Source organism: Pelecanus crispus, chromosome 4, assembly GCF_030463565.1.
Source record: "Pelecanus crispus isolate bPelCri1 chromosome 4, bPelCri1.pri, whole genome shotgun sequence".
Taxonomy (NCBI): domain Eukaryota; kingdom Metazoa; phylum Chordata; class Aves; order Pelecaniformes; family Pelecanidae; genus Pelecanus; species Pelecanus crispus.
In genome coordinates this window covers 15,667,879-15,739,967 of record NC_134646.1, presented here as the reverse complement: position 1 = coordinate 15,739,967, position 72,089 = coordinate 15,667,879, and the positions used below count along the sequence as shown (strand labels likewise).

At 41.1% G+C, this 72,089-nt stretch overlaps 1 protein-coding gene across 1 annotated transcript; it reads right to left on the bottom strand.

Annotated features, from left to right (window-relative positions):
• Positions 1-12,963: 12,963 nt before the first annotated feature.
• On the bottom strand, positions 12,964-38,053 carry USP38 (ubiquitin specific peptidase 38). Its single transcript, XM_075708736.1, is given in 11 exon segments — positions 12,964-14,486; positions 22,067-23,417; positions 24,513-24,619; positions 25,446-25,539; positions 26,096-26,289; positions 27,425-27,583; positions 30,418-30,519; positions 30,751-30,880; positions 36,207-36,342; positions 37,353-37,737; positions 37,739-38,053. Coding segments are annotated over 11 exon segments (3,120 nt in total). The 5' UTR covers positions 38,039-38,053; the 3' UTR covers positions 12,964-14,324.
• Between the last annotated feature and the right edge of the window lie 34,036 nt (positions 38,054-72,089).

Here is a 72,089-nt window from a genome sequence, read left to right as displayed (position 1 = left end):
ACATCTTCTACATTTACCACACAGGTCTGTGGCCCCAGTGAAACGCACCTGCTGCAGAAAGCCATACACGCAAAAGGACAACCAGGGCTAATCCCGCAGAGGGCTTGGGACAGCCGATATATGGGAAGAGGACCTCGTCAGCATGTGGGACATCAGTGTGATGATCTTATAGTGACCTGCACTGCTCAGCAGGCAATCTACAGCAGGTTTGGACCAGATGGGGCTTTCCAGGGTGTGATCTTGGTTCTTGCTAATGGAAATAATCACGCCTGGCTGTCTCAAGTGCATGGATCACTGTGGAGGATAGGATGAGACGCAAACTCCTAACCAGAAGCAGATGGAAACATTTATTATTGTGGCTCTTCTGCACTCACAGAGCGGTGGGGGTCTAAAGGGTCTGAATGCCGGAGGCTGACAACATCGCTCTGCAGCGGGGGATGTTACAGAGCGAGCAAGTTATCTCAAGCACACTCTTCTTTTCTGGCAAGAAATCGAGCTCAGCTTTTGTCCACTGCTGTTTTATCAGGAGTTCCCAGTTAAACAGCAATAATAATTAACAGCTTTTGTCACATATTAGTCTTCCTTGGGAAGACCTGGGGAAAAAAAAAAAAGATACTATTTTATTCTGTCATGACTGCTTTATTTCCTTACTATTACTGCTCAAAAAAATTTACTCCATGTTTTGTGACACAAAACCTTGTACAGCATTGTCTTGTGACTATATGTATGAGCTGGGCATTTTAGTAGTTATCTCTGGCAGCCTTCCTCCCCCATGTACTGCTCCTCCCCAAAAGAGATTCAGAACAGGAAAGATTTTATATCTGAACATGGGATAAAATGCTCACCGTTTTCAGTAAAGAACAAAGCTAAAATCATGAGATTACTTTATCATATAGGCTACACATTCTTCAGTAGCTGTGGAAATCAACATTTCTTTACACAGTTAGAAAGAGTGTTAATCTCCTTCACCCTTGCAAAGATTTCTGTTATTATTGAATGGAAGCTATCAGTAAAAACAATGCAATGGGAAAATACCAGGCTCAGTAGGAGTTGGCGAGCACCAGACATAACTGTGGGAGTGACTCCCACAGTGGGTTCTGGCTAAGATATGCCAGTTATGTGTTCTTATTTTATCTTCATTGTAAACTGGGTTTTTGACAAACACCCTCTCCCCCATACAAGGTTACTGAACTAATGAAGTGCACAAGGTATTTTGCAACTAAAAAAAGATCGGCAAGGGAGTTTTTTCTTAGTGTTCTTTTAAGCTAATCAGTAAGGGCTAATCTTTTTTTGTATCTTTAGACCAATGCTTATCCTGGAAATGGGAACGCAAGTGCTTTACACATATAGAGGCACTCTCCCTCGCCACAGCTGCCTAGGTGGTGACCCCACTTCAGGGAGAGGTGATGACCCGGAGAAGGACCTGGAGAAGGAAGAGTACCACATCAGCAGCCGAGCTGGAAGCCCAGCGCACCCGCCTGGCCCCCACTCTCATTTAGCCATGCCCCTGCTCACCCCTTCCCTTGCCACTCGCAGAGCAGCAGTGTCGGCTTGGTCAGCTCGCTCACAACGGCAGAAGTAATAAATCCTTGTTTTGTTTATAGCTGCATTTTTAAAATCCAGCACGATGTTTCTGACTCATCAGAAAACATAATCTCTATAAGCATCCCAAGTGAATAGAATCACACCTGAGACCGATCTGGCATCACTTTTTCACTTGCCATAGGAGAGATGGATTGAAATGAACAAGTTTAACTCCCTAACATCTGCTCGGCAAATGCTCACATAAATCAGGATGCAGAATATAGTATATTTGCCACACCCTGAATAGCAATAGTCATGCAAGATGAAGAGCAGAGTGAAATCCTGGACTTGCTGAAGTCCATGGCAAGACTCCCATTAATTTCAGGCAGGCCAGTGTTTTGATGCAGATTGTTACCAGATGGTAGATTTTAGGACCAATCGACAAATGCAATTAAAAGCAAAAAAGAATTAACTGATGGGATAGCTGCATTAATTAATTGCATTCATATTATCAAAAACCACCACACAAAAGTCATGTATCTCCCAGCAACAACTATGACGGCCCTCTTAAAAGTGCCCATTTTCACTTAGAAATACCTGAACTACTTCTAACCAATAAACATTCTCCCCAAGCAAGCAGATTTTCCATACCAACTGGACTTTTAAACATAGAAAGATGGTATTTGTTAATGATATGTCACATAGTTTATTTAGATAAACACACCATCTTACCCATGCTTGGATCTTTTGCCCCATGTGTTGAATAGAATCTTTTCTATTAGAAGTAGCAAGGATAAAAATTTGGAGTTGTTTCTGAGCTAATACTGCAGTCTCCTGAACTGACTTCAAACCAAACATCAGTTAATACAGTAAGCCTAGAGGTAATACTACAAGTTCATGCTCAGCTTCATAGTGTGGCTGTTGATTTTTTTTCTTGAAGTTGTTACAAATAATGTAATAAAGATATTGCCTCCAGACAGTTATTCTTAAATTCATCCCAGACTGAGATGAATTACTACAACTCATGCTTCTCTCACTGTGATTGTTTCAGATTGCCTGTAAATTTAGGAAGATTAATTTACACTGGTCACATTATTAAAATTCTTCTATAACCCTAAGGGAGAATTAAAACACCTTTTTCTCCTACAGGCAGCATCTTCGTGCTCCAGAAGTAAGGTTAACAGTTCACTGAGCTATTACAAGCAAACACAGTCGGACTGCTGGGCAGCATGGTGAGATACGTTTTACCCAGGACACAAATTCGAGATGCTCTCCCAAAGTTTCTTTGTGTCCTGGTTTCGGCTGGGATAGAGTTAATTTTCTTCCTAGTAGCAGGCATAGTGCTGTGGTTTGGATTTAGGGTGAGAAGAATGCTGATAACACACTGATGTTTTAGTTGTTGTTAAGTACTGCTTATGCTAGTCAAGGACTTTTCAGCTTCCCATGCTCTGCCAGGCGCTCAAGAAACTGGGAGGGAGCACAGCCAGAATAGTTGATCCAAACTGCCCAAAGGGCTATTCCGTACCATATGGCGTCATGCTCAGTATAGAAACTGGGGGGGGTTGGCCGGGGAGCAGCGATCGCTGCTCGGGAACTGTCTGGGTATCGGTCGGCGGGTGGTGAGCAATTGCATTGTGCATCACTTGCTTTGTATATTATTATTATATTGTTATTATTACCATTACTATTTTACTTTATTTCAATTATTAAACTGTTCTTATCTCAACCCAGGAGTGTTTCTCACTCTTACTCCTCCGATTCTCTCCCCCATCCCATCGGGGTAGGGGGAGTGAGCGAGCAGCTACGTGGTGCTTAGTTGCTGGCTGGGGCTAAACCACGACACTTTGGAACATTTTTTTATGGGTCTGTTTATATTTTCTCATTGGCTCCATCTAATTTTCCTCACAAAGTAAAGGGATTGTTATTTTTAAACTGCTGGCCACAAACTCCATTTGACGTCTCAAAGACAAGTTAGTCTTTCTCACTCATGCTACAGCATCCATGAGGATAGAATTTCAGCTTCAGTAAACTGTCTCATGTCCAGCTTAGCCATCTTGGCTCTGAAGCAAAGGCAGACACTAAAAGATTATTAATAAAAATGCTTTTTTAGCCACTGCTGATAAGGTTTTGCCTACATACAAAGAGGCAGGAACCATCTTGGTTATACCATTGACTTCCCCAAGACCTTTAAGGTACTTGTAGCACCAGCACTCAGCCATTTATCCCGACAGTCCTGGCACCAGCCGCTCAAAGAGGGATGCTGATCAACTTCCACATTAAAGGCCTTCACTTAGCTATTCAATGCAAAGGAGAGACTGGAGTATTGCTGTGCCTCCAAACTGTGGGTAAACGTTAGTTTAGCATTTCCTGCAGAATCCTGCTTTACAGTCTTCCCCCTCAAGCTATTTGTAGCAGAGCTTCAGCCATGCACTGATTTAGACAAAAACTTACAGTCCCAGCCCCAGCCCAGTGCTCCATAGTGCAAAATAATAGGACAAAACTGAATAATTTGATGGGAACATCAACTAAAAGATAGCAGTGTCATTAGTGCTCTCTACTGGATAAACACATAATTACTCCAAAATTAATATATATATCAGAGACCTCAGCAACAAAGGGGTGTAAACTCACTTGTATTTAAATTTTAATACTTGGACTATACTTATAAAAGCTTATGCTACTCAAAGCAAGTCAAAACCTTATGTTGAGAAGCAACAAAGAATGTACAGAAGTCCTTGAAAACAAAACACAGCTGAAGTTGCAACTCTGATATGTGGCATAGGTCAGTTAGAGGAAAAAAAATAGGCAAGACTGCACAAGAACAGTTGAGTCAGGGTAGTTTTAATCAGAAATATTCCTTCCCATTCTTCACATACTATATCCATATGCACAGATTAATTTACAGCTAACAACCATGAAATTCAATTTCAGAAATTCCTCTGCCCTCAAAAGCAGTAATGCATTTGGAAGTCACAAAACAATTTTCTTCATCATTTCTCATACCCTGCAAATACAGGGCAAGCTTCTACTTGCCAGTCAGACTAAGTGGTGTCACCTAGTTCACTGTGACTACCAGGCGAAGAAAACGAAGTCAGTTATTTCCATTGCCCCCCACCATCACCACCAGGGCCTATGGCTCCATCTGAATGACGAGCCATAATTTGCCATTCCCTCCAGCCAACACCGAATCACCGAGCCCCACCACCAGCAGAATGGTTGTACTGCTGTGTAGCTCAGCATTATTCAGAGCCAAACATGAAATACCTAATTTGGCATCGAAGTCTTGATGGTTCAAGCACCTGCAACCACAAGCCTTTGCATAAAAATGAGTAGCGATTGGCCTTTGTGAGAACCTCTTAATAATGCAATTCCCTACAAATACCTGAAGCACACCTACCACTACGCTACTTCCTTCTACCACTGGGCATACAGATTTCTTAACAGGAGTTCTTAAGGATTGAAGAAACACAAAACTGTTTGTACTGTAACTGCTACTTGCCCGAATTTTTACATGCAAAACAGAGGCTTTACAGAAAGTCATGTCAGGTTATGCACATGCAATAGTTCATTTTAAGTTTTTTAATTGCATTTGTGTTATCCCATGTTTGACACATTTAGGAATGAAGTTTATCACAGTAGCATTTAAAAGCTAACCAAGAAAGAAACACTATTCCATACAGCCCTGTACCAACACACATGCAGCGTAGAAGATACAGTCTGTGTCCTGGAGAGGTTAGCATCCGAGTTGACAAGGCAGCTGCAAGGGACATGAGGAGGGGGAGAGTGGATGTGAAGAGGGAAAACACCACAATGTGGTGGTGTGGCTGATGAAGCCATAGCAGGAAACGTTTCATAAGTATCATGATAATTTATTCCACCTAATTTGTTTAGGGGAGAAAAAGATAAAAGAGTTGCCAGATGGACAGGGCAGAGCTGGTGAAAACCACTGCTAAGCACAGGGCTGCCGAGAAAGCTGTCCAAATTTTCCCTTAGTGATACTACACTTTCTCTTACCCAGTGAGTCTCTGGCTGCATCCCCTCAGTTTTTCATGAAGGCACTTAAAGTAAGAGGGGAGCACAGAGAATGATCTTGCTGGGTCCCAGTGGCCTAAAGGGGAACATCTATCCTAAAAAATTCTGGGGTGAGCAGGTTTCAGGGATGAGGCTATCTACAACCTGAAATAAGATACCTTATCACATCAGATTGGACTAATTCTTACTATCTACACACAGCCCCACACCTTTTTATATAACAGAGTGTGCATCATCCTTTAAAAAAGTGAGGAGAATATTCAGGCAGATAAATTATTTGGAAAAAATTAAATAGCTATTTCCAAAGGAGATTAAGTTAAAAAGACAAAACCCCAAATATTTACTTTTGCCCCCCCAAATTTGCTTGACTACAATGCAGATGGACAGGAGGCTGGGCATTAGTTTAGCTCAAATAATAATGAAAACACAAATAGGTCACAATTACATTGACCAAATGATTGCTACACTTTTTCCCACATGGTTTTTCTTGATGTGTACTTGACATGCGAAGTTGGTAAGGTTTTGCTTAAACATCTTCTTTTGATCTCAAAAAAAGAGTAGGAAATCCACAGCTTTGCATACCCACATACTCTGAAGCTCTTGCTCACATTTCTTTCCAGCTTCTCCCTCCCCTTTTTTAAAATCCTCTGGTTGTTCTCCTTTCATCAAATCCTCTCCAAAGCTGAGCACTCATGCCCATTCCCAGAACGTGAGCTGGGGAATGTGAAAGAGCCACTACACTGTAGTTCATCCTGGTCTCTCCCACTCAGCACATCCTTAGCACCAAAGGGGACTAAGTAAGATGGAGATGAGCTGACTTTGAGTTTAAAAGCAGCCTTGTCAAATAAGCAGTTACAAACTTACTGCCTTGAAATTTCTCACAGCTTGTGGCTTACGCTATGCCAACTGGAGAAGAAATACTGACCACAATGTACAAACTCCGTATTAGATTTCCTCCCAGGAAAACGAGAAGTTTCAGAAAGAAATGCTCTGCTCCTCCATACCTGCGATGAAAGGAAGGGTTCATCACCTATGATGACATTTAAGTCTGTGGTCTATGAACAGAGGGTGCATTTCAGGCCTACTGTGCTAATAACATTTTAGCCTTTCCATACATGCCTTCCACCTTAACACACCCTGTGAAAGCATGGGAGCAGCAGTACTCTTGTAGGCTGCCATGCAAGATCACACAGACACTACCTAGCATCCCCATTCCAGGAACCGATCCTTCCACAGAAATATTAGTAACTGCTTTTAAGAAATTAAGTACTGGAGGCCTGTTTGCTTTCTATTCCACATCCTCAGATTCATATTGCTTATTACCCTCACACATGTCTTCATTCACATCAATCCCCAAATGCAAAATACAGCAGACAAACCCAAATGATGAAATCATCCACCTAGTTGCTTTTTTATACTGCGGCCAATTCCCTTCCCCAATGAATTCTGTGAAGCTGCTGTTTTCATGGTCTCATCTGTAGGAAACACCTCTTGCAGCCCTGGGATTTTAAAGCACAGCACAGAACTAGCAGCTCCTGCTGGAGCCAAAGCTTTTTTTTTTTTTTTTTTTTAAAGTTATGATTAGGCCTTTTATTATGTTAAAGCTTGATCTGTCCTTTACCTTAGCAGTTAGCAGGTTCAAGTTACTTAATCAAAGCAAAACTGAAACAGCTCAGGTCAAGAATAATCCTTCCATTAGCCTGAATAGGTCTTGGATGGAGGGGAGGTTCCCACGATTTCATCCTCACAGGCAGTACCAAACTTCATCCTGAGACCACATAAAGGCAGCTCTTTCTAATGCCAGAGGGAGGTGTGGGCGGCCAACTAGAGGAGACTCAACTTCAAACTACACACTCTAAGGGCAACCCGAACCTTTCCCTTCCCTCTCACACAATTCACCACCCAGGAGTAATTTACAGATTATTAACTGGCCTGTTAATTGTTTGAGTTTCCTAAGTATTCTTGTAGTCAAGAAAAACAATCAAACCCAGAAACTTCCTTTCAACTTGTAGTCTGGGGAAACATGGGGAGAACTACACAGAAGTTGAAAACAGCCTTTGAGAACCTTGCCTTTATTTACAGGAGGTCTGAATGTTTCTGTGCCATAACTTCCATGTTCATTGAGAAATGCTGCATCTTAACCAGTGATGATGTTCTTTATTAATTCAACAAGTTGAAGGTAATTTCATCTCCTCTGAAGATTTAAGTAACACCAACTGAGAAGACAACTCAAATGAAACATTGTCATATCACTGCAACTGAAATACACGTGAAATTCAGCTACTGCCTACACTTGGTTCTCCAGATCTAGTTGACCCATTAGGAGTTCACTGCTCCGACTTACTTTCCATGTTTTTGTGTGAGAACCTTCAAGCTGAGATTTACAGATGTAACTTACAATTCCCCCCAAAAACCCACCACTGTTATACTTTACTAAAACGTTTATCTTTCAACTCAAGTCAAACACATAAAAACTTAGGTACTTTCAGACACCTTCTGAGGCATTTAAAAATATATATTTTGACTTCTTTACGCAGCCCAACATGTGTACAGTAAAAGACTCATTTGCCCCACTCATTTTTAAAAACTGATACGAAATGCTATTTAACATTTAGGCTGGTTTACAACAACAAGATTTAAGAACAGGCATACTGCAAAAATGATTTCAACTGTACTTGCATAGAACAAACACCATGAAAGATACAGCAGGAGAATTAAATAACTTTCTTTTAAGGAGTTGAGCACTAAATATTGTAATTCTTTAGAGAACACTTGAGAAATGGCGAGTCGGTCGAAGAACAGTACTAACCTTTAAAGCGAAGTACTAACACATTCCTGCATTTGGCAAGGGATATGCCCTCCCCTCAGAACTGGAATGGCTTTGCATCTCTGCAAACCACTTAAGGCTGACACCTTTTTCTTTTGTCATTTAATGCACACTGCAGGAAAACAAATGGTGAAATAGTTCACACCCCTTGCATCAAATTTTGCAACAACTCAGAATAAACACAGATCCAAAACATGGTCATGCAGCGGAAAGTAATGACAACAGTCTTTGCTCACTGAGTAAAAGAAACCATTATTATGAACATGTCAATTTTGATACCTGTTCCCATCAAGTTAAAACTCTTTTCAAGACTATAGCCCAGAGAAGTGGTCTCCAAAGTGAGATGCGTGCACCCCAGGGGGTGTGCAAGACAATCCATTTGGGTGCAAAAAGAAAGTATGTTTTGTACCATCAATAAACAAAATTTTAAATAATTTAAAAATAGTGTTTATTTCATCTTTATCTTATACTTTTAAAATTTCTACTCTTGTGTATGTACATAATATATTAGGACAGTAGTACATATATAATTTATAAATAAATATACATATATTGGGTGCACACTTAAAAGTTTTTACTGACAGGGGCATGCAATCCAAAAAAGTTTGGAGACCACCGGCCTCGAGGATGCTGTGTGATACTACAGCTGCTAGCCCAATCACATATCCTGTTGCTGAATTAATTTTTTAATCTCAACCTGAAATAGTCTCCTCAGCATTATATTTTCAATATGCTTATGAGAGGTTTTTTGCTCTCAGGTACACTGATATAATGGAAATTTTAGAAGGATTAGGCTTGGATAACAAAGCATTGTTGATGGAGTATCCTTTGGTGGAATTACATTAAAGTTACAACTTTATAGCAGAAACGTGAAGTTATCATTACAACACAGGCAACTTCTAAACCAGATTAGAGGCATCCTTTCCTTTTTGCAGTTCGGTAGTCTCATTTTAGTCTTGTACCAGCACTTCTTCACCGCCCCCCTGCCCCTCCTTCCCACACACCGACTCCACGTGCAACCACCCGACCTCTGCGTGCTGCTCGCCACGGGTGCCGGTCTCTGTCAGCGCTGCAAGGGGTCCCCAAGTTACCTGCTCTGGGGCTGGAGGTGTCGCTGAGGGGGCTGGGGCCCGTGCCCCACTCGAGCTAGCACCTCAACAGTGGGGATGGCTGTTACTCCTCAGACTTCCCTTGCAGCCCCTTCTGCAGAGACACATGCTGAGGCAGCAGCGCAGGGTGGCTGCCTTGGGCCACCCACAGATGCAGATGATGGTGAAGGTCCCAATGGCCACCCAGCAAGGCACAGTTCACAGGCAGCAGCTGCTGCAGGTAGTGTCTGGGGAAGGCAGCCAGCAAGTATCCCAGCATTTCAGTGCGTGTGTTAGCACGCTGTTTACCAAGGCGGCTGTGGCAGGTTGTGCCTTTTGACATGCCTATTCCAGCACTTTTACAACTGATTCCTAAAAATATTACCCGCGCTGGAAAAATAAGGAACAAGAAATGCGTGTCCTGAATCCACATACCTACCTAGAATCCAGCAGACTTAGACAAAATACTTCTGTTTTAAATAAGAAAGCAGCATCCTGTATTTAAAAACCTTCATCTCTGCTTCACTCTGCCTAGTTCTAAGCTTGTTTTTCCTTTGATCTGGATACTTGCATTCAAGCAAAAGCAAGACTCACAGTGAATGGGGGAATGCGTGTGCTTTGTTTTAAAAAAAAAAAAAAAAAACACACACATGCATATGTGGTAAGCCAATGCTACACTACACATCACAGCTGGCATACTGATCACAGCCAGAGCTCAACTCATGGGCCAAGTCTCTTTAACCGACTTGCTGAAACGGGGATACTCGCTAGTTCTTAACACGCAGAACACAGTGTTGTACACAAGCCAAACAGCGTCACACAATTTTCGCTTCTCAACTGTTACATTGGACCTGGCACATACCTGATTTAAGAGCATATTACTCATAGCTATGAATTCAGACCAAGGTAGACCTATGATGACTGGCTGTAGGGAACATGAAAGTTTTTAAGATCATTTATTCTGATCTCTTGTTTAGATCACAGATCATTTGCTCACCCATTGAAAAAGTCCAGCAATTCACATTTGATTACAGCCTACTGAGGACATCAAGTGCTACAACCCATTACACCCCATAGTAGGTTGTTTACCAGGGAATTGCCCTTGCATTAGAAACTGAGCACATTTCTTTGGATCACAAGTCTTCCTAGCTTCCACCTTCCATCACTTCATAATTTTTATGCCTCACTCCCATAAATCAGAGACCAACACCACCCAAAATTGAGCAGTCAACCTTTGTTGTTATGTCATAGTTTAGTATTCCTTTCATTTACACTTTAATCTTTGAGCCTTAAAAACAAAACTGGCAATGTGTCAAGATGGGAAGCCCAACAGAAGAGCAAACTCTAGGAAGGGACTAGAACAGACCTCTGGTTTATCAAGGCTAGTTGCCTGCTATTCAGACACCACTTTGTATTTAATTTCTTTCATAAATATACTTGGCTCTTCCTTCAAAGCAGGTCTCTGCCTGGAAGGCTGTTCCAAATTTAGTTCTAGTAATTAGGAACTTTGTTTCTAATCTAAATCTTATTTACAGAAAGTTTATACCCATTTACTTTTGTTCTAACACTCCTTCAGCGCGTAGTGCTTCTGCCCTTTGCCTGTCATTCATGCAAAAATAGTATTCTGACTCCATAAAAAACCTTACTGCTACAGGTAAAAGAAAGGCTTACCCATGAAATTAAACTTCCAGAGCACACAGAAGACAAAATATTTAACTTTCCAGAGTAGGGAACAAGGGGTAGGGGCAGGGAAAGGAAGAAGCTAGCCAGAAGGTGTGATTGGTTTAGTTATCCAAAGAAGCCTTTTCTCTCCTCATCCGGGATAAATGGGCTTGTAGATATTGTAATCACTTGTTACAGGGGTGACATTCACAGCAATCCACTGTAATGCTCCACATGAAAAAATTGTACAAAATAACTGTATGGAAGAAAGTTAATACAACTCCACTGACCATTAAAACAAAAACCAAAACACAATCTGTCTTGATAAAAGGAAACATGATTTTAAAAGACATACCATCCTTAGAGTTTGGTATAATAGCATATCCTTCATGAAAGGAAACAAGAAGACCTAAGCTTCAGAAATAGTATTATGTATTTTGTATCTTTCTACTGATTCAACTTAGAAAACAAAGAATGGAGCCAAAAATGAACAAACCATCCAGCACTCATTCACAGGTAACAGAAATCGAAGTACCATATGTACATTGTTCTCTCCTATTATGTCCAGAAGATAGGAGCATGCAACACCATTACTGTAAACAATGAAAAAAGGTGTACATTTTAGAACATTAAATACTTCCCCACTTTCACTAGTTTTATTGAAACCTTCCAAGTTAGTTATGAATTGGCCTACGATGGTTGTCAGGTCAGCAAGAAGACTTGTGAATAGGTATTCTGAATTTTAAAAATCTATTTGTAAACCCCAAAGTAATTGTGCAAACAGAAGTCAACAAGGGGAAAGAAAAAAGTTATTTTCAGTTTGAGACATACCACCATTTTATACCAAAGGAGATCCAACCCTATTGGCATTACTCTCATACAAAATTTCCATATTTAACACCGAATTTAGAACAGGCCATGAAGGGTGTAGAAAGCCTTCTAAGAGCTCATGAAATAAATATAGCACAATAGGTATACAAAACTCATACTGCATGTTATTTTTAGGTAAGCTACATAATTTGTATTTTTACTGTGAGAACATAAAACCAAAACTGACCTTTACTAAATTATGATTTCATATAGAGTAAAAACACTTGCCCCTCCTTCTACTTACTAGTGTTTTAAAATGAACAGTAAATTGATACAGAGAGACAAAATACTCCCACGATAATGCAAACAGTAGACAGCTTTTTAGCATGTCCTCATAATTTGGGAGAGAAAAGCCAAATTAACCTGCCATACAAAACATTTTAAAACCAGAGCTAACTGGCAGAGAAGCCTAAAAGGAAATAAAAAACCCTCTTAGACTGAAAGTTACAGAATTTCAAGGCAAAGTGAGCTTTCAAGAAAACCTTGTCCAAGCACAACGAAATCAGAACGTTCCTCACCCTAGTTCTCATGACATTCCACATTTCCACAGCTGAACCCCTGGTTCAGAGACCTACAACTGAGATTGCAATGAAAGCGTAGGTCAAAGCCAAGGTACTACAAACGGTCAAAACAAAGCTTGGAAACTATTAAAAAAAGGAAAGTGAGCTGCTCCAGCTTTCTTGAGCAGTAACATACAAACCTATAGCAGAGCAAACGGCATAGTTTTAGTGATAATATAAAAATAGCTTGCAAGCTAGTTTACCTTTCAGACTAAACTCCGTATATTTGATATCATATGAACAAGGTTTAATTTTCTCAACTTATTTTATGCTTTTTAAAGGCATTTTCTAAGAAATTTCTTTATTTTGTACAATTAAGCTATCACCTGCCAGGTCTGCATGCTTTTTAAGGATGCACTTTGTCACCTAGTAGAATATAAAAACACAGTAAAACAGCGCAGAATTTTGTAAAAATACTTTAAATAACTTTACACTTCACTGTAAGATTATTCAAGTTAAGAATTAATCACCAGATTCAACAGTGTAACTCCCTTTACTTCTGTTATCCTCATTGCACATCAAAACCAAAGTTGCTATTTCTGGCAAGGCTAAAAAGAGCGGATCCTCAACCTCTGCTGGCCTCACAAGCAAGCAAACACTGCTCCACAGACAGCATCATATTGGTCTTCTGCAGACAGTTAAAACCTGAACTCACCAGAAATTTCTCACTACAAGCAAAATCAGAAGGCAAAACTTCAAAGGACTCTTAGAAGCATAGATCCTCAGCAAGGATCAATACATGTAGCCTCTTCTGTGATTTCACAAACATAGCTCAGTATTTATGACCAGCTTTTTCTCAGCAATGCAGGCCACAAAAGTTATAGATAACCAGGTATGTATTTTTTTTAAATAAAAAATAATGGGCAACACACCTACTGCCTTTCAAACTACCAGATTTCTACTTCTGGAAACCTCATAGCTTTCTATAAATGTATTGTTTTCTAATACTGACAAAAAAATTGACTACTAACACATTTTTCCCCTTTTCTGCAGCCTCAGAAAGTTTAAGTTACAGTACTTCAAGGCACATACAGAATGTCTTCCTTTCCAGTACACAGCAGATATATTCCCTGAAATAATTTTAAAATCCTCAAAACAATTAGAAATGCTACAAAGTTAACAAATTCTATTTAAAAACATTGTCCCTACAGAACATGCACTTTTTTGGAAAACACCTTAGCAAATATTTATAAATTTTTTTTCTCTTCTTCACATTTACACTGGAAATATATTGAATAATTTTTAATCTGGAAAGTACTGTATCATGTCACATTTAAGTTATTGCCTTCATTATGAATTGCATCATCTGTAGAAATCCATAAAGGTACCGGATTTTAAAATAAGGTGGGGGTGAGAGACTATGCATGCAGTTTAGCCCATCTGAAAGGATTTCCACATAAAGCAATACCATCGGAGTAAAAAATGAACTATCTTCATTCAGTGGATGAGGACAATAGAAACTGATGTAAGCGTGTTCAGTTTAATGCAGTGTCATTAGCAACTACTTAAAAATCTCCATTTTCTGCCTTTTGGGCAAGCATATCTTACTATAAAAGCAACTGGATTTTTAAGAGGTAGTTTTTTTCCATTATGCACTTATTTATTTCAAATAAAACATAACCAAAAAAACCCCAACATTTGCTTTTGAACAAGGATCAAGTCTCAAAACTTGGTACAACATCTGACAAAGTTCAATATTTTAGTTGTCCTCAGCAGTACCAGGCTGCTTTGGAACCAGTGTATTCCAGGTTGTCTTCATAGTCAAAAGACTAATCTACCAACAGTACTGAACCCACCCCCTCCTCCTCCACCTGTCGGTCCACAACTTCCCGGGGGGTCGTTGTCATCAAATCCATTGGGTCGGAAAGAGCACGAGGCTGAGGCAGCTTGAAGTGCTTGTGTTCGAGCACTAAGCTCTTGCTCCTGAAATGAAAGAACAAAGACAAGTTACAAAAAACAGCCTGAAGTCCTTGAACCAGCTTGAAACAGCTTTTAAAGCAACATCACTGACTTCCGGACTCTTCAGTCTGAACGGCTTTGTTGAACTTCAAGTTGAACATCCGCAGCCAATCCAAGATGTACAATTTCATTGAACGTCATTAAGTATATGTGAATCATAATTAAATGCATTTAAGTTTATGCTAAAGTTGTATTTTATATCAACATGGGATGTTACAAAAGAATTAGACTGCTGATCAAAAGCTAACAAAACATTAGTTTTTGACATATGTTTCACATGAATTTTCATCCTAGCAATTTTAAGATGCCCTTGTTGTTGGTTGCCAAGTAGGAAGGTAAAACCATTAAAATCAATGTTAATTATTTAAAAGACACTTTTTTATTCCACTCAATCAACTGCATAGACTAACAACGTACTCAGATAAAAAGGCAAAGAGATGGAAAAGCTATTTAGTTTCCATTCAGTGCAGCTTTTTAACTTCCAAGTGTTATTGCTATGCTAACTCTGTTTTAACATTAATAAGCCTCAGGAACTCAAGCACTCCATAAAATCGGAGTCAGCTGCTGGAAACAGTACCTGCACAAGTAGCAGGAACAAGAAAGCCTCCTGCCAGCTGCTTTTTCAGCTGAAGGCCCCTGTGACTTCTCAGACATCTAAGAAGGGGATGAGCACAGGCTCTTCCCTCATTAGAGATATCATACACTATTTTTTCCTCTGGCCAGCTGGTTTCATAAACCTTACAGCAATTTCTTGTCTTCAGTATCATTTTCTCAAATTGGCCAAGAGCTTAAAAAATTGAGGGAAGGACTAGGCAGGTGTTGGGCTCTGGAAGACTGACAAGACAGCAGACCTGTACAAGCTTTATTTCCCTAGGAAACAAAATGCAAGTATTCAGGTGCTAAGGCTCATACCGATCACCTCCTTCACATGACACTCCATCACTACATACCTCCCTAAAGGCAACGGGAGGAAATTTTAACAGGGTTTTAGTAATTACATGGGTCACCTTGAATTGTTCCTTTTCTTCTCCACCTCCTGGTGAAAGCAAGGAACGGAGCCAAGAACCTGGAAGACCATTTGTATTATACTACTATGAAAGCACTAAACTTAGTCTCGTCCATGTACTTTCACACAGGTGCTAAAAATAGCACTTGTGGATTTAAATTACTCTGCCCTCTTAGAAAAACACAGCCTGAAACTATTTTACACTACTAGGGACCAAAACGCATACTCATTTCCAATATTATATAAAATATATTTGGAGGACATCGTCTACATAGATATGCTGGCCATATTCCTGAAAGACAGTATTATGCTATCTCCAGCAGTATGTGGATTCTTATCTACCTGCTAACTACAAGACACATCAAAAACGAAGTAAATTTACTAGGAATAACAAGGGAATATGAAGAGCTCACTTCTCATACCAGAAATCAACTGAAAACTGTGATTAAAATAGCATGCCTTGTATAAATAGCCTGTTTAGTTGAAAAACTACACTGCAAAACTGTTTAGCTTAGACCAGAATTTCCTCTCAAAACCAAACAGTGGGAGACTCGCTGCACTGTACCTGTAGCATACAGGGCTGGTTTTTCTTTTTTGGTAAAATATTTCAGAAAAATGTTTCTTTTAATGCAGCACAGTACCAAACCAAAAATGGAGTTTTCTTTACCCCCTCCTCCACTTTCATCCCTCCAGAGAACTGTTTTCTGGCAGCTTTATACCTCTTAAACCCCAGTAGTTGAGTTTTACCTAAGAAACTGTACTACAATAGAATAAAAGCATCAACAACAGGTTTGTGGATTATGCTCTATTGCATAAAAATCTTAAAATTGTAGACAAAAAGAACACTAGAGACTTACAGTTAAGAATTTTTTTTGCCAGATTTAGCTAGAAACACAATTTATTTTCATTTGCCTTACTGCAGTTACTGGATAGCATAAGGTTTTAGCTGCATAGCTATGCAGCTAAATTACTTTACGTATGTCTATTACATACCTTTCAAAATACCGTTAGCAACAGTATGATTGTCCTACTGTCACTAGGCTTCCTTATAGAGAGGGGACAAGCCCCGAGGAGAAACACTACTACAAACAGCAGCAACACAGTACCTTGCACATGACTTATGTGCAAGGGATGACTCTTGCAGCTCTGGAGACGTGCATCATGTTCGGTACAGAGTGTAAATGAGCTGCAAGCACAGCTTTTGTCAACCAGTTAGAATACTGTTCAGAAGCAGCCATAATGCACTGAGAATAGGATAAACCTCAGCCACAATCTGAGCTTGATTGCTACCATGTACAAAACATTTTCTATAATGGATGGAAGGTATCTCTCTATATATGGACACACACAAGAGAAATATGGAGCTGCTATTAAATTATCAATTATTAAAGTTTCTTGACAGGGTATTAGTAAAAACTACACACTATTTATGCCTTCAATGCCAGAAGTGAAATTATTTAGCAGTCTAAGATCTTTCGCGCTTTATTCCTGTTCAGTAGTTTGTGCTAAATGAGTACATTTCTTTCTCCTCTCAAGGCATATATTGACTTGATTAATATTAGCCTACATTAAATTGTTCTAGTATAGCCTGCAGCACTGGCATTTTTGCAAGAAATATCCTTGTTCCTAAAAAAAAAAAAAAAAAAAAAAAAAAAAAAAAAAAAGTTGAATGTTTTCAGGCTGATTACATTTATCCCAGCAAATGCTAAATCAGGTAAGTAAAACTTGATAGTCAATACAGTTCTCAGGACTGAGAATAATGCAGAGCATCCGCCCCTGCTTTCCACTTGTTCCCAGAATGGGATTTTTAATTTGTTTTAACTGGAGTGGGAGCTACCCATATTGCAGGTTTTTTTATTTAAAGTGAAAACATTTTAGTTTACCACGTGGTAAACTGGTATGCAATAGTAAAACAAAAGCAGTAAGCTGGAGATTTTTTGGAACATTTCTTCTGAAGAGTAAGGGCTTTCTCAGGACAGAAAAGTATATTCTCAGCAGGAAAATACTAGTTTAGAACTCTGAACAACAATGAAATGCAACTTCTCAAAAATATGATAACTTAATTCAGTGAATCACAATATTAGTATTAATTTGAGAAAAACAGTAACTGAGCATTTCTGATCAGCCTCATTTAAATTGAGAAAAGAACAGGATCTTAACAACTCTTGAGATTAGTAGAGCACTACCAAGAAAGCCAATACTGAAGAATCCAAAACTGAAAGGTGAGTAAAAGATCACAAACTTAAAAAAAACCCAAAACAACTAAACCCCAAACAAAAATTATATACTTGGAAAATACTTTTTCATTTTGAGATTATATTTTTTCTTTTTTTTTTTTTTTAACTGCAAAGGAAAAGTTTTCAAGAAACTACTAACTTGGCTTTTACTTGGAAGCTCTAACAGAAAATGACCGCGTGCTTTATATAACTTCAGCTACATGTTCTTTAGAGAAAGCTTTAATCTGGAACATTACCAAAAAGCAATTTTGGTGTATATGCACCAAGTGACTTCAACTTTTATAAAATCACATTGATTTTTCACTGGTGCTAGGCGTACAGCAGTATTCAAAAAGCTTACAGTAGCTAACTTCTTAGCATATTCCAGAAATTGTATCAAAACGGTCTTAAAAATGTTAATTCAGAGAAACATTTAAAAACAACTTAATTATCTAACAAATTATTTTCTCAATATCCTGATAATGTTGCTTGTTCCATATGGCTAAAACATCTCTTCAGATTTGAAAAAAGCCTCTGTTACACATATTCAGGCAATCACCTAACTGTTGATAACACAAATATGTGACTGCAAGCATTCGATTCAACAGGAAAATACACAAATAAGAATAGTTACTAGGATTTATATTCTATGTGCATGACACTGTTCCTCCTTTAAATGTTTGGCTTTATATATAAAAAAGTTACAATATCACTGTAGTTACACTGCTTTTCTTCAGCCTGTGTTGTTAGAACAGATTTTTTTTTTCCAATTACCTAGATGCTGCTGTAATTATATACCTAAAATAAAAAATAATCTGTCTTAGAGTTTGAAATTTCACAATTAAAGCATTCATGCATCAAGGGAAGTCACAGCAATTCTGACTGAAAAATATGACGTTATCTTGGAGGCAAGTCCACGCTTGGGGCAGCAGGCAAACCCCCTTCCTTGCCCACCTTGCCTTCCCAGGTGCCTCTGTACAACAGGTATGGGGCTCTGGATGTGAAAGACCAGTCAAAGGATGATGGGCATGATGATCCATCTACACCAGAAGTGTTGCTGAGATCAGAAAGGCCTACCCCTGTATCAAAAACACCTCTGTGAGGAAGAAAAGACAGGTTATAGTTGTAGGCAACTTCCTTCTGAGGAGAACAGAGGGTCCAATACAGCTGGCAGACCCTCCTCTTAGGGAAGTCTGCTGCCTCCCTGGGGCCCAGGTTAAGGACATCACTAGGAAACTGCCTAGGCTGGTATGGCCCTTGGAGTATTACCCATTACTGGTCTTCCATGTGGGCGGCGATGAAGCCACAATGCATAGTCCAAGGGCAATCAAGAGACTTCAGGGCCTTGGGACAGTTGGTAAGGAAATCTGGAGTACAGCTCATTTTTAGCTCTCTCCTTCCAGCTGTGGGCAATGACATTGGAAGAAACAGACAGGCCCAGTCTATTAACACATGGCTCCGTGGCTGGTGTCACCGCCACCGTTTTGGGTTTTTCAATAATGGGATGGCCTACACGGCATCAGGCCTGCTAGCGTCAGATGGGATTCACCTTTCTCAAAGGGGAAGAGGGTCTTTGCTCACGAGCTAGTGGGGCAGGCACACTGACAGAGCTTTCAACTAAACCTGAAGGGGAAGGGGGATAATATCAGGCTTGCCCATGACAAGCTGTGGGATGACACGCCAAGGTTAGAGGGACAGGGAGCTAGCAAGGGCCCTCAGCCTGCTGCTCTGAGACATGCCTGCTATGCTGCAGCACACTTGAAGTCTTATGGAGATGAGCCAGGGGCTGCTGAGGTAATGGGAGACAACAGGGAAACAATAGGAAAACACCAGCGAAACACGTCAAAGAAATTAAGGGGTGTTCCTCTAAGAAGGTGGCATGGCTGACAGCCCAACTGAAGTGCCTCTACACCAACGCACGCAGCATGGGCAACAAACAGGAGGAGCTGGAAGCCACCATGCTGCTAGAAAGCTACGACCTAGTTGCTGTTACTGAAACTTGGTGGGACAAATCCCAGGACTGGAGTGTGGCTACCAATGCCTACAGGCTGTTCAGAAGGGACAAGCAAGGAAGGAGGGGTTGCCCTCTACATCAAGAAATGGGTAGTATGAAGAGCTGTCTCTGAAGAATAGCCACGAGCAGGTTGAAAGCTTATGGGTAAGAATTAGAGACCGAGGCAACAAAGGGAATCTTGTGGTTGCTGTCTACTACAGAGCTATGGATGTCACCTACCTGGACTTCTGTAAGGCCTCTGACATGGTCCCCCACAACATCCTTCTCTCTAAATGGGAGAGATATGGATTTGATGGATGGACTGCTCAGTGAATGAGGTATTGTTTGGATGGTTGCATCCAGACAGTAGAGGTCAACAGCTCGATGTCCAGATGGAGATCAGTGACAAGTGATGTCCCTCAGGGGTCCATATTGGAACCAGTACTGTAATATCTTCATCAGTGACACAGACAGGGGGATTGAGTGCACCCTCAGCAAGTTTGCAGACAACACCAAGCTGAGTGGTGCAGTTGACACACCTGAGTGATGGGATGCCATCCAGAGTGACCTGGACAACCTTGAGAAGTGGGCCCATGTGAACCGCATGAGGTTCCACAAGGCCAAGTGCAAGGTCCTGCACCTGGGTCAGGGCAACCCCCAGTATCAGTACAGGCTGGGGGATGAAGGGACTAAGAACAGCCCTGTGGAGAAGGACTTGGAGGTACTGGTGGATGAAAAGCTGGACATGAGCCGGCAATGTATGCTCGCAGCCCAGAAAGCCAACCATATCATGTGCTGTGTCAAAAACAGCGTGGCCAGCAGGTCGAGGGAGGTGATTCTGCCCTTCTACTCTGCTCTGGTGAGACCCCACCTGGAGCACTGCATCCAGCTCTAGAGTTCTTAGCACAGGAAAGATGTCACCCTGTTGGAGTGGGTCCAGAGGAGGGCCACAAAAAATGATCAGAGGGATGAAACACCTCTCCTATGAAGAAAGGCTGAGAGAGTTGGGGTTGTTCATCCTGGGGAAGAAAAGGCCCTGGGGAGACCTTATTGCAGCCTTTCAATACTTAAAGGGGGCTTATAAGAAAGATGGGGACTAACTTTTTAGTAGGGCCTGTTGCAATAGGGCAAGGGGTAATGGTTTTAAACTAAAAGAGGGTAGGCTTAGACTAGATATAAGGAAGAAATTTTTTACAATGAGGGTGGTGAAACACTGGAACAGGTTGCCCAGAGAGATGGTAGATGCCCCATCCCTGGAAACATTCAAGGTCAGGCTGGACGGGGCTCTGAGGAACCTGAGCTACCTGAAGATGTCCCTGCTCACTGCAGGGTGGTTGGACTAGATGACCTTTAAAGGTCCCTTCCAACCCAAACTATTCTACAAAGAAGCCATGTTTTGTGCTACTCTGTACAGTCAAGAGGAGAGGTGATATATAAACAAAGATGGTTAGGACACAAACACTTTAACCACACAGTCTGAAAATAGCAGCAGAGTTGCAATTTAAACTCTCAGTTCTCTTGTTTATGTTTGTAAAATACCTGCAGTTATTACAACAGCTTTTCCACAGTGAGATTTAGCTGTTCTTTTCCAATTTGAATTTACCTAGCTTTTCTAGTTTGAGTAGGCCTAGAAGACTTACATGAACAGCTTAACCCATCAAAGAGCACACAGTAAAACACACATTTACTGTTACACCATCCAAACACAGCAGCAGTGCTCAAAGCAAACCATACTGAAATGTGGAGAACAGGTTTTTTTGTAACAGCAATTGAAGAGGCAACTACAGCCAGGTGAAGTTCTTGGAGCACAGGGAATGTGTGGTTGGCAGTACTGGTCCTACAGAGGGAGGCAGAATAGGCAGCAAAGGGAAAGTGGAATCTAGTCACTAGCATCTGGTCTTCATTTTAGTGGTTCTAGCATTTGGGTAAGCACAGTTGTATAAATAAAACTTCACTCCAAATGAAAGCGGGCTAGTAAGAACACTGCTAAGAAGTATACTTTATCTACTCTTATAATTTATTAATGGCAATGAAATTCAGAACTGTTTGAAAGGCCTCTCCTGCATAGAATTACAAGTGGTTAAATGACCTATGCTAGCATCTCCACTAAAAATTTCAACTGAAATGAGTTTAAAGCCATTTTCCTTGACACTTCCCATCTAATGGTGACAACCCTACTATGAAACCTGTCTAGCAACATCAAGATGGAAGCGAGATTGGCGATTTATAAGGTTAATATACCAGAATATTTAAAAGCTAGCTTCTTTCTTTTACACTGTCTCTCATGCATTTTAAGGAGACCACTCTTCATACAGAATTTCCATCTTACCTGCAAGTATAGTTTGTTATCTTTCGTAATTGCATCCATGAGGTCTTTTTGTAGGGGAGGGTCTCCATTTACCCAGAGTCCATTTGCCGAATTGGTGTTGAAGCCACAGGTGCTATTTTGTTTTTTGTAAAACAGAACATAAGCAGTGTCCTTTGGAAATCTACTGGTAATTTTCTGGACTGACTGAAATGAGGTAAATGTCACTCTGCTGTCATTGAACAGAAACCACTCTCTTGGCATCTCAGTGTCCAGCTCATTTTCTACAACAGTACAAGGACTCTCCTCTGTCAACAACTTATCCTGAGGAAAAACTAAAGGAAGAGCTGTAGACTGGTGGCAGAGTCCTGAAGGCCCTGACCCAGTAACATTTCTAGCATATGAATAATAATGTCCACTTTCAGAGGATACACCAGAATGCACCACCACAGAGCTTAACATGTAGGGCACCAATTGTGGGCAGGTCACTTCATCAGCACCCGAGGGCTTCAGTTTTTTAGCAAGATTTTCTCCAATATCAGAAATCTCAACACCAACAGACCAACCTCCGGAAACTACAGCTAGAGGAGATGTTGCTCTTTTGACTGGCAGTTCCAAAACAAGTGGCAGAGACACATTGTCCAAGATTTTGCGCCTTACATGACACTTTGGATCATACGAAAATCTCAGAAGAGTGAGAATGAGGTATTCAGGTTCCTCAATGATTTGCATAGTTTTCTCAGCATTCTGTAGAGAGGCACACTTTTCACAATAATACTTATTGTCTCCACTGAGGATCTCAGGTGCCAAAAAATAATTCAGTAAGTCTGTAACTGACAGGGTGTTTTTACCTACTAGCCTCTGAGACATATCCCTATTATCCTGAACTTTGTTGAGTTCAGAATTTGTGGTATTCTCAGAGTTTGGCTCAGTAGAAAAATCTTTTGTGGTTCCTTCATTCATTATTGTGTCACATCCGCCATTTACTTCCAAATTATTGAGAGGTGTTTCTTCAGCAGGACTAGTTGCTAAAGTATTAGTTTGCACCACGTAGTCATCTTTTACTTCAGAACGTTCCATACATTTTGGGCCAACATTCTCCAAGGAAGCTGGAGGACAGAAAGCCAGAGAGAGATCTGTGAAAGCTTCTTCCTTTTGAGACATACTTTTGCAGTTCAAACAGCATATAGTAGTCTTCAACTTTCCTCCAAACATCTTCTCTATCAGAGTTCTTTCTTCACTTCCCCTGCAAGGTGCTTCAGCAAATACTTGTGCTTTATGGACAGCTTCTTGTGTCTGGGACTCTTCATTCATTATACTTTCAGAAGTCTTTGCTGAAGACAATGCTTTTAAGGTCCTCTCTTCTTCATGAAGCCTGAAGACAAAGAAAAATAAATCCAAGTAGCTGTGCTATTTTCCAAACAAATATTGCTGCACTGTTTCAGACTTTTTTCAAGTTATGCTAAAAAATATAGATGGTTACGTGGCTAGAAGTATCTTACATTAAAAAAAGCTATTTGTTATTTTTTATATAAGCAAGCTGAACCATACAGGTCAGTACTATCCAAAACAGAGTATGAGAGAAGCACAAATGCATTTAATGTGGGTTTCATTATATGTAACAGAACACAATGGATATACTGAGAGAACTGGCAAGTATTAAAAAACCTAACAAACAACGTTTTTATTATTTACCATTACATTATCTTAATAAATCAGTTCTCCAGTTGACTGGTTCTGGATGCCAGATTTTCTAAGAGAACAAGTAGCTATTTATCTAGTGCCAGACTATTTCCAAAGAAAAGGTCAGGATTTTGTAGCCAAGAAAGTTAAGAAACTACAGCAAGAATAACTGAACCAAAAAAAGAAACGCAAGGGAGGGAGGAGCGAACACTATTTCACTACTGAGATAAACTTCTCTAGAAGTGGAATGTGTCATAAAGCAATATTGCTTAAGCCACATCTCAGCAAGCCAAAATTAAAGAGGGCTACCAATAAACGTAGGTACTTTTATCTGTGCCACAGTTAAATGCATGTACATCTCTTCATGACTTATAACCAGTTTAATAAACAAGCAAATTACCTGACCTGTATGAAACATAGCTGTCTCCACCAACATGAAATTCCAGATGCACGACTAAACCGCTTTCAGCAACTACATTAATTTTACAGGGGGACCATGACTCTAACAAAACACCCAAATTTAGATTGGTAAAAATGGAACATTACTACCACTATAACCTGCTTTAAATGACGTGGATACAAGATGGCACCCAGACTTCACCACAGATTAAACCCATGAAGAAAAGTGTTTCATAGAGCATACAGAAAGCCAGATACAGCCAGGAATGAGGCCCAGAATTCCTGGTCCCCACTCATGCAGTGGAACTGTTACATGACTGCTCCTAAGAGTTCAACATTATGTGGTAAGACTATAGATTCATTCCCATTAATGGCACAATAACTGTACCTGTCTAGCAGGAATCTGAGATATTCTGAGCAATCCTGCTGGGATCGAGGGGTGAACCATGGTGGTCTGGAAGCCTCAAAGAAAATTCTAGGAGCATATGCCTCCCTCTGTTCATGTAAGAGAGGGACAGACAAGGTTACATAAGAACTACTTAAAAAACAATTATTTTGATATTGATCACTGAACCTTTGACTACATTATTCTAGAGGAACTGTGTGAAACACATGGTACACATAAACATTGAAACCACTTAATCATAGGAAGAGAGAGCCACTAATTTTGTAGTAATCACCTCTAGTACAAAAGATAATAGTGGATCCTGCAGGCAAATATTAAATGTGTAATGAGTATAAACCAGATGTTATGTGTAATAGCAGTTGCTGTTCTTGCTGGCAAGCTTAAAAAATGTTTTCTTTCTTCAGAACACCAGTATTTCATAAGTACCAATTTATTTTTAAGGTGATCCAGCGTCATCCCCTTTACAAGTCTATTGTTATTAATCAAAGAGAATAAAAGTGTCTTACGTCTTTCTAGCACTAGCAAAATATTTTCGACTAATAAAGTTCACTTTAGAATTTGAATGACAATAAAATGTAGTGTAAAAATCACTGCAGAAAGTCAAGTTTGTCCTAGAAAGATACATAAAGTCAGCTTGTATATCAAGTCAGGTCTTACTGGATTTTTTCATTCTGGCTTCTGAAAGAAAACCTGTTACTGCCCATTTATAAAAACAACACAATGCCAAGATGTTCCACTTAAGAAATATAGATTTCTCTAAGTCCATCCACACCATCTGAACATTTGGAGGCAAACTCATTTCCCTTCAAATCTATCATATTCTTAATATACTCAAGAGGATGGCATCATGTTTGATCCCAAATTTTGGTATATAGATCTAGGCTTAAAGAACAGCAGATGAAATAAATGACATACCTGGGTATGGGCCAAAAATGCAAAAAGATGCTGTAATTTTCTCATTAGTGAATTACACCCATTTAGATTCAGAGATAAAACATGTCTTCTGAAACTGAAAAAAGAGAGATAAACATTAGTTTCCTTGCTAGATTTCTAACAACAATGCAGTTATCATTCCAACTCTGATAATTACTTCAATTTGAAAGAAAACAAAACATGTAACACTTCCATTCAATACCTGGATTCTGCTCTAGTGCAGATGCAAAACTACTGTACAGTAGGAACTAACACTGCAAAAAAAAAATATTTCTTTAAACATTTAAATGTGTAAGAATGCGCTATAGACAGACAAATTCTTTTCCAATAGCTTCCAGATTATAACAAAAGCATCACCATAAACTTTTACAGTACTGAAGGAAGCAAGGAGAGTGAGGGAAAAAGGGACTTGTCTTTTGATACTGGACAGAAGGATCAGGTTTTTTAATGGCTAAAATTGCAGTTTCACAGAGCTGGACATTAATAAAGCAATCAGTAACTGAGTGCAGAGAAACCCACTCAGCTCTAGCAAGCTGAGACACCCCAGGACATGTTCATATTCTGTGAAAAGCAATAATGCAACAACTGCAATAGTTAATTTGCAATTAAGAGAGCTGTTGAAAAGAACTTACTCTGTAGCCATAAAAAGTGCCTGAATAACACTGTTCATGTAGCAAGTATTTCCTAGATTAATTAGACCCGTCTTCCCAGTTTCAGATTTTCCAGAAAGTCTAGATAAACAAGATGGCAATGAACTGGATTGAGAAGTCCAGGCACTCTGACTGAGAATCAGCTTAATCTTCTCTTCAGTGGGTTTGGGCATATCCTACAAGAGAAACATTTAACACACTTAATAGGTCTTTGTATTCGTTTTTATAATAGGTCCTGCCATTCAGCAGTCTTATATCTTCACTTCCTCCTGTACTCTCCTTCAAGGTGTTGCTATCCCTGACAGCCTAGAAGATACAACCCCCCCAAGCCCTCTTCTTCAAAGCTTTCTTTACTCAACACTCAAATTGCAGGAATCAGGGGCTGGTGGCCAACTTTGACCTGCATATTGACAGAATCCTTTCTGCCACAAAAAACTACCTCTCAAATTTCAAGCTTTAATAGACCCCTAAAGCATCCTCTATTCTGCCAGAAATACATTCCTGCTCTGTCAAATCAAAATGTAAGAATGAAAGAATAAAGTCCAGAATACTTGGAATTAAATCGACAGGGGTTTTAAGTGTCAAAATATTTAACTACAATACGGCTGCTATAAAATCAGGCAGTAATACCCAAGTGGGTTTTTTGTGAGGTTTTTTTGGTTTTATATATTTTTTTTTAATTTTACTTGTTTTGGGGTGGGTTTTTTCTTTTTGGGGGCGGGGGGGATTTTTTTGGGTGGGTTTTTTTTGTTAAATTTATTTTAAGTGCATTATGTACTTAAATATTTATCTAAAAAAGCCAAATTTTGCTTTGAAACAGCATAGGCTAGCATCCTTTACCCACAGAAGCATGCAATACTGACTGCAGTCTTAAGAGGCAGCGCTTAGTAACAGTGGTTTGGAGCTAGCCAAAGATTAATACCATACCAAGTACTCCTCACAACCTACCTCTCTTCAATACTATCAGTGCTCTGAACTTATATTCGAAGGGTTACAGTTTCTAGCTTGGGTTGAAGTGAAATGCCTAGAATAAACCTTACAAAAGTATATTAATAGTTAAATGAGGCTTAAGAAATTAGATTGTACTTTTAATAAAGGATCTCATTTCAGGCTTTTCTTAAAGCCTGCTATAATCATACCATAGACCCTCAGGACAATTTTTCTAGCATATTCCAAACACAGCTAGAATTGACATTAGATTATGTGGTTAGCTCCCTCCTCCTAGCAGAAGTTCTGAATAATTTAGATCTATGGGACTATAGCCTTCATATTTAGGAAAAAAACCCAAACCATTCCACCCTCTTAATATACCTTAACAGCTTCCAGAATGGGTTCATAGAGCTCTGGAAATCCTGAATAATGATACATCATACAGTGTATCAACTCAGTCAACTGCATCAAAAAGGCAGTACTGGAAGGTAAGCCATCTCTTTTGAAGGAGTGAACCAAACCGACCACATGTGGGACAATCTGAATGGGAAAACAAACAAACAAAAAAAGGGTGTTAATTGCATTTTCCCAGTTTTTTTCATCTACAAACAACTTTACCATTTTACACATGCCAAATGACAGGGGACATTTTGTTTTTAAATAAGAAGTGGTTGAGAAACAATGACTTAAGAAATCTGCATTATTCTTTACTCATGACAATTTTCAAACAGCACAATTAATTATTCAATGCTCTCTTTAGCTCACATGTCAAGTTTTGGAACTTTAAGAACATAGAAAATGCATGTTAAGATTTTAAACAGTCAAGCGTCCAAAGTACTCAACTTATTAAGGCTATTAACAGCAAACATTTTGCTTTTGTGCCACCACTAACAATGCAGCATCCTGTTCTAATTTCACAGATATAGTTTTTAAAACAAACCTCTCAGTTTCCCTTAAACAGAATCTAATGCTTGGGATCTGAAGCCAATGAATACATTCATGCTATTTCAGTTTACAAGATGGAAACTGGCTCACAGCTCCATCTAGTGAGGGAGCTAGGCTCAGTAAACCAAGACAGTAATTTACTATGAGCAAAAGAAAGCTTACCACAGATATGGTAATCTATTTGAGAATTAGTTCAGATTCATTACTATTTTAAATTGTGTATAAATCAGAAACGTTTACTCCACCTCCTTCAGCGCAGCTCTGTCTCTATTTTTTAAATGCATGAGACTTTTTTTATATTAGTCTTAAAACATCAACTAGAAAGTTATTTCAATGCAGTCCCAAAGAGTAGGGACTTCTCACAGTGAACCAAAGTATTTTAGACACCTCTGTCACCTTCCAAGAGATCAAAATGGATTAACTGTGAAAGAAGTGGATGGAATAATTTCTCATCACAAGTTAGCTTACAAATTGTTTGGTAGTAAAGACATGAAATACAGAACAGAAATTATAAGAATACCCTTATTTTAGGAAAGTAAACAAGAACTACTATACTTCAAAACACCGAAGTAAAAGGGGCCAGGTGCAAAATACTCATTTGCCACTTTTTCAAATATCAGTTGCTCTCTAAGTATAAGGAATATTTTTACGTCTTGGAGAAACCTACTCTTTTGGCAAGCAAGATATTCACTGTTTAAAAATGAAAACACCAAGATTAAGTGTTCAGTGTACTACAAAGTCAACAGTTGAAAGTTGCAATGAAAAATTTCCCTCTTTCATTTTGGCACATAGCAATGAGAAAGTAACTATTGAGCTCCAAGAATGAGATCTGTATAAAATAGATCTGAGATATGATAATTTTGCACAGACAAAGCACACAGGAAGAATAAAAGAAGTACAGCTTCTCAGCTCTCACAAATTAAGAGCCAAATTCTTACAGCATACTGCATAATACTGAAAGTTACACTGAATACATACAGAAGTATCACTTCTGGCTTAAGGTCGAATTAAAATGTTATACGTGAGTAGATTTTAGAATTCCATAGTACACATCATTATAAGTTCTACGTAAAGTGCAAGACAGAGTGTTTTTCTTCTATAAAAATCCCAAGTCATATATGCTAATGATGCTCAAACATAGGGAAGGGGAATGTTAACTCAGATGCACTGCACAATAAATTCATTTATATTAATCAAATACGCCTTTAACCGTTTTACATTCAGACCATTTATGATAAAAAAGTCAACAAGTAGTTTAAGTGCAGGAAAATGTTACAGGATATTAAATGACAGCAGTAGCTCAAAAAATGATAGCGAAGAAGGTTGTTTAAAATGGAGGGAAAATGGTCATGATGAAGTCCTGAACACAGATGTTTATGCAGTACTGCATGCAGCCTATGGTAGAAGTTTTCCTTGTAAAGCAAACATCTATTTCTAGAATAAGTCTTCTCATATTTTACATTTTTCTCATGAATGTTTTGTCTCTCTCAGGAACCAAGAAGAAAAGCAAGACAGTAAATACATGAAATATTTACATTTTGAGCATATTCAAGGCTACTCGGTTCTTTCATTTGTGACTCAAGTTTCTATCCAAGGACAAGATTAGGGCAGCAGAGGGAGGAGAGCAAAACTTCAGACTTCTATCATTAAAAAACAGTGTAACAGGCATAAGGCAATTACTCTGACACTAATCAAATGGTCTGATATCCCTTCAGGCCTAAGAGCCTTGGGGACAGCTTAGAGAAACAGTGTGCCAGGCTGTTACTATGGCTAAGTCTGAAAGGCCCATATTTCACTTAAAGTTTAAGCTAAACACTGAGTATGAGAACAAGGAAGGCGCTATACATCTTGCTGCACTAATACGAACAGCCATCATCATGCCCTAGTATCTACCGCTTTAACTGGTGAACTGTATTTTGAAGAGTGGCCATTAAAAATAGTAGCCTTCAGTCTTCCCATAAGTACACTGAAACACAGATAGTGTAGCTTTCTTAAAGTGAAGTACTTCTTGGTCTTGTGCACCTATCCAGGATAACCTATTATCTGCTATATATAACCTAGTTATCTGTTTTCCCCAAATAGTTGTGCTTGAAAGTCTACTTGCAGCCCAACTTTATCAGCAGACTTCACACCACATAAAATGGATTTCCAGAAGTATTACCGTCAAAGATAGAATGCAGTGCTCAGATACTACTGCCAGAAATATGTACCTACCAGGAAGAACAATGCTTGCTTCCAGTTACAGATTAAGTGGTTGACCCTGGAAGTTATAAAGCCTAGTGGTCTGTGAACCACAGAAATCTGATTCTGGAACCTTGAAACAAAGAGGAAATCCAAGCGCATCACTTCTGTTAGTCTTTACACCCACTTTAGAAATCACGTATGAATGACATTTCAAAGCAGTGAAAACCATTTATTTAGTAACTTACCAAATGAAAAGCTTCTGGAGAATGCTGAAAACTAAGTAACATGTGGGAAAGGACAGCAAGGGCACCAGGCCTCACTAGAGGAAACCAAAGTCGATTAAAGACCTAAAAAAACCCACATTTATTTCAGTAAAAATGCAAACAGATCTCCAAATCCACAACCATTGGAAACAGACAGAATCATTACATGTAACTGAACACTATAGATACATTTACATCATCTGTGCAGAATAAGAAGATAATATCTGTTGCAATACAAAAGATGCTATGCAATTGCATAGCTGTTACAAATTCCTTTCCCTCTCCTTCAATTTTGAATGTTCTTTTCCAACATACCAATTCAATCTTAAGCAGAGTGACATCAATGAGGATGGTAAATTTCTGGACTGCAGCCAGTCCTTTCAACAGTGCAATCACCCATGTTTCCACATGCTGAGCCAGAGGCCAGGACAGCCAGTCAATCATTCTGAAAGATTAATGAAAAATAAAAAAATAAAACAAAAAACCCAATATGCCACTAATTTTAATCTCAACAAAAAGATTCTCTATATTACCCAGATAGTTACACAGGGACTCACAAGAAGCAATGCAAGAATGTTAGGCAAGTAGTGAAATAATTTTATCTTGTCATTTAACTCTGTAATTAACAGTGATCTATTTAATACATTAGAAGTAAATACAACCCGCCCTGAAATACATAAGCATATAATATTAAATATTATGTATATTATTGTTACTTGTTATCTAAGAATACAAACCCTAGGTTTACAGACATTAAGCTAACACTTCTATTTTGTGGCAAAAACTTACTACTGAAGGTGAAAAAGTGCCTGTACCTGGGAACCTCCCCTCCTACACCTTTCACCCCAAACCAGACCAAAACCAACTATTAAGCTGAAATCTGAAAAGAAAGCCTCTTAAACTTAGAACTACATTCCTGGAAGCCAACTCAAATACTCTCAGTTAAAAAGGTAAAATCTAGTAACTTTAAATACATTGCAGCAGGTGTTAGAAGGATCTTAAAATAGCTATCAGCAGCTTGGGGTCTACATGTGCCCCAAAAGGAAGAACTTCACTACAGCCAAGAAAAAGGAAAAGTGAAGGTACTTAAACTGTGCCTAGAAAATACAGTGAAATTCAGCAACAGAAAATAGGTGTATTCTATCCTTCCAAATTAATAGACAACTTACACTGCTACGTAAGGCAGACAAGGCAAATTAGTTGAAACAACTCTAAGACACAGACAATATTGTAAGGCAGTACCAGCTAAACCATGAAATTTAGTCTTTGTTCTTCTGAGATTTCACTTGAGAATATTTTGGATTTTCTTTAAGTGCCTGCAAGATCCCCTTCTTCAAACTGATGAGGCACCACTAAGTGGAAGTAAAAGTTTTTCACCATGAGAGTGGCCAGACATTGAAACAAGTTACACAGTAAGGCCAAGGCGACTCCGTCCTTGCAGAAAGCTCTGAACTTGATAGGACAAGGCCCTGAGCAACAATGTCTGACTTTGAAGCTGGCCCTGCTTCAAGCAGGATTGGACCAGGTGACTTCTAAAGGGCCCCACTCAATCTACATAACACCATGATTCTATTCTATAGTTCAATGAAAGGAGGAAGTTAGAGGTGTTTTTCTTCTTTTCTGAAAAAGCTCCTCATAAAGATTAATTATTTTAGGAGGCTAAATTCTAGCACAGAACTGAACAGTAACCAGTCTAATAAACAGTCACTATCACTACTGATAGGCATAGTCAGTGTTTATCAATCTGAAGCAAAACTATCAGCCCCTGCGCTCTTTCTGGAGATTAAAAGAGCTCCAAACAGACTGAAATCAGGGTTTTGGTCCTCAGATTCCAAACTAAAAAGAAAACCACAGTCTTCAGCAACACCAGACATGCATTCTGGGCACACTGTATTACCATAAACAACCTAAAATTTACATAGAGTTTATAATCTGGATCTGAAAAATGTATAGTATGCACATTCTAAAATTCATGCATCTTAGAATCATGTACTATCTGCATGTAAGACATTCAAAGGTTTCCCTAAAATAAGGAATCATTAGGACTGCCTTTTTAACAATCCAGCACAGATCTTACTAGGTTTCTTCCATGTCACTACAAAAAAAACCTTGGGAAAAAACACGGCAACATCATAATCATTGTCTCTGAATTTACACACAGCTCTCATTTCCTCAAGATATTAAATTCAAACATGTTTATTCTGAGCACCCTCTCCATATACTTTCTAAAATGGGGAATCAAAAAAGTAGGCCAAAACTGCTTCTGCCTACAAAGAATTAACCTTAATGTAAAAACAGATCCGAAACCTCATAGTCCTATTGTCTTCAACCCCTTCCCCCCCTAATTTGTAGGCTTGGTATTCTTCAGCAGTGGCACAAACACCTGCACAGTTAATTCAACCCTAATGACAATATATTTGGTTTTCTTAATTAACTTTTTAGACAAGTAAAGTGTATTCTGTAGACCCCTACATTAGAACCACTGTTCTAAAATACCTGATTACTATCTTTATACTATGTGCACTTTTAACCACACTGACTCACAAACTCCAAATGAAAAACAGGGCTTTTGGGTGGGAGCTGGGGCTCCCCATGTTCCATCCCATTGCTCTGGTTATGTGATGGGCCATCATATGTCATTTCTAGTCAGTATAACTAAGTACTAAACTATTCAACATTGTTACTAATAGGACAACAACTATCATTTCAGTATGATTAGCCTTGTAAAGAGAAGCCTCATTCTCTGTATAATTGATACAGATAGAATTCCCATCCTTAAAATCTGTTTCTGCTCTTAAAAGCAGAGTCAATGCTCTTAAGAACAGAAACAAAAGCCAGAAGATGAAACAGAAGTAAGCTTGCAGACATGTTTGAGACTGTCCTAAAAAACATCAAATCTGAGATCTGGTAGGTGAAGAGTAGATATTTTGATTACTAAATCCTCTCTGCATTGCATTTACTTGGCTCCTGTTCTGCTGCAACCAATGACTGCATTTTTAATACAAAGGCAGATATTAATATGGGACATGATGATCATGAATAAAAACACAGGGGATGTTTTTTCTGTTTGACCAGATTAAGAGAACCTTAAAGGCCTCAAGAGGACCTTCTGCCTCATATCACCCTAAAATGAGTAGGTCTGCTATCCATCTATGTGCCTAACAAGGACAGTATTTCTGAGATCTCTGGAGAGAAAAAAATTAATCTGTGCAACCTCAGACAGTAACTTCTTGCACAAAAATATCTTCTTAGCCACATCAGACAAAGAATCTGGCAGCTCAGGTGCAAATCCCTCAGATTAGAAAAAAAAACCAAAACAACAACAGAAGATCCTCAGACTACCAGGCACCGCCCCCAAAAAATTAACAACTTTTACAATATTTTACATTTTTTGCAACAGGGCAAAGGACCGGGTCATGTCTGGAGTTTTTCTTAGCAAAATTTTCAGTTTCTCTTAACAAAGATACTTGGGTTAAAGCGCAAACAAGCATACTTGTCAGGATACCGAGTATAGGCAGTCAACTTCCTCTGAGACCTCTGAAATAGACCTTAAAGTAGTCATATATCCCAGAAGAGATTCAACAATTTTCTGCTTTTCCTCAGTGATGCTTCAGGTAAGGCTTCATGAGACAGCCAAGCCAATTAAGAACAGCTCAATCATGCCAAAAAGCAAGTACTCTTTCTTATATGATGAACATGTGCCTAATATAACCCCCCACCGAACAGATTCAATGTATTAATCTTCTAATTACTGATTATTTACTAATCTGTGCTCATCTTTAGACAGTCTCTGCAGTGTCATGAGTTATCCTTAGGAAGTGAGCAACAAAGTCTGTAATTTGCAGTCACCAAAGGTCTGCTGACTCTCATCAGGAGACCTTGTTGTGCCTGGAGTTCTGAATCTCCTGGGAATGATGCAAGCCTGATGACAACATTGTCATTTGGTGCTCCAGACATTCCAGCTGCATTATCCTTCAAGCCAGAAGAGAGTAATTACTGCAAAGGGTTGCTAGAGGTAGAAAAAGAAACTGGATACAGTGTTGACATGAGAGTATCCACAAACAAAAATAACAAGGGGTACCTAGAAAGTTAGTTCCATGGAACAGAACTAGAGGCTCTTAAAATCAAGTATTACTTCAAAGAACGAACAAGGCAAGTAAGATCGCACTGCCCTTTCAAAAACAAGAGGGGAAAAAACCAACACACGGCTAGTATTAAGAAAGAGCACTTATTTGACAATAACAGCTCCTATTACATCCAAAGCTCAGCACTGCATTACTTCCCTAAGCAGAGGCATACAGACAAGCCATTTTAAAGCCACAATTATACAATCAAATTGTGTTGAAGCCAGTAATACAACATAAATGTTAAAATTACACTAACATGAAAATTAATCACCAGCACATTATTATAAGCATGGCAAATAAGTAACATGCACAAATCCTTCTGAATGTCCCAGCTCTGAATTTTAGACTGGGCTTGCAGCTTTGTTAAAATCTGTTCAGTCGAGCAGATTCTTTTGAAGTCCCTAAACAATATGTCTTACCCCAAATTACAATATTAATGCTGCTTCTTCTCATTAATTATGTTTTCAAATGAAATATGGCTTCTCAATTTAATGTAAATACGAGGAATGTTTTCAGTGTGAAAAAACCTTAGTATTTCACCAAGATATGCAAGTGCTACACTACATGAATGTGTAAGTATTACACTACACTCAAATGGATGTAGTTAATAATATAGCAGACATTAAATTCTTTTAGTTGAAAGACTTTTTAGAAGTAATTTTTTAAAAACAATACAAATTTCTAACAGCCTCCTGTTTAACTGCTTTACTCATTTTTCTACCCTTCAGTGCTCAACAACAGCTTCTTCCACAGGCTTTAAAAAAACATAATTCAAAGAACTTCAAGGTCTTCATCTTTCTCCCATTGTCATCTTTCTGCATCACTATTATTCACATATCTGAAGACACTAACCAAGACTGCAATCTGAATCACTGTCTGTTAGCAGTACTATTAATCTCAATGTTTACTCATGTTTAGATGACCGACAAGCATAACATGCAATTGTTTTTACATTTTGCCTATTCTTCTATAATTCAAAGAACATCCAAAAAACCTCTGGAGGCTTGAGTGAAGATGGAAAGAGAGGCCGTCCACTGTGAATCCTACTAAAGAGTCATTAAGATAGCCAAGCAGAAAAAAACCTCAAAACTAAGCAGCAAAACTCATTTCTAACCATTGCCTCTCTTCAGAGGAGGAGATGATAGGTAAGACAATTATCTGAGAGTGCCACTCTGCTTCTTGGAACAGCAGAAAGGTTGATCTTCTAAAAACAAGGCCTTGTTTCTCAGCTTGACTGTAAACCCTGTGGTTTCCTATTTATGCCATCTCCTATAAGGTGGGAGATCTGAACATAAGATGTCATCTAAAAGGAACACAGCTGGCTTCCTCTTAGTTTCTATTTAACCCTCTTCTTCATCCACCCTAGCAAAGCATGAGAAAGAAGCTACATTAGCAATGAAGGCAGCAACCTTAAACTGAAACCATGCCAGTAACATCTGCAGCATCACAAATCTATATTACCTTAACATGCTAAACAGCGTAACTTGGAATACCATTCCAAGGTGGGGGGGGGGGGGGGGGGGGGAGGGGGGAGATTGATGGTTTTGTTTGTGTAAGGTTTTTTTAATGGAACCTAAGTGAAAAATAACTCCAAAAAAGGGAGGAATAAGAGACTTTTCCCCGCTTAACAATGAAATACGGTACCTGCACAGAGCTTGAGTCATACTTGCATCTTTCACATTTGGATCTGTAGTAAGGCTCCTGATGAGTACTGTAATCATCTGTAATGGTATGTGCTGCACGAGACTTGCCAGTGCAACAGAAGGTTCAAATGAAGTATCTGTAATAGTTGAACATGACAACGTAAGGAACTAAAAAGAAAACCCCACAGGAAATATATGCTTTATCTTCTATCCTACAACTTCACTATAGTTGTAAAATTTTGAGGCAACGAGTCTATCCTACATCTAACATTCTATCATCACAAAACAAAAGAGTTTCAATGGATTAAGGAAAACGAATAGCACTGAATTACAAACTCCTTTTGTTCATCATTTTGTCAAGAAAGTGACAACCTGCCAACTTCCTCCCCCACCCTCAATGGAACTGAGAAGCGGGGTTTTTTTTCTACAAAGAAGTACCATACAATTGTTTATCATACTTGATATTAAGCCTAGGGATCCAAGGCATCTGATGTTTCCCACATCCTATCTCAACCACTGCCTGCTAACCATACTAGTTATGACAAAGTATAGTGTTATAGCGTTAAGTTTCTCAGGTGCCTCAACAGCAAAGGCACTTTCCAACGTCCGCTAATACAGTACTTAACAGACTTTTGAGGTCACAAAGGACCTATTTACAATTGCACCCACATTACTCAGGCAGTAATCCTATGACACCCAAGTTTTATATATTCCTTACATACACCCCACTTTTGTAGACTAAATGGTTCTAAGACCTAAGGTATCCCTCTGGAGCGAGCAAGGAGGAAGAGCAGCTTTTGATACTGAGAGTTTTAGGTTTTCCTAACGGGACACCCAAAACTTTGTTCTGGTATGTCCTTTAAAGCATTGCAACAGGAGTTTTTCCAAAAACCATGCTGCCCTGCAGCTGAATACATCGCCAGTTCTCCCCCTTTTCTCTGGGGGAGGCTTTGCTCCCTCGATAGCCAAAAAGCTGCATTTCAGTACCTGGGCAAGGAAGCAACGGTTCCAAGACAACCAAGGCCTGCAAGGCGAGCCATGCTAGCAGGAGGCCGTCTCCTTCCCGCCGGCCCCCCTGCCGCTCTCCTCAGGCGCCCGCGCCCCTCCCGCCGGCCCCCGGCCGCGCTCCCCGGCGGGCAGCGCTCACCGGCGGCCGAGATGACGGCGAAGAGCTCCTGCAGGGAGGGCAGCAGCGTGTCGGGCTCGGCCTTCCAGACGCTCCGCAGCAGCCCGCTGACCTGCGTCACCTGCGAGACGTAGAGGCGCAGCTCGGCCTCCCGGCTGCCCTGGCTCTGGAAGTGGGCGATGCTGCGGACCAGCTGCTGGCAGAAGGCGAGCGAGAGCTTCCTGCCGCGGGGCAGGCACTGCGGGAAGTCGCCCAGCAGCTGGCAGAGGCGGGCGCAGAGCGGCGGCGCCGGCCGCTCGCACACCAGCCGCAGCGCCTCCACCTGCAGCAGCTCGAAGAGCTCCAGCACCGAGGGGCAGCTCATGATGAGGCGCAGCCCCGCCTGGATGTAGTCGAGGATGGCGGGGGTCGCGGTTGCTCAGCTCGCCGTAGCCGCGCTGCAGGAGGCCGAGGACGAGCCCGCGGTTGAAGAAGGCCTCGAACTCGTCGCGGTGGTAGCGGCCGTAGGCCTCCAGCACCTGCCGCCCCACCTGCCGCTGGAAGGGGTCGGGGCCCTGCAGCACCAGCCGGGTGCTGAGGGCGAACATGGCGCGGCACTGCGCCTGGCTCAGCGGCGTCTCCGCCGACTCCACCACCCGCCGCACGATCACCCGCTTCAGCGGCAGCGGGTGCGACGAGCTCACCAGCCCCTCCAGGATCTTGTCCATGGCGGGCGCTCCGGGCGCATCGGCCGAGCGGCGGCGGCGGCGGGCCGGCCCAGGCCTCGGCGGAGGCCGCCGCCGCCGCCTCCCCGCGGCCCTCCCCCCGCCCCGCCGCGCTATGCCGCCCCGGCGGCGGCGGCCGCCGCTCCCGCGCCCCTCCCGCCCGCCCGCCCCTCGCCCGGGCGGCGGCGGCGGCCCCGCTCCCCCGGCTAAGGCAGCGCCGCGGCCCCGGCGGCGACCGCCGAAGGCTCCCCCGCCGACCCGGAAGCGGAGCGGCGCAAACAGGAAGCCGGCGCGCCGGGCCGGGCGGCCGGCGCGCATGCGCCAGCCGGCCGCGGCACGCCTTGCCGCCTCGCTGCGGCGCCGGCCAATGGGGGGCGAGGGCGGGGCAGGGGGCGGGATGGCGGCGGTGAGGGGCTGGAAGCGGGCAGCGGCCCGCTTGCCGTGAAGGGCTCCGGGGCGCCGCACAGTTTGAAGCCAGCGTGTGCCCTTCGGCTTTTACTTGCTCCCCCGCTGCGCCTAAGGTCCCGCCGGCCCCGCGGCCGCTCAGTCTGCAGTCACGGCCATACCCCGGTGTGGTGGGGCGATGGCCAGGCCTGTCCCGCCTTCGGGCTAGGTGCACCGCACGTCGTCTCCTCCTGGCACCAGTGTTTATGGCTCTGTTCATCACTCAGTCTGGCCTGTAAGTGTACTCGTAGCCAGCAGCGCTTCCTCAGAGAAGCCTTTGCTGTTTAACGGCGGTTTAAGGGAGTAGCAGTTATGTCAGTGTACGTGTGCACACTGTAAGAGCGTTCCTATCCTTGTTTAAGTCTGCTTATCCCTCATTTTGACCCAGTCTAGCTCCCACTTCCCAGTGCTCAAATTTTGTTACTATGCCTTGCCTTTTCATGCCAGAATACATTTCCAACGTGAGAAAAAAAGATTTCTGCAATTTCCAAGGGCTGAATTTTATCTCTTGAGAACTAGGTAACAAGAAAGGTCACCAAACTGAATTAAAACCATCATTGCCAGTAAGCAAACCAGAAACTGAACTCCACTTCCTTAGTCAAATAAAATCCTTCAGGCCAGCTCACTGGCCACATGAGCTGGGTGTGCTGGCAAAGCCCTCTCTTTGCTTCTCTGTTCCTCAATAAAAACACCTTCATGCTATGCGGTTGACTAATACCTGTAATTCAACCACAGGATGGAAAATGAGCCCCATTAATCCCTGGTAATACTTGATGTGTAACAGGTGCAGAATCTGAGCTGGAGTTCAGGTTGCCAACAGGTAACTGTTAACTTAAGGATAACAAAAAAGACCCATAAACCCTACAGGGACAGCTGTAAGATGTTACAGCTGTCAAAAAGCAAAACACAAAACCAGGAAGTTCAGAGTTAAATTGAAAATGGAGTCCGCTTTCACATGTTCAGTTAAACTGCTCAGATAACTTTAACTTTGCTCCTCCATGCTCCAGTTGTGTTTGCTCCTCACAGATGTAAAGTCTAGTTCTAGACATCACTGTGCACAAAAAAAAAATTGCAATTGCTGAGTCATTACATTCCAGTATAAACTGGTGATGAAGGGCTTCTGAGAACTCTACAAAGGTCAGAGACTGTTGCCACCAATATCTTAATTATCTAAATTATCTTTGTAAAGTGTACTGTATTGGAATGATATCTACAGTAACATTTTTTTTTCCCCCAAAGGACTTCATAGTTAATATCCATAAAAAAATTAACCTTGAAGAAGGTGATGGATTATGTAACTTGTATACATGCGGAGCTTAATCCTTTGCCTTTTGTGATCTGTACCGGGAATGTTTTCATTTTCTTACGTTCACTAGTACAAACTATCTTAATTTTTTTTTTCTAGCACTGTTCATGGTATCTTCTGAAGACAGAAGGGGAGAGGACTCCACTGAGGAGCCCAACTAGAGCTCTGAAAGTAAGGGGAAGGACTGAAATCAAGATGCCAGAGACACGTGTATGGAAAGGGGTGAAGTAAGACCTTATCTGGAGAGAGGATCATGTGGAGAATGGAAGGAGAAAGTAAGTTTGGAGGTATCAGAAGCTGCAAAAGTGCTCAGATATGTCAGGGTGTATGAGAAAGAGAATAAAGGAGGAAAAATGGAAAAAGGAAGGTGGTATGACAGGCTCATGGGCCATAAGACGGAGTAGGAGAAATAGAGGGATGACAGGAGCAGTTGCCATGAGTAGCAGAGAAGCAAATGTGAAAGAGCTGGAATGGTCGTCTGGAAAGCTGGAGACAGAAGGATGCCTTGCAGACGCATGAAGATATGGGGAATGCAGAAAGCATGAGCAGCTGCAGGTTAGCAGGATCACGGGCTCCTGTGAGCTAGGAGATCAAAGGTCTGAGCAGGTTTTCAGTGCTTTGTCCTTTGTTTACATAGCATGGTGGATGGGAGGGGAGGCAGTGCCTGCTGCTTGGGATGAGGGAACAATATTCCCGACAGTCTGGAAGTACCCTGCCTAGCAGCCTGGTCACAGCAATTGCTGCGTAGATGACATAATTTCTCAAAAAAAGCCACAGAAAGGTCTGAAAATCTACAGCCCCAAGAAAAACTAAAATTGATAGTTGGAGCTGTGTAGTTGGAGGGAGGATAAGGTACCTCTAGCATAGGAACTTGGAAACAGTATTCTTATTTGCATCCAGATGACCAAGTATGCATACTCCTTATTTAACGAACTTAGTACAAGTAATAGAACTAGCAATGAAATTCAAGTAATTAAGAGTTACAATGTTGAGTCACTGAGTATGCTTATGACCTCAGAGCTAAGAATAACCTGAGCTGTGGGGTGATCCTAATTACAACCTTACTATTAGATATGCAATTATCAATATAATACTTATGAGCTAAATTTTGGAACACAGACCGTTCCTCTGTTTTCAGTGAAATCTAACTCCTGTATGTAAATATATTACTAAGTTGTGACAAAATAAAAAATAAGTGAATTCTTCAGTGAATAAAGTAGATCTTAAAGTATTTTCTCTGAAAATGTAAGAAAAAAAAAAAACAGTCATGTTTCATCAAAACCAAAGATTATTGGCAAATCTGAACAATAATTACTTCTACTGTGAAACAACACAAACAGCAGCAGAAGGTCAGCCATGGTGGCATCTCCTTAATGACTCAAAAATCTTAAAGACAGTAAGGCAGAAAGGAAACTTTTTACTAAGAACCCTAGGTTAAAGATACCCTGTCAGCCTACAAACATTTTATACCTTATGCACGAGATGACTGCTTTCTAGCAGAACATTTTGTAGGTAAGGGAGCCATCCTGCAGGGCCATCCTAAGGGCTGGTGAGGCTCTAGATGCAACGTCTGCCCATTTCTTTTGGCACCCACGTGAACAAGTCTGACATGCTGGACTTCCTGCTGATGTACAAAGATATCCACATTGCATGTACAGTGAATTCAGTCTCCCTGAGAGGTAGGATCCCCATATATCTGCAGTAGGTTCAGGGTGTCTGACATTGAGCGTCATGTGGCTTGGCTGCGTGGTTGCATGACTGCTAAATCTAGTGCGAGACGGGCAACAGGAGCCGGGGGGGAGATGGCAAGCAGGCTGCCCTTTTCAGTCACACTTTGCTGTTAGATCAGTTTCACCGTAACATGAAACTGCACCATGAGTCAGGAGCTTCTGGGCGCTAATCGTGGCTCTGATATCAACTCCATCCATGGCTGCAAGCAGCTTATTTAACTGCAGGGTCGGTATCTGTCAAGTATAAATAGTAATAGCTAGGTACTTGAGAGCACTGTAAGGTTCAATTAGATAATGTTTACCAAGCGTTTATTAAGTATTTTAATTTTCAAAGTGTTGATTAAAAATGCCTGCATGTTGAGTCATCATGTTCTAGTTGTGCACTGTCACATGTCCCAAAGGTTTATTCATCCAATAAACAACAGGGCATAGTTTTATTTACCCAAAAATCAAAACAGCACAACACTGAAACCTGTTATCACTATGCAAGTATTTATTTTTGAGGAGAGAAGCTTTGATTTGAAAGAGCTATTTTGTCTCCTGCAGATACAATCTGTCATGATTTGGTTTTGCAAATATAATATGTATATTTGCCATGTCAAGGAGCAACATCTGACTGAATGTGACTTTATTACTAATTCTGTGTTATTTTCCTCTGTTGTAACATAAAGAGGTTGCAGAGATTGTATTTGGTATTGAGAAGACCTGTGTAGTAATCGCCTTGAAAATGAGGAGCTTCAGCCAAGTAACTGACTATTAACAACTGTAATTAAAGGCTGCAGTCCAGCAACGGTAACAGATCCAGGTAGCTCCTCAGCATTCATGTGGCAATAATCTGCCTGGGTATTAGGTTGAGACACTAAAAAGTTAAAGGAGTCTCAGGCCTTTGTTGGGATTAAAAGACATACAGTGCGGACTGTGGGGCCAGAAGGCTGATGTCTTAAAAGGCAGGCATATCCACATGAGAGAAACTGATAGACCGTATCTGCCACTGGAAGTTTCCAGGAATAAGAAGCATCTCTGTGGTTCAGCATGGCTCAGGTTTAGTTTGGCTGAAATACCGTCTTTAGACTCAGGCTTCTTTGCTAGATACATCTGCCTTCTTTACTAAGTACTCTGCCTCAGTAAGGGGTTCAGTTGGTCCACTGTGATGAGTGTATTTTGTATTTCATCCTTTTACTCAAAAGGATAACTGGCAAATCTTTGTACAATATCTTTCTCTCAAATCTCCATTGCATGAATAAACAAAATTGCTTGTTACCAAATATGCTATTATCGCTGATGTCTATCTTCTTGCACACCCTAAAGAAAGTGAATGTACTAGCCATAGTGAAAAAATAGTGGTTAGATTGGTATTTGGACAACTGGAAAGTTAGCTGTGCATTAGACTCTCCTTGATTGTTCTTCACTTATGTCTTTGTGAAGTTTAGAGTACGTCAGTGAAGTCCCACAGAGGTCAGGAAGGTTTAAGGTACCTAGACATTCAGAGCAACTACCCAGAAGCAATGTCTACGCCAAAAGCTCGTGTTCCACCGGTAAGAGGTGCATAACTTTTCAAAACCCTGACAGTCTATAAAGTGAACTTTTGGGGGCTCCATATCTCTTCCTTGTCTTGTGCTGCACAAAATGTTCACAGTAAATGTCCCAGATTTTAAAGTCAATATAAACTGCATTATGTTTAGGATGTATAAGGCTAGATGTTTAAATATGGAGAATCAGACTAAGTTATGCCAAAACCCCTTGAATTTGTGCAATCCTTTATCTATTTTGCTTGTGCAAATGCCTATTTTGCATGCATACATTTGCAATACAAATGTAATTTGAGTGTGTTCATATGAAAATGTGGCATTATGTAGGAATTTATATGCAATGATACATACATTCTATGATTCTATACTATTTTCAGGCAAAAAATTTGTAATGGTGATCGGCTCTCTCAAGCACAGACTGCTCTTAAAACAAGAAAAGCCATGCCTATATGAAGAGCTTCCTTTGATAAATGATACATTTGATAAAATTCAGATACCTGCTGAGGAAATAGCCTGTTTATAGAAATAGAGTTATACATCAGCCCAGGTATCTGACAGAAAGTAATAAAAGTAGATTGTCTGCAAGGTCATCTGTGACTCAGAAATTAGGCAGAATATGGACTGTGGAAGTCAGCTGTGAGGCTATGGGAGAGAACAATGCATACTTCATTGAATCTGCCCCAAAAGATGTGTCAAATATAACGCCTTTCTCTAGAAAGAAAAAATTCAGTAGGTGAAGAAATATTAAGCATTGCACTTCACTGCATATTATGCACAACTGACTTAACAGGTTTTTCACTGTGATATTTCTAAAAATTTAGTAAAATGGTCAGTAGTTGCACATGCATCCAGATATATTCTAATTTGTAAAAATATGACAGCATAGTTCATTTGGAAAAGTAGCAGGTTTAGCTTAAGTTAGACTGCTGTTTCTTTTATCAGTTTTTAATGAGACACTAGGCAGAACCAATACTGAAATCCTTACAGCCATTGGCTGACACTTACAATGTCTGCTGCTTAATGAAGGAGGAAATTGTATCATAAATCTCCTATTTTTATTGCCATTTTTTCATATGAGGAGTGCAAATCACCTTTCAAACTTATGGGTTTCTGCTGTCTCCTTCTTCATATATTATCCATGTGCATTGTAAAGGATACCATAAAAGAATGTAATTTGTCCAAGACCAAATATCAAAGATGTTCATGCTGTAAGATCTTCTGGATATATGTTTTATGGATGACATTTGAAGGAATAACTGAGGACCAAATGCACATTATATTAAAAACAAATCCAAAAATACGTGTGGAATCCAGAAAAAAAAAAAAGTAGGAAGTTAAGTTTCACAGAACAAAACGTTTATCCCTGAGAGATATGACCATGGCTTGATTGGTGTGCACCTTAAAAGAGGTGCTTCACCTTATTAGAGACTGGGGATTTGCCAGTATTAAAAGATGTATGCATCCTGTGAGGAATCAAGCTTCTCTGTATGAAATTCTTTGCCATGAGTTAACAAAACAAAGTGTTTCAGTATATGCCTGATAATGTGGCATAAGAGAAGTCTCCTTGTTTTTAGTGGGACTACTGTAATGCTCAACTGGTCATCATTGCCTGGGACTTTTCTGCTCTGCTAACAGGTGCAGGCTCCTCCTAAGTGAAGTAATCCCCTGTGTCTTGCATCTTGGATTGTGTCTTGTTTTGCCTTGCATTTGCTACGGCATATAAGATCTATGCACCATTTTTAAACTCTGAGGTCTTGGTGCTTTTCTTCTCTTAGTTTTTTGGGGTGTGGTTGTTTGGTTTTTTGTATTGCATACATAGAGTCTAAATTTTCTCTTATTTCCATAGTGCTGTCATTACCGCTGGTCAGGCTTCACACATTTCATGGACTGTATTTCCTTTTTTCTAATTATTTTGCCAAAAATTAAGCATTGGTTTTCCCAGTGTCTGAGAATTTTGTCCCAGGTCATAACTGTGATTTTTCTTCCTCCACTTAAGCCATCAAAAATCCAAGATGGGTTCATCGGTTGTAAATCAGTCACAAACTTCTCTTAGCATCTTTTTTTTGGTCTCTGTTTGAAAATACGCTGCTTGGGCCTTGAGGCAAACTTCAGATGTCTACAGTTTCACCATTAGCTCCCCTCTGACTCTTGACTCTTTCCTCGCAGCTAGTTGCTTGCAGTTGTGTCATTATTTAATTTATTCATGTTTCATTTTTAAAAGAGCATCAGTGCTGATAAGTCCCAACTCAATATTTCCTTGGTTATGCTCACAATACTCTGAATTATTCAGTAAACATTCTGTGTCAAAAATGTCTGACAGAGGTCTCTCTCATCCTCAGTCATCATTCTGACTGCATCTAACCTACATTGCATGGTGGAGATATGGAGCTTAGTTCCAGCCTGAAGCAGGTATGTCTGCACCCTGCCTCAAATAATAAGCAATGCAATCTTTTCATTCATAGGGGCACAGCTGGGCTGCTGCTGCTTCTGACACCGGAGTTCGGTTGCCACCAGTTTAAATATCTCTGCACCATGCTTTGTTGTGGGGTAGATAGGTCCTTCATTGCCCAAAGAAAGTCTGTTTGATCAGGTCAAATTGGCTTTCAGAGCCCACCTGCAGTGTTGAAGAATTACATCTCTGAAATCTCTACCTCCTGTCAAATACAAGTGAAATCAGCCCTTTTATTCTAATGCTTATGATGAGCAAGAGGAGGGCAGACCTATGGACGTGACCACATACGCCTTGTTTCCTTGCAACACTAAGCAAAGGTGTCTGACTTCCAGCTCAAGGAATTCCAAAACACTACAGAGATCAAACACATTGTGGACACTGAACAAGTTCACCCAGCAATGAAGTACTGTGGAACGAGGAACACAGTAGCTCTGGACAATAACAAGAGACAGAAAATAAAGGGTATTTTATGCAAACATGCAAGTATGTTTAATGAAACAGATGCAGACCCACTAGCACAGATCCTCCAAATCAGGGACAGCGTAAGAAGTGCATTATGTTGGTCTCGTACAGACATCCTCAAAGATTTCACACTTAAGTGAGCAGATCACAAGGAGTAATTTAGCCCTAAGACACAGCATAGTCACACTGGTAATCAGAATGTACAATTAGTTTCTATCTTCTGCCAGAAATGTCAATGCAGTTTAGTGATTTTTTGGAAGAGTTTGCACAGCTACTATTTAATTTACCTATTAGATTGTGAGTTTTTTTGCTTTTTGAATTCAGCTCCAATATTCGAATCCCCAGAAAAATTCTTAGCAACAAAGTAATATGTTTAATTCAGGTTATTTAGGTTTGGAATCTGTGATAATCTTCCAAAAGAAGCCAGCCTGTCCATATTTTGACACTTTGTGCGGTGTTGCATGCACTAATTCAAATGCGTAACAACAAAAGGAATTGTAACCATTTTTTGGTTTGAATAGCTGAATTCCTTAGTAAAAATTTGGATCACTAAGAAAATTTTCTGTACCTCAAGCTTACTTAAGATCCATGAAAAAAAGAATTGTGAGGTATGAAAAACCAGCTCAGGGTCAGATGCGTACTCTGAGATGTGAAATTGTGTAAACACTTTTTTATTTGGATTCCATTTTAAATTTCAGCACAGATGGAGCCTGTGATAATTCAATAGTGGTGATATTTTGTCTTCATCTTAAACCAGGATTTGACATGTTCTTCACTTACAGTAGCTGCTGAGGGGAGCTTAGGTTAATGTGTAAAATAATTGGTTCTCTGAACAGTTGGGCACAGTCTCAATCAGTTCCAGTTTCAGTATCAGATTTCTTTTAATCAGAGGGAAGTACAGTCTTTTCTGATGCTCTGTATGCACTGAAATTGGTTGGAAAGAAAATGCTTTGAACAGTGCAGTGTAGAAGCAAATGTTCAATGTTATAAATAACATGATTAGACAAATATACTAAGCTTGTAGAGCTTATTTATGTTGAATCATGTGTCAGGGTGTACTATGGACTTTTCTGCCCTGATTTCGATGATCTCATTCTTCTGGGAGAGGACCTATTTAAAGTAAAAGTTCATTTCATGCAAAGCATAAATACATCTAGAAAAAGAATTATTTTTCTTTACTGAAGACAAAATTCTCTACTACCTATTGTCTACAATATGAAAAAATGAAAACTCATTACTGGTGGCCCGAAACACTTAAAAAAATGAGGCAGATCCAGCCCCATCTTTTTAAAAATTACATGGTGTATACTGACAGCTTGATATAGAACTTATCCAAATAAAGACGATGGATACTTTTTTCCCTGTAGTTGTTACATGTGTTTGAGTATCTTCATTTTCCTAGAATGATTTAAAGGCAATGAGAGACTCACAGCAGATTTATAGAGTCATAAACTACTGTTGGAAAATCTGGATAACAGAGAGGAAAATTAATTTTTGTTTAAGTGGCTATAAATTGCTTTTGGTTTGTTAATGCTCATTTAGCTTAATGTAAATCAGACACCTGACAAATATGTGGAGCATTCTTTATGATAAAAAGAATTGCCATTTCAGTTTTTCATCAAAAATCTGGCTTAAGTTGGTCTCGTAGGGAGGGCTCAAAGGTACTTGCTACCCTCGTCGTCCCCTTAGGCCAGTCACCTTCCAGTCCGGCTGCTCACCAGTCAGAACTTCAGTTCTGACATAAGGATTTTTGTCTCATGTTGTTTCTTGCACTACTTATTATCACTGTAAGAGTAACAGCTTCCTAGCTGAGTTTGCTGCTAGTATTTACGTGCTGTGCATCCATATTTCTACTAGTGCTGGAGAAGTATCTTCCTCTCAGAGTAGATCAAGGCAGGCTGGAAGGAATTGCCAAAAACCCTCTGCCTCTGAGGGCAATGTCTGATTGCACAGAGCGCTCAAATACTTGTTTCCTATCAGTATTAGACAGGTCCGCTTCAAAACTGGACCATGACCGATGAACATCCTCTTGTCCTGCAACACACCATGATGAGGGGGTGGTTAAGGCAGCTGAAAGCTTTTGAAGGCAAAAGGCCTTTAATGCTTGGTCATTTAAAGTTTGTCTTTCCTACTGTCTCATAGAAGCCTTGCAAAAGATTAATTGTGGCCCACAACTTGCTTGTGGAATAGACATCGTTGTAGACAGTCTAAATGATTCACCAAAGGCCACAAAATGATTTTACAGCACCTGGGGCTCTCAGAGAATTATGCTTGATATTATCTGGTAAAGCAATTTGGTTTTGTTTATATTGTAATTTATCTGTATTTTAAAAGTGGATCAGGAGGACAAGAAATTACACCCTGCACTTTCAAAGTGCTTTATGAGTACCAGCCTTACTAAAAGCCAACAGGGTGCATGTTCTAAAATGACTTAGATGCTTTTGAAAATCCTCTCTGTAAACACCTTAACGTTTTTCCTGATGAAGCTCCATCTCACATACCCTCATAAATATCTGCAAAACCACCTCATTCTCTTTTTGTGACTCTCTGTCAAACTACCTCTTGATGTGATACTTACAGAAGAGCTCCAGTTTGCTTTCCGGGATCATTTCTTGTTTTACTGGCCTTGATTGTCTTGTTATTACCTCCATGCTCCATCTGTTTGTTATCTCTTCTCTCTTGGCTCATATTTACATTGGCAGTGTTCAAGAACTGGACTACTCTTTCCATTTTGTGCTTTTACAGTATGTACTAGGGCATGGGTTGCTTCACAGTGAATGTTTCCAGCAATGACAAAACAATAATGCACCAACTTTGCATGGCAGGGGAAAAGTAAGTGAATATTACATGAAGATAGGTGCATCTGGCAACATGTGGGTAGGGAACCCCACCCACACAGGGACTGTTTGCCACTGCAGTGCTAAGAGCAGCTTCAGGATGGGGTGGAGATTACCAAAGTCTTGTTCATAGTTTTGCCTTAGTATGCAGGCTTGTATCCTGACAGTAAGATTGCAGAGGACATGCCATGAAAAGATGTTTCATTACAGTGGTATAGCGTAGCATTGGAAATAAGTATAAATAGGGATGTTTAAATAAAAGGAGTTGGGATTTATCTGGAAAGAATGAAATGGAACTCATTTTTGCTTAATTTGGAGAGTTAAAATAGGAAAAAGATAACCATTATAGTGCCAGTGGCACACTTGCTAGCACAATAGAAATAATCAGAATTCCAGTTTAATGAGATATTGTAGAACGTGAGAATATTTTGAAGTGCTAATGAAAAAGAAAGAAGTGTTATGAGCGGTAGAAAATGGTAATTGGTAGATAGTAACACATTTAAGGAATAGTGACAGTTTTTTCATATGAAAAAGCATTGTAAGAACATTGATTAGCTTAACTGGGACAGGAAAGATTTACAGAAAGAAGAGATTCAAAAGAAGGGATTCAAAAGAAGAGCAGTCTTACTCCTGTCCTTGCAAAGCATTGATTAGTATTAATTAAAACTGAGACAGGATAAAGCTTAGGGCATGCATAATAGTGCAGCTCCTTTTATGTGCAACATAATTCCTTTCATGTCCATGCAGCCAACAAAATATCCTCTGAATGGCATTGAGCAACACAGGTGACTGGTAGGTGAGTGTAATATTGCAGAACATTTGGAAGAATTACTAATTGCAGAGCACTTTGCATTGTACCTAAGAGGTTGCGTGGGTAAAGTGTTCATATCCCAGTTGTTGTTTTACATAGTCCTGTCTGCATGCTAGGTGACGTGGGGCAGGAGCTCACTGCCCACAGGAAATGTACGTTCAATTCTCATTTTGTGTAACTACTATCATAATATTTCAGCTCTCTATACCCTAGTTTTTCACATGAAACTGAGAATGATGTAATACGATGGTTCTGGCATGGCTTTGTGCATCATATTTATCTAGATAATGAGACAGTCCCACTGGCAGGAGCTTTCAGTAACTAACACAACTGGATCATAGTCTGGGCTGATTGAGTGCAATTCAGGTCTCCAGCTGCCTGTTACAACCTGCCCTCTGCTCTGAACAGCTGCTGTGCCTTTCCCAGTTTCAGCTGGATTAAATTAACCTGTTTCTTAAGTGAATTCTACAATCCCACTTCTGGATCTTGAGCAATAGTGATCACCTGCTTTGTCAACAGGCCCCAAACAAGTATACCAATAACCATGGAACCAGCTTCACCTTTTGGGAACACAGTAAGACTCCAGCCATCCTGGCTTTACATGCAAAAGAGGGAAACAGGAAGTGATAACCTGAGCTTCTATCTGGGTGTATTTAGTAAGATCTGTCTCGTTCACACTAATCACTGGCAAAATTCATACCATCTTCAGGAAGCAGAATTAGATCCACTTTTTCCTTTAATATCCACAGGCTTCTCCATTAATTTGACAAATTTATAATTCTGCGGATTCTGGGACTGCACCTTTACTATGAATTTTGTGCCCCTAATTGCTTTCAACTAAGTAGGAATTCCATTTAGTCACAAAATACTACCAATTCAGAAAACTCCATGCAATGAAAACCTTTCCTTTTATTTGTTTTTTGTTTTATCTTACTTGTTTATGATACTGAAAATACTTTTTAGAAATACATTTAACATAAAATGAAGATTTTTTATTCAGAACTATCTAATGCCATTGTCCAAATACCTTATCTTGCTTGTCATTAACATAATTAATCTCTTAAAACTGAAATAAATTACCAGATTCATGCTAATCATTATTCTTGGATTTGTCAGCTGAAGTTAGACCATTTTTAGACCACATTTAATGGTAATACTATGTAAAATCTGACATGCTGGGAATATATAACATATTTCTGAAGGGCATGATGATAATCAGATTTGTCTAGACATGTAAAACACATTTTTGATGCTGTGAGTTCCTCCAATTAATTTCATGAGTTTGAGACTCATGATAATTTAACTCAGATGTAGTGTGGGAATTAGAAATTGTAATAGTCACAAAGTTTTTAGCAGAAAAGCCACTGCCATCTTGAAATAATAAGGCCACATCACCATGTGTTGAAAATAATATTAGTGTGTTATTTCCAGTATTTAATGTATTCGCTAAGCTTTTTACTTAATGCAGGTACTTGTCTGTCTGAGGAGGAATACATTTAGACATTAGCCAATGTAGTCTATCAACTTGTTACTTAATGGCATACTTTATTCTCCTGATACCCATGCAGCTGTGAGCTTTTTCAGTTCGTTACGTTTCTCTCATTCCAATGCAGCACGTGCTGACTGCAATGGGAACTGGTGCTTACCCGCAATCCCTCTCCAACGTGGCTGAGGAGTAGTGGAGCACATCAGGATATCCATGATTTTCCTTCGCAGGTCTGTTTCGTAGGAAAATAATGTTGTCCAAAACAGCACTGGTAAGCTGGTCTCAGGTTTTAAAGTTGCAAAATGAGAGGAACGACAATGCCAGTTTTTAAGCTGGTCAGTGGTGTGGCCAGTCCTGTGGTCAGACGTCTGCATGTTGCCGCCACTTCAAAGCTATGGAAAACCCACTGTTTTTCATATCTGTCTCTTCAGTTCCCCTCTTCAGTACCCCAAGTCTGGTGTACAAGCAGCTGGCAGAAACACGCCTCTGCTGATGGATGTGTTCATCTGAAGCACTGATGACATTTCATTTGTCAAGCTGAGCCTTCTCCCATCCCAGTTTGGGTTTGGAGTGAGGATTCTCCATACCTCATTTCCCCAGGTGGAAAGAGAGGTTTGTCTTTCTCTCTTTCTTCCCCTTGCAGACTGTCCACAGACGATAAAACGTTTTCTGGCACAGGAGACCCGGGTGTGCTGAGCATGGCCGTGGGGGGCTGAGGGCAGTCTGTCTCCATCAGTCAGCTTGTCTGTCTCCACTGTCAGCCTCCACAGAAGCAGTGGCTGACTGAGAAAGGTGGGCTGTTTCATGGACAGGACAGGCCCTGCTGCAGCAACACCCCAGCTGGGCTGCTCTCCAGCCCCCTACAGCTGCCCTGCTCCTGGCTGGGGCAGTGGGATGGGCCCTGGCTGCCAGACACTGCCCTGACACACCCCCTTGGGTAGCCCCCCACTGCCCCCAGCTCCCATTCCTAAGGGAGCAGCCAGCTCTTGCTGCACTCAAAAAGAGCCACCCGGAGAATAAAGGCTTGGACATCATGGTGACATTTAAAAAACAAATATCCATCACTGAAAGATAAACTCATGTCTTTTTTTTCTCCCAGGAGAAACTTATAACAACCTGCTTATTCAGCTTGTCTGTATTAATGTAACTGCTCTTTGCTGCTAGTAATAATTACAGGGAAAGATTACGTAAAGAAAATAAAATTTGTCTTCCTTTTAAAGGTGTGGCTTGAAAAGTTTTGGTGTGTGAAATCCAGTTCTAGCTGGGATCTGCCTGACTTCCCTGAGTAAAATAAGCCCATTGTGGAAGCGTGGTTAAAAATCAGGAGGAAAAAGTGTGACCTAGAAGCCATAGGGCAGACGACACGAGAATTAACTGGAGAAAGCTCCAAATGGTTTAATCTGCTGGGGGTGACCATAGGAAGGGTTTTCCAGGAGGCTCGTCTGCTTGGCAGGGTCATCACCAGGAGACCTCTGTAGGGGTCTAAATGCCAGCCTGTTGAGCCAGAGCACATAAGCAGGAAAGGCAAGACAGGAGGTGAAGAGGTTAAAAAGTAACTGTACAAAGGGGGCGATTAATTTCTTGTAGAAAGGTAAAATATCTCCATAGGATAAAGAAGGAGAGAATCTTTTAGGCAAGACTGGAATGACTGTTTCTCAAAGAGCAGATGACAATCCTAAAGAATGATGGAAAACATAATCCGAGGCTTTGACAGTCTGGGCTCGAGTGCTTAGAGTAGGTTGTGGGATAAAGGAGTCTCCGAGACTGTGTGGACACTCTCTGAGTATCTGCAAGACAGTTTGTTCTCTGCAAGGATGGAGAGGAGAGGGAATGTTCCCACTGCATCTGGGGTTTCTCAGCATAGGGTCTAGCTGTACCTCCGCTCGGGGAAGATGGTAGAAGAACCAGCATAGCCAAAGCTAAGCCACACAACATGTCTTCCCCTTCCATCCCTGTGTCCACACATAGGTCTCAGTGTCATTGCACCCAGGGAAAAAAAGCCTGACTGCAAACTTCCACTTATCAACTGTCCTCCTTCAGCAGTACCTTGGTTTGTTCACCTACCCGGCTGCTTGCTTGTGGAGTGCTGCTAAAAATGGTGGTCCCATCTCTTCTGATGAACGTTTCAGCACAGAAGGTTTGAAGATACAGGCGTTTTTATAGTGAAGTTAAGCATCTGCCAGCTTGAATACATGGTGCCAAAATAGCAGTTCCCCACATCAGACGCCATATGTGAGCCTTATTCTGAGAGTGGGGTTTAGAGGAGGGTGCAAATAGATTTCCCTCAGCTGACAGGAAAACTTGGGGGTTTGAGGTAGCTCCCCAGGGGAGCTGAATACCATTCCCTGGGGAATACTGGTGGACCTTAGCATCATCATCAAAACCACTAAAAGTTTTTCCTCCTCTCTCAAGATTAGTGTGAAATGTGGGACTTAGCAGACCACTGAAAAAGTTTTCCTTGTTTCCGTAGGAGGTCCTGAGCTATGATATTCTTCATACTTGCTGGAAGCAGAATCACCTCTGCAGTATAAAAAGAAATTAGGTTCCCTTTCCTTAGATTATATTGTTATAACGCCTTACTCTGGTGTTCATATAGGAATATGTTAGTAATGGAAAGTACAATTATAAAATCTCTTGAGTTGGTGCACGAATAACGCTGTCAAATAAGACAAAGTTCTAATAAAATCTTACACAACTTAGGGAATATTACCGTAATAACACTGAATGAAGAATAAGTAATACATAACAAAAATGCAGTAATACAATAAAAATAATATAACCATGGTTAAGTGTTACTTAATTTAAGCTCTTTCCCTTAATGTCATTTGATTATGCTCCCATTCCACCGGGGTCAATTTCACCCCTGGTGTGACTCCGAGAGAGTGCTAACAGATGGATTTTTGCCTTTGATTAGGGCTACTCAGAAGCTTCTGTCATGCTGCTTCTGAAGAAGTTCTGAGCACCCTCTTTTGTCATTTGTGTAAACCTGAACTACAGTTTTTCAGGCTTCTTGAATGTCACATCCCTGCATGTCCCTGCTCCTTGTGCTCCTGTCCTTGAATGTCTTCTAATGATACTGGCATGCCTACAGAAACAGAAATGCTTGCTTAAACCCAGGCAGCAAAGTCATCCTGTTATCTAGGGAATACTCGCATCAGTAGATGGGGCTGTACCGCTCAACAGGAGCTCGTTTAGATACACTGGGTACGTCCACATCCGCACAAGCATTACATTAGTATATTACATTAGGCATTTGAGGAACATCTGCCAGTTGTCACTGTGCTTCGGTCCACACCACAGAGCGGAGGGGAGAGCAGTCCTGTGTGATCCTGAAGGGACTAGACGTTTCTACTGGCATTACATTAAGGAGCCACTAGCAAGAAAGACTGCTTGCTGAGTGTGCTTGAGATAAAACTGATGAGAGGTGGATCAGAAATCAATAAGCCATTCTTTGTTTAAATACCACCTTCGTCTCCTACTAATCAGCTTGCCAAGTATTTCATAACTATGAAATTGAGCATTTTCAGTGCTGCCCCAGGTACGGTCAGAGGTCTGCATGTGCAGATTACTTTTTTATTAGGTGTGTTTTCTGCCTTCTCACCAAAATAAACAAACCATCACTTGCAATCATTGAATTCCTTTTATGTTTGTTCTGGTTACTCGGTAATTTACTCTGTGACTGCTGGTGTTTGAATGGAATAGCTGTCTGAGTTCATTAGTCAAACAATGAGTAGGCTACCTGGAGCTGTCTCCCATAGCTTGTAGGTGTCTTGCTAGCATTAAAACTTTATTTCTATGGGTTTTACTAGTCCCTTTCACAATTTTCCGTTCTGTTAGGCCACGCTAAAATCTTCTTTTTTCATACAAGTGTATCTCCAGCTCCTATGGTGTTGAGACCTGGTATTATTTTTATTGCTTTAGCTCTCAAAAGGCATGGTGCCCCATAGAGCAGGCAGTGGGACTTACACAGTACATCCTGCAAGCTCTCATGTTTTTATTCTGATAGCACAGTAGAACATGCAGAAACATAGTATTTCATTTGCCTCCTTCTTTATTGCATATATATATACTGGACAGATGGGTGTTTCAATGATTCTTCCACTATAACTGCAAAATCCTTTCCCTGTTCACTTTGCTGGAAGATTGCTCCATTTAGCACATGCTTGAACTTGATTCTTCACTTCCAGGCTAATTAGTTTACAAGGTGCAATGGCTAACCTAAACTGTTATGTCAAACTGTCAATACCTAGAACCCATTTTTTTCCCTTACAGAAACAGCAAACCAAACATTCAACGGAAAAAAAAAGAATGTAGAGGACAACTCTCATTCAGCTGTCATTCATATTGCTGTGTAAACCAGGTGACAAAGATCAGAGATCTATGAATTAGCATGCTGCATGTCCCATGTCAGATTTCTGAGTTCTCCTCGACTCTTTCACTTAATTATGTAAGTGCTTCTTTGCCACAGTAACATCTGAGAAGATCTATACTAACCCACTTTTAGCTATAAGCTCAGTTATATGAAATACTGTTTCAGCAATGTTTTCTTTTAAAAACAGCCATTTCCTTTTGCTGCCATTCCATATTCTCCCTTGGGCTATATGAGCTTTATGCAGAAAATAACTTGGCATCTCTCAACCAGTGTTTTTTCTCCTCGTTTTCTGAGAGAGGCATTAACTTCTTTCAAGAACTTTCTTCCAGGGACTTCAGACTGATTAAGATATCTTAATCTTCTCTTTGCTAAAACATTCAGACTGAATGATGTAGATCTCAGTATTAACAATGAAAACTTGTTTCCCTGCCAACCAGGTATGTGTCTTGCAGTAGGCTGATCAAAGATGCCAGTATGCAATCATGAAGTCTACGTGTCAGCAAAGCCTCAGATGACTTAAAGCCCTTAAGATTATGTACTTGAAAAATATATTTTGGAAGAAATTCTTGATGCAAGTAGCAAGGACTATTGCAATGTCACGGTTGTCTAAAGCAACAAAAGTGGTCATGTGTTGTACCCAGGTTTTGCCTCAATCACTGTTAAAGGGAGCCAAAAGAGTGTGTGGATGGACTCAGGGAAGGTACAACTTACAGCAAGGGAAATTCCAGATAGACTCTAGAAAAAAATGAGGTTGGACAATGGTTGAATCAGGCTGCCCAGGAAGATTGTGGAATCTCCATCCTTAGAGATATTCAGCACTGGACTAGACGTGACCCTTAGTAACTTGTCTAGTTTTGAAGCTGGATTTGACTTTGAAGGTGGTGATGCTTAGTGCAGTGGACCAAATGACCTCCAGAGGTCCTTTCTAACCTACATCATTCTGATCCTATGCTTATAAAACATCTGATGAGTTGGGATGAGAAAGTAGAAATTGGGAGGGTGAAGGGGAAAAGACAATGCTAGTTTTGCTGCCTGCTGTAAACATTTTTCTTATGTTTTTATTCTGTCTTGGGCTGTCACAGAAAGTTTAAGAAAATGGTGCTATGTCCAGATACACAATGCTTACAGTAGTACAATGGCAGCACATTTCAAAAAAGAAGTTTTTGTTTAAGTATTTAGTCTTCTTAGCATGCATTTTCTTGAATATTGTTGAATTTAGCACCATTAAGAGCTAGATCTGTAGCAATACAATCTTGAAATGTAGCAGGAATATGCATACAGATAGACCATTTAGAATCTATCTTCCAAAAGGAGTCATCTGTAAAACATCAAATGTACTAATTACAATATCTGCCTTTGGCATGGTTGAATCTTGTCTGTGGCAGCAAAACTAGATGGGATTTTCAGTATCTTTGGTAGCCAGCTTATCCCTGACGACTTATATCCATTCCTATTGATTTTTACATCATTCCATCCATCAGTTGTTTTGTAACCGAATCTGCAAATAGTTTCTGGCTTAAAACTCTGAATTTTGGGATGGAATAGTGCTTTAAATGGAAAGTTGCAGCTCAGAGCAGAAGAGAAAGTCAGGATTATGCTGATTTCTCATGTTTGATTGTCTCGTTTGTTTATGTGTCTTTGAAAACAGTGCTTAAAATCCTTGGGCAAGGATTGTAGGACCAGGTCATGGTAGGTGGTCAGTGATCTAAAAATAGCAATGAGAACATGCGCAGATTTAGCAATGACACTGGTGATTCATGATTTATCTGATTCTTCCACTTCAAAAAATATTTTCTTGCATCTCTGCATGGCATCATCTTACATCTCTCCAAGATCTGCTGCATTAAAAAATCAGTAGAGCATAAAGTTGTTCCATTTTCAATGTAATAGGAATCCAGGTTTTTCTGGATTTCATGTTTTTAGGGACTCTGAATGAGATCTCTGGCTTATATTGTACATTTGTAACATTTCATTTTCCTTTCTACAATACTCTTATGCTGAACTAAGAGAGACTATGTGAAAAGACCTGTAGTAGTAAAAATTTAAATTATTTATGCTCCAATCAGTATTTTTCCTCAGAAATGCTGTGCAAACAGAGGAGCACATTGCAGCCTTTCACATACACACAGACGAAGAATATATTGTCATTCAGTGATCAGTGTAACGGAAACTCGCTAAAGTGACATTTCAGTGTAAATTTATGATTTATTAAAACATTTGAAATACTCTGCTAAATCACTTTCCTCTTTCCTTTCCCTTGTGCCTTCACTATCTTATTCATGTATAATTCCTTTCTTCCTTATGTGAAAACTCTCTATGCCATACAGACTGTGAAAGCGTTACCATCAAGGCGGTTACTACTTCTCTGATCCTGAATGGGGGAGGAAGGCATTGAAAACAACGGGAAATGACTGCTGAGAAGTAATTTTAATCTACTTAATTGAACACAGCCAAACAACAGTTACCAAAATGAAACTCCAGTGTAGTATTTCCAGCAGATATTTATGTTTATGGTTCTGTGTCTATGTTTATGGGTTAGTGGTTAAACCAGTAAATATCACTATCTCTGTAGAGGCAGCGAAATTGAGCTGTCTTTTTCACTTCTCAGGGTGATGCCCTATTTCCATTACCAGCAGAAGAGTTTCTGAAAGGAAGGTGCATGCTCATCGAGATCACTGTGCCGTTGATCTTCCTGTGGGATGTAAAGGATGCTCCAGGGCAATCCTCCCCAGCCAGTACTTCCAGCTGGGCTGGGCTGGGCTGGGCTGGACACGTGCTGAAGGAAAGGCCCTGAGTGTCATGCAGAAACACTTATGTCCATGATTTTGCACAGGAACTGAGGCTCCATTTTTGTTTGAATAAGGGTATTGGTGGCCGACTCATGGTGAGTCAAAAGCAAGTCAAGAGCTGTCCTAATTACTATGTTTTCAGAGTTGAATGGTTGGTTTCTGGTCATCCTAAGATCAGATATTGAGATTTGTGGTCAAAACTTAACCCTGATCCCATCAAAGACAGTAAGCGTTCTGATGAGTATAGGAGGACTCAGACTTTACGCATAATGGCAAATATTTTCTCTCAGCTGACTAACCAACTGACAGGAGAATAAAGTGATTAGAGCCTAGGGGTGGGAAGGTTGGCTGTAGCTCTGTAACTTCTTTCATTCTCCCTGAGATTGTTAATTAAGGGAATTTTGGAGGCTAAGAAGCTGTTAAATGAAGAGTTGCTACAGCTACTCTCCCTCTGGAGTTCCCTCTTGCTGAAGAGGGCTCCCTCCTCCCTCGCTGCTGAAGATCATTTTAGGAAGGCCCTGCAGTCCTCTACTGTAATCGTTACCTTATTCAGTGAAGTTCTTACATAGTTTTTTTAGACACTACTAAAATGCGTGCATATGTAGCCCTGGAGCCCTAGTTCCCGTCTTTGCATTTACAGGAACTGCTGTGTTTAATTAACAGCTATGACTGGCACACTGAAAAATAATACATAAAATCAGAGGTAAATAAGCATACTTTCATCCTGAATCTGCGGGGAGAAGTAGCCTTTATACCTCATTAACAAGGTCTCTACTGCATATATCTCTGCTTGATAACAACTGGCAGCCAGAGATGTAAAGTTTCTAACGAGTGACACTCCTGCACTACTGAGCAGCCTGCACTGCCACTGACATGAACCGGGGACGCAGGGCTCTCAGCACCCTACAGGCGCCACTTTTTAGTAAGTATTTCATTTAACAAGATATCAGACTTCTGTCCTTGGATGCCAGAGCATGTGCTCTTACCTGTTAGACCTCTAGAGTCTGACATGAAGAAAACTTGCTTTTATCACTAAAATTCAGCAGATGTGACTCTGCTCACACTTCAGGAGTGGATCTGTTGCTGAAGTAGGAGCTATTTTTGTACTCACATTTTCAGAGAACCAAGCTAGAAATTATTTAACATTGGGAAAGTAGACATATATCTTGGTGGGAAGGAGCTCGTGTTACTATGGTTCTTGGTGACAACAAACCCAAAGATACTGTTTTTGTATATTTGATATAAAAAAAAATGAATTCCCTTTGCCGTATCCTGCAAGTGAGTGCTGAATAAAATCAAAAGGGAATGTGTGCATTTTTATAAATACATGGATCTGTTGGTATCGTATCTTCCATTAAAAGGAAATCGAATCAAATGCTGCTTATGTCATCACCTGTTTCCAAGAGTGCAAATGACATATTATTTGAATCTCAATAGGAAGAAGTGCAGTGCACCTGTTTCTCCCAGTTCAGTCAGCTTGGCCTTCAAAGCCCACGTACTGGTGATGGTGCATAAGAAGAAAGTAACCTACCTAAAGTTTCATAATCCTGTCCAAAGGGTCTGTAATTCAGGCAGCAGAAGAGAAGGGGAGATAGAGGAGGAGAAATATTTTTAATCTATAAACTAACACATCTGACACATTTTTTTTTTAAGACAATAAGCCAGGTTCCTATTGAAATCAGCTGGAGCTGCACATGTTTCAGAGGCTCTTGTGGGTAACTGCTGTGTTGAACCTGTCTTGAGGGCCTCCTTTATGCTACAGAGTAGCTGGGTGTTGATATATCTAACATTCAGTGTGTCATTTCAAATGGTTCCTACTAGCTTGGGCCCAGAGGTGATGCTTTATGACAGCGAGGTTCCCAGGTAACAGAACACAAGATAGGGATGGAAAGTTGTAGAGAAAGAAAATTCTTTTTTTTTCTTTTTTGAAACATAGGATTTCCTTAAAAAATAGTAAGCAAAGCCCTGTTCTTTATCAAATCCAGATACAATGAACCTAATGCTACCTAATTACAATTGGAAAATACCTTGGTCACAGTAACCTCTCCTCCAAGAAGAAAATCCTGACCCTACATCAGAAGCCTCCAAGCCATTACTATGTGGCCCAGCGGCAAGGCTGTGGGCTGAGACAGGAGCTACTTTTTGTTTTGTTGTAAACATCTAGCTCAGTGAAGTCATAATCCTGCAGCAGTTTGATATTAGCACATGATGTTGATAGAGTGCTTAGTGGCAAATAACATACAGATGGAACAAATCATCTGTGATGCATTTTTTTATCACCACAATCATTTTTGTGTGATGTGGTTAGGTGTTTTGTATATGAAGGCTCATTTTTATGACCTTTTGAGTTTTTTCAATTTTGTGCCAACTTAGTTTTTCCTTATCTCTCATGATCAAACATTGTATTAGTATTATATAAACATTTTAAATGATAGTAATTTGGATGATTTTATTACAAATGTTATGTGTAGTTTCCCTTGTTCTTTCTATTTATATGTCTGATTAAAGTCTGTAGTAGAAGAGTGACTTACTAAATGCATCTGAGGATTATACAATGCTTATTAATCAATGTTCCATGTTGCTGTTTTACCAGCAAAATATGAAGTACAAAAATTCAGTATAAGGAAATAGATTGAAATTTCCTTAAATCATATGGAACATAGCTATACAAATCATAATAGATGATAGAATAGATGGATGAAATAAGCTGAGTTTATCTGCCAGCAGATGCAAGTCAATTAATCAAGAAAGTATGTTTACCATATTTCTATTTCTGCTATCCAGAAGTGAAAAACCCAGAAGGAAAAAAACCCATATCTAATACGAAAATGCTTCTTTTTATAGGCATTTTATTTCCCCTTTCACTAATCTCTGTAATCCTCTTCAGTGGTGTGTGTAGGTGTTTACAAATACTCTGAAGGAGTACCTCCTGGAAGAGCTTCCGGCAACTGGGAGTTGGCTCAGTGCACACAGCAATGTCATCAGTGCTGTAGGTTTAACTGCTTCATGCTTTCAGAGAGCAATATTCAAACGACTTGTCAGGATAAACTTTGTATTATGCATTAGCTGTTAGAAAAGCTGGTACTGGAGTGAGAATGCAGCCTCCATACAAATACCCCTTTCTCCTTTTCCTGGCCTTCTCAGAAAGGTGGAGACAGAAATATATGCACTTTCCCCTGGAGATTTCAAGGGGCAAGAGAGTGCAGTGAAAACTCACTTACTCTTCTTGTCCTTCGTATGCTTTTGAGACATGACTCTAAAAATTTAACTTTTATGAGGTAGTTTGTAAACCTTTGAGTATTACTGGAACAAATCTATTATATTTGGACTCTACCAGTGCTGCGAACCCAGATTTGTGAATCCTGCTGACTATGTTAATTTGTCGTGAATGAGTGACTTTGCACAGTTTGATTTAGTAGCAGTTTAGAATTTACTTATGACAAATCACAGGATTTGATTGTGATATTTTAATAGCACTCAATCATCAGTCGATTAGCAAAGTGATTAGACAAAATTAATCGAAACAGCGACTTAGTTACAGATTCAAAGATGGCAAGGTTCACTCTATTACTACATGGAAGAAGTGCACAAAGGAAAATTAAGTTACACTCGAGTTAGAATGATTCACAGAGAGATCGTGGATGCAGGGGATAAGGATGACCCTCCCGTTGAGTCACGAGGTTCAGAACAGACCCCTTTGCTTTCTAAACTCCTTTTCAGAGAAGGGTCTAGGTGTGGCTAGGTCCAGTCTTAGTCTCAGACTTGGTCAACAGTTTATGTGAATAAGGATAATGTATATGTATATACCTAGCAGCAGTGTAAGACTCACTCTGTAATTAAATCATACATCTACAGACTACTTTAAATTGATTTATACATGCATACACGCAGACATGAATATATATATTTATATACATACATATATATATATATAGGTATACCTGTTAAAAATTCCCCTCGAGTTCAGTGAAATATTCATGTCGAATGTCTTGGCATTTCTCAATGGGTGAGGGTTGAGCCTCAAGGAGTGAAGGGTTTCAGCCCAGGCTCCACCGTCGGTCTTCAGCGATGGACCTCCGATTTTAGCAAACTTTAGGAGTTTGCTAGCTCTGAGAGGCATCCCACTCAGAGGGAAATGCTGGTCGCAGCCCGCTGCAGTCCAGGAGCTCAAAGGGCCTCACTTAGGACTGCTGTTCTATAGGACTGTGAGATGATTGGCTTTAGTCATCAGTAATTTTCCATCCAAGCCACAATCTGGGTCGGTAATTACTGGAATTCCAGTAACGATGGTACCGCTCCACTCGGTTATGATCCAGGTAAGGTACGTTTCAAGGCTGTTAATTGCTCTCGCTCTCCGCCTCGACCACATAGGAGTTTCTGATAAGGACAGCGCCGCTCTCTGCTTCAGCCACGTAGGAGTTTCTGGTACAATTAAGGGACGCCTAACTGACCAACTCACTACACAAAGGCCACAGTCTAGCAGGAATTCCTGAGGTCATAAAGCGGTTGAAGAGAGAAAAGGTAGGGGGGAGGGATGCACCACCACAACCAGTAATTCTTAGTCCGTGACCCATACAGTCCAGCTAACTGCAGTTGCCTACAGTCACATTTTCCTACTTCCAATTCAGGCAACTAAAACCCTACTAAGTACTTGCCTAACAGCCGTCCTTCACATAACCAGCTATTGGTGCTGTGACCACCTTTATGTGACAGCTGATTGTAGGATTACAGCACATGCAGCACAGATGCGTGCCTACGGCCCCGTCTTTTGGAGTTGTACAGGAAGAGAGAGTTGTCAGCATTGACTTAGGAAACGTGAATTTTGTGAATACAAAGAATATCTCTGAAGACACAACTCAAGTACGACTCATGAATACAGCACCCTTCTGAGGATGTGGGAAGGGTGGCTTCAGGTGGTACCAGTTGTCCCTTTCATCGTAACTGGCTCCCTCTACCATGTTAAAGGAAGGGCAGGAACAGATACGCGTAATGGCCATAAAATGGGAGCATGCGGGGAGAAACACTTTACAGATTCCATGCCCAGAACGGCATAATTTTTGCTCTGGAAACACTTTAGGTACAACATGGAGATGTTCTGAGAGAGGCTTTGCTTGCAGGCTGCTGAGGCAGAATTGGTGGACTGAGGGCTGGTAATGGAAGAAATAGCTTGAATAATATGAAACCCTAAAGTACAGTAACAGGATATATTTTCTAATGGAAAAATTTTATGATGGCTGTTTTTTGGAGTAGGATGAAATCCTGACTGAATTGCAATTGGCAGTTTGTTATAGCAGCTCATCCTGAATTTCTCGTAAACTGAGACAGGGTTGTTTTGGTTGAGGGTAAACAGTCCCCCAAAGGGAAGAATGGTACTAGCGTCCTCCTAGCTCTAAATCAGACAGAACTGCCTGTTGTCCTTCTTTAACTAGAATTTTTTTCTAATATAATTCAATCCTTCTGACTTCCATCTTTTTTCTCCAGATGACTTTAAAGAAGCACATGTACTCAAAGATAATAAAAACCATTTTATTGAAACAGTTTTTATAAAGAAACAAATTTCTGTCTGGTAGTTCTTCTCCCCTCCCCATTACATCTTTTACTTTTAAGTTTTTTTTAAAGTGAGGAGAATTATTTTGCAAAACATTTAAATGTGTTGCTGAACAGCTGCAGAATGAAGTGTCTTGGGTTTTGCTCTTATTTAAAATGTCTTTGCCTAAATTAACAGAACTGAAACATTTATAATTTATTGACATGTTTTGACCATGAACGTGTGTTACAAAAATTTTGATTAATTGAAAAAAATCACAATAATTTGCCTTTTTCTCCCAGCTTGGAATTAAACCACTTCATTTTCCAGTCACCACTATGTACTTTTACTTTAGAAAGAAGAAATATGGAAATGGATAGGCATAATAGCTACTGAAATTCTCTGGGATGCCTCTTTAAATTTATTTTCTTTTCTATAGTTTCCATCAATTGTGGTTACATTTGGTTTTGTTGTGCTTTGGGACAAAGGACATACTTGATCATGGCAGCTCGCTATTTTACAACACCAACAGCAGCAAAATGTGGACTATCACAAAATTAGATTACAGCCCACAACATTAAATGGTAATAATCACTGTCTTTTTTGTCTGTCTGCTGCTCTGTGCGCTCCCACCAGCATGGCCCTGGGAGATTATTATAATTCTGCCAGCCTTTCCAAATTCAGACCAAATCAGTTGCAGCCCCCCACGGCAGGTTTACTACCGGGAGTTTTCGGGGGGGCTCTGCACTCTCTTGTGCTTGGCACTGCACACACACACAGAGCGAGAGTTTGTGCCTGACCTAAAAAACTACCTCAAAGCTGTTCAGGCAAATATGTGAAGCAGAAGCTGGAGCTGAGACTAATTAATCTAGTGCAGTGACTCCAAACATCAATTAGCTGGGAATAAATTTTAATCCCTGCTTGAGCCGGGTAGGATTTCATTTGGTATCAAGAGGTGACAGGCTGTATTGTTCATTTGCCACACTTTGTGTTCTGGGAAGAGGCTTATTATATTAAGTCTTAATCTTTTTGGATTTTGCACAGACCCAGTCACCTTGTTCCTGGGAATGCAAGCAAAGCTGCCTAAAGGTGCTCGATGTTATTTCTTCATTTTTGTCAGGTGCCACCCTTGTCAGTAGCACCAGTCTGCACCCCAGTTTGTGTACTGGTTTGAAGTGGTCAGCCTTCCACCACTGGAGTGCACGCTGCAGCCTGAGCAGCACGGTCCCAGCTAAGCATGGAGGCTGCTACGGCTCATCCTGAAAGGGCTGGATGCTGTTAGTCAAAATAACAAATGTACAGCAATAAAGGATATATTAACACAAATTCTGAAGTCATACGTTAATTCAATATATAGGAAGCAAATTATTCTAGAAGCATCTGATTTGACTTCTCCTCAGTCTTTGTGAGAGCCCTTACTGGCCTGTCAGTCCTGGGTTCAATGCTGTCCAAATCACTTTTAGACTTCCTTATTCCCCAGTGAAACTGGGGAATAATAGTTACTGTGCAATTGAATGTAATGTCTTGGGTTGTGAAGGGCAGAAAAATATTAACCACAGTTGGCAGAACAGCTGGGACTTGAACAATTAGCCTCTAGACACGTAGATAAAGCTCGCTTCCTCAAAGCCATAAGACATTTTGAGGGGGATTAGTTCCTCATTCTCATTTTGCTTTGCAAAAATTGTGTGAAAGTTGCAAGATTATATATAGCGACAAAACAGCCTATAGCAGTGACCAGAATTATGGTACCTGTGATTAATAGAAAATGACAACACTGCCTGTATGTGGCCTATTTCATCACTTTAGCTAATGTAAGAACACGCTGCTTGCAGAGCTAGTGTACAAGCTACATGCGTGGCACAATTAATCTCCCACTGTACTGTAGCCACTACCTGTCTGAAATACTGTAAAATCCAGCAGTTCACGGCCTCACCTCACCTCACCTGTGAGACAGAGGTGAGGAGCATCACAGCCACTTCAGTCTGCAGAGGGAACCAGCCCGCCAGCTACAGCCCCGTCAGGGTACCTGTGCTAGGCTGCTTACACTTAATAAAATCTCTGTAAAATCATGAATAGTAGTTGGTTCAAGAGTTTGGGACAGATGTTTTCTCTTCCTTTGGTTACTAACTGACCCATCAGGGCCAGAGGAGCCAGCTGCAAATACGATTTGTGGGGCATGGGCCCAAGCTAAGTGACCTGGAGGAGCTTCCCATCAGCACCTGCATGCTGAGGGAGTCACAAGGAGGTGGACGAGGGTAAAAGTAAAAGCCCGTGTGCATGGCTCTGCAGGGTTTCTGGGGTGTGCAGCGGTCAGCAGGTCATATGGGATGATCTTCTGGAAGTTGGAGTAGTTGATAATTTGCCCTCATTTATTCTAGGTTTAAGTTTTAACCTCCAAAATGGCCTAGACTCTGTAGGGCAAAAAATAAAAGCAACTATTAGCCATACAAATTCCTGTATCTTTCATTTTCCTGGGTCCTATCCAGCAAGTACAGCATGGAATCATGTCTCTTAGTTGGTTTCTTTTGAAATCAGCCACCTTCAGCAACTTGGTGCCCCTTTCTCACAGCGCTGAGGAAGTGATTCGTTACTGACTGGGAGAGAGGACGCTGCGCAATCGGTATCTGTTATGACTTGATTTCTCTGTGCTGTTTTGTTTGTTTTTTTCCTAAACAAGAAAAATTCCTGTGAAGTGAGGGTGGTGTCAATTTTGTGATCAGATGCAGCCTGCAGCAAAACAAACATGGAAATGGTAAGGAAGACCATATATATTTACTCTCTGAAGCTTTTTGTTCAGTGTAAGATAAAGGTCATTCTGGAGAAACATCATAGAATCATAGAATGATAGAATGCTTAGGGTTGGAAGGGACCTTTAGAGGTCATCTAGCCCAACCCCCCTGCAGTGAGCAGGGACATCTCTAACCAGACCAGGTTGCTCAGAGCCCCATCCAACCTGACCTTGAATGATTCCAGGGATGGGGCCTCCACTGCCTCTCTGGGCAACCCATTCCAGTGCTTCACCACCCTCATAGTGAAGAATTTATCTACCCTCTTTCCGTTTAAAGCCATTACCCCTTGTCCTATCACTACATACCCTTGTAAAAAGTCCCCCTCCAGCTTTCTTGTAGGCCCCCTTTAAGTACTGAAAGGCCGCAATAAGGTCTCCCTGGAGCCTTCTCTTCTCCAGGCTGAACAACCCCAACTCTCAGCCTGTCCTCGTAGGAGAGTGTCGTGGTTTAGCCCCAGCCAGCAACTCAGTACCACGCAGCCGCTCGCTCACTCCCCCTACCCCGATGGGATGGGGGAGAGAATCGGAGGAGTAAGAGTGAGAAACACTCCTGGGTTGAGATAAGAACAGTTTAATAATTGAAATAAAGTAAAATAGTAATGCTAATAGTAACAGTATAATAATGGTAATAATAATAATGATACACGAAGCAAGTGATGCACAATGCAATTGCTCACCACCCGCCGACCGATACCCAGACAGTTCCCGAGCAGCGATCGCTGCTCCCCGGCCAACCCCCCCCAGTTTATATACTGAGCATGACGTCATATGGTATGGAATAGCCCTTTGGGCAGTTTGGATCAACTATTCTGGCTGTGCCCCCTCCCAGTTTCTTGTGCACCTGGCAGAGCATGGGAAGCTGAAAAAGTCCTTGACTAGCATAAGCAGTACTCAGCAACAACTAAAAACATCAGCATGTTATCAACATTCTTCTCCTACTAAATCCAAAACACAGCACTATGCCTGCTGCTAGGAAGAAAATTAACTCTATCCCAGCCGAAACCAGGACAGTATCCACCCCTTATTCTATACCATCTACGTCATGCACAGGCCCTCCCCTTTCCAATGTGTTCCAATTAATCACCACCGCTTTCCCTATCTTGATATACACACAGATATCATTCCCTTCGTCTATGGCCCATCCCTCTAAAATGTCCATTGAGTTCATTTAGCCCATGACTTTGGGTTCCATCTGTCATCACGGTCTTTCAGAGCAGGAGAGGTGGTGTGCAGTGTTGGACTGTTGCATGCTGAAGTCAGTTCTCATTCCAACATGGTTTCATCAAAGTTCATTTTCATTAAGCTGGGCAATTCTTACTGCAATACCATTGATGCGGCATATAGCAATCATAATATATAGTATTATATACTTAATATTAACCTACTATATTATTATATTAACATGCAGTTAAGAGATAACATATAGTTAAGAGATAACATACAGTATTATAAAGCAATTAATATTATACAATTCAGTTCATTGGCTATTTTCACCCAAAATCAAATTCCCTTGAGGTACACATTGGGCTTCCCCATCCTTTCGCATCACCCACCAAGTGCACCCAGGTCCTTGAGCAAAAGCAATCCCACGAATGGGTTTGCCTTTGCCAGAGGGGGAAGTAACCCAGACTGTCTTCCCCAGCATATTTTTCATGTGCACTACAGGAACTTTATCTCCTTCTACAGTACGTAAAAGTTTTGATTGGGCAGGGCCAGCTCGATTGGCAGATCCCCTGGTGTTGACTAACCAGGTGGCTTTTGCTAAATGCGTATCCCAATGTTTAAACGTCCCACCACCCATTGCTCTCAGGGTAGTCTTTAACAATCCATTGTATCGCTCAATTTTCCCGGAGGCTGGTGCATGGTAAGGGATGTGATACACCCACTCAATGCCGTGCTCTTTGGCCCAGGTGTCTATGAGGTTGTTTCGGAAATGAGTCCCGTTGTCTGACTCAATTCTTTCTGGGGTGCCATGTCGCCACAGGACTTGCTTTTCAAGGCCCAGGATGGTGTTCCGGGCGGTGGCATGGGGCACGGGATATGTTTCCAACCACCCAGTGGTTGCTTCCACCATGGTGAGCACATAGCGCTTGCCTTGGCGGGTCTGTGGGAGCGTGATGTAATCAATCTGCCAGGCCTCCCCATATTTATATTTCAGCCATCGTTCACTATACCCAAGGGGCTTGAACTGCTTGGCTTGCTTGATTGCAGCGCATGTTTCACACTCATGAATAACCTGTGCAATACTGTCCATAGTTAAGTCCACCCCTCGATCACGAGCCCATTTATACGTTGCATCCCTTCCTTGATGGCCTGAGGCGTCATGGGCCCACCGAGCTATAAATAATTCACCCTTATGTTGCCAGTCCAAATCCACCTGAGCCACTTCAATCTTAGCAGCCTGATCTACTTGCTGGTTGTTTTGATGTTCTTCAGTGGCCCGACTCTTAGGTACATGAGCATCTACATGACGAACTTTTACAACCAGGTTCTCTATCCGGGCAGCAATATCTTGCCACAATGCGGCAGCCCAGATTGGTTTGCCTCTGCGCTGCCAGTTGCTCTGCTTCCATTGCTGCAGCCACCCCCACAGGGCATTTGCCACCATCCATGAGTCAGTATAGAGATAAAGGATTGGCCACTTTTCTCTTTCAGCAATATCTAAAGCCAGCTGGATGGCTTTCACCTCTGCAAACTGACTCGACTCCCCTTCTCCTTCAGCAGTTTCTGCGACTTGTCGTATAGGACTCCATACAGCAGCTTTCCACCTCCGATGCTTTCCCACGAGACGACAGGACCCATCAGTGAACAGGGCATATTGCTTTTCATTTTCTGGCAATTTATTATACAGTGGGGCCTCTTCAGCACGTGTCACCTCCTCCTCTGGTGATATTCTAATGTCTTTTCCTTCTGGCCAGTCCATGATCACTTCCAAGATTCCTGGGCGACTGGGGTTTCCTATTCGAGCCCGTTGTGTGATCAATGCAACCCACTTACTCCATGTAGCATCAGTTGCATGATGTGTAGAGGGGACCCTCCCTTTGAACATCCAGCCCAACACCGGCAGTCGGGGTGCCAGCAGGAGCTGTGCTTCAGTACCAACCACTTCTGAAGCAGCTCGAACCCCTTCATATGCTGCCAGTATCTCCTTCTCAGTTGGAGTATAGCGGGCTTCGGATCCTCTGTATCCCCGACTCCAAAACCCTAGGGGTCGACCTCGAGTCTCCCCTGGTGCTTTCTGCCAGAGGCTCCAGGTAGGGCCATTCTCCCCGGCTGCAGTGTAGAGCACATTTTTAATATCCTGCCCTGCCCGGACTGGCCCAAGGGCTACTGCATGAACTATCTCACGTTTAATTTGTTCAAAGGCTTGTTGTTGCTCAGGGCCCCATTTGAATTCATTCTTCTTCCGGGTCACTTGATAGAGAGGGCTTACGATCTGGCTGTAATTTGGAATATGCATTCTCCAAAAACCCACAATGCCTAAGAAAGCTTGTGTTTCCTTTTTGCTAGTTGGTGGGGACATAGCTGTTATTTTGTTGATCACATCCATTGGGATCTGACGACGTCCATCTTGCCATTTTATTCCTAAAAACTGGATCTCTTGTGCAGGTCCCTTGACCTTACTCTGTTTTATGGCAAAACCAGCCTTCAGAAGGATTTGGACTATTTTCTTTCCCTTCTCAAAAACGTCTTCTGCTGTGTTGCCCCACACAATGATGTCATCAATGTACTGCAGATGTTCTGGAGCTTCACCCTGTTCCAGTGCTGTCTGGATCAGTCCATGGCAAATGGTGGGGCTGTGCTTCCACCCCTGGGGCAGTCGGTTCCAGGTGTACTGAACACCCCTCCAGGTAAAAGCAAACTGGGGCCTGCACTCTGCTGCCAAAGGGATGGAGAAAAATGCATTAGCAATATCAATTGTGGCATACCACTTAGCTGCCTTTGACTCCAGTTCATATTGAAGTTCTAGCATGTCTGGCACGGCAGCACTCAGCGGCGGTGTAACTTCGTTCAGGCCACGATAGTCCACTGTTAGTCTCCACTCCCCATTAGACTTTCGCACTGGCCATATGGGACTGTTAAAGGGTGAGCGAGTCTTGCTGATCACTCCCTGGCTCTCCAGTCGACGAATCAGGTTATGGATGGGAATCAGGGAGTCTCGGTTGGTGCGATATTGCCGCCTGTGCACAGTTGTGGTAGCAATCGGCACCTGTTGTTCCTCAACCTTCAGCAACCCTACAATCGAAGGGTCCTCTGAGAGACCGGGCAAAGTGGACAACTGTTTAATTTCCTCTGTCTCCAAAGCAGCTATACCAAAAGCCCACCGGTACCCTTTTGGGTCCTTGAAATACCCTCTCCTGAGGTAGTCTATGCCAAGGATGCACGGAGCGTCTGGGCCAGTCACAATGGGGTGCTTTTGCCACTCATTCCCAGTTAGGCTCACTTCAGCTTCCAGTACAGTTAGCTGTTGGGATCCCCCTGTCACTCCAGAAATACAAATGGGTTCTGCCCCTCTATAGTTTGATGGCATTAGCGTGCACTGTGCACCAGTGTCCACTAGAGCCTTATACTCCTGTGGGTCTGACGTTCCAGGCCATCGAATCCACACAGTCCAGTAAACCCGGTTGTCCCTTTCCTCCACCTGGCTGGAGGCAGGGCCCCTCTAACACTGGTCACAGTATTCGCTGTTCACTTCCTGTAAATGTGAATCAAAAGTCCCCTGATCAAGGTCGGAAGTAAAATTAGCCCTCTTACTCTGTCTCGGGAACTGCTCACTGGAAACTGGAGCTGCAATTTTCCTGGGAGAACCGCCTTTTCTAATAGTTTTTCCTTGCAACTCACGCACCCGTGCCTCTAAGGTTGAGGTGGGTTTTCCATCCCACTTTCTCATGTCCTCTCCATAATCACGCAGGCAAAACCACAGGGTGCCCCGTGGTGTGTATCCTCTATATCCTCTCTCTTGAGCATAGGGACGTTGACTCCTAATGGCTGAGACACTGGTCCGTGCAGGTGGGGAGTAGGACAGATCTTCTCTGAGTTGTTGGAACTCTTGGCACAGTTTTTCCACAGCTGAGACACAGGCCTGTAGGGAGGAAGAGAGCTTTTCTTCGTAGTCCCGGAGTTGTCTAGCCACTTCATCCACCGTTGGTGCCTCGTCGTCTTTCCAGGCTAGTATTGCCAACGAGTTGGAATACGATGCTGGTGCGCTCCGTACCACCTTCCGCCACATGGATTGTGTGCACCTGACTTCATCTGGGTCTTTGGTTAACCGCTCATCATTCAGGTCACTGTAAATCACCTCCAGCACGCCTAATTCCCTCAGGTACTGGATACCTTTCTCTACGGTGGTCCATTTGCTTGGGCGGTATAAAACATCCTCCTTGAAGGGATACCTTTCCTTCACGCTTGACAGGAGTCGCCTCCAGAGGCTGAGCGGTTTTGCCCCTTTTCCAATTGCTTTGTCAATGCCCCCTTCCCTGGAAAGGGATCCCAGCTGCTTGGCTTCCCTACCCTCTAAATC